The 68,263-nt window shown below is 45.9% G+C and overlaps 8 protein-coding genes across 11 annotated transcripts; 4 read left to right on the top strand and 4 right to left on the bottom strand.

The window, feature by feature from the left end:
• Positions 1-26,855: 26,855 nt before the first annotated feature.
• LOC125521739 (pentatricopeptide repeat-containing protein At1g53600, mitochondrial-like) lies at positions 26,856-28,951 on the top strand. Its single transcript, XM_048686804.1, has one exon. The coding sequence runs from the start codon at positions 26,884-26,886 to the stop codon at positions 28,936-28,938; it is 2,055 nt and encodes a 684-aa protein (XP_048542761.1). The 5' UTR covers positions 26,856-26,883; the 3' UTR covers positions 28,939-28,951.
• Positions 28,952-29,013: 62 nt separating this feature from the next.
• Positions 29,014-34,324, top strand: LOC125521741 (cytochrome P450 703A2). Of its 3 annotated transcripts, none has more exons than XM_048686806.1 (3): positions 29,014-29,265; positions 31,932-32,806; positions 33,297-34,324. In XM_048686806.1, the coding sequence occupies exons 2-3, from the start codon at positions 31,955-31,957 to the stop codon at positions 33,963-33,965; spliced, it is 1,521 nt and encodes a 506-aa protein (XP_048542763.1). In that variant the 5' UTR covers positions 29,014-29,265; positions 31,932-31,954; the 3' UTR covers positions 33,966-34,324. The 3 variants fall into 3 exon arrangements, with proteins under 3 accessions (XP_048542763.1, XP_048542764.1, XP_048542762.1); XM_048686807.1 differs by lacking the exon at positions 29,014-29,265 and adding an exon at positions 29,934-31,019; XM_048686805.1 differs by lacking the exon at positions 29,014-29,265 and having other exon boundaries at positions 31,127-32,806.
• A 628-nt stretch (positions 34,325-34,952) lies between these two features.
• Positions 34,953-38,643, bottom strand: LOC125521742 (rRNA (cytosine-C(5))-methyltransferase NOP2C). 2 transcript variants are annotated; one of them, XM_048686808.1, is made up of 9 exons: positions 38,257-38,638; positions 38,003-38,150; positions 37,468-37,558; positions 36,763-36,960; positions 36,431-36,666; positions 35,933-36,064; positions 35,723-35,790; positions 35,531-35,592; positions 34,953-35,444 (listed from the first exon to the last, which is right to left on the bottom strand). In XM_048686808.1, exons 1-9 carry the CDS (start codon positions 38,406-38,408, stop codon positions 35,317-35,319), a joined length of 1,215 nt encoding a protein of 404 aa, XP_048542765.1. In that variant the 5' UTR covers positions 38,409-38,638; the 3' UTR covers positions 34,953-35,316. The 2 variants fall into 2 exon arrangements, 1 of the variants encoding a protein (XP_048542765.1); XR_007289402.1 differs by having other exon boundaries at positions 35,365-35,444; positions 35,723-35,750; positions 38,257-38,643.
• Positions 38,644-39,105: 462 nt separating this feature from the next.
• Positions 39,106-43,219, bottom strand: LOC125521743 (probable sugar phosphate/phosphate translocator At3g14410). Its single transcript, XM_048686809.1, has 8 exons — positions 42,974-43,219; positions 41,630-41,737; positions 41,448-41,482; positions 40,688-40,800; positions 40,329-40,590; positions 39,980-40,248; positions 39,574-39,756; positions 39,106-39,488 (listed from the first exon to the last, which is right to left on the bottom strand). Exons 1-7 carry the CDS (start codon positions 43,127-43,129, stop codon positions 39,617-39,619), a joined length of 1,083 nt encoding a protein of 360 aa, XP_048542766.1. The 5' UTR covers positions 43,130-43,219; the 3' UTR covers positions 39,106-39,488; positions 39,574-39,616.
• A 3,013-nt stretch (positions 43,220-46,232) lies between these two features.
• LOC125521504 lies at positions 46,233-52,606 on the bottom strand. The gene is made up of 16 exons (XM_048686560.1): positions 51,978-52,606; positions 51,811-51,893; positions 51,086-51,242; positions 50,866-51,004; positions 50,406-50,499; positions 50,111-50,245; positions 49,888-49,988; positions 49,678-49,791; positions 49,176-49,414; positions 48,571-48,629; positions 48,309-48,494; positions 48,103-48,226; positions 47,916-47,971; positions 47,272-47,417; positions 46,974-47,144; positions 46,233-46,865 (listed from the first exon to the last, which is right to left on the bottom strand). Exons 1-16 carry the CDS (start codon positions 52,250-52,252, stop codon positions 46,584-46,586), a joined length of 2,361 nt encoding a protein of 786 aa, XP_048542517.1. The 5' UTR covers positions 52,253-52,606; the 3' UTR covers positions 46,233-46,583.
• Positions 52,607-58,010: 5,404 nt separating this feature from the next.
• Positions 58,011-60,642, top strand: LOC125520308 (E3 ubiquitin-protein ligase RGLG4-like). The gene is made up of 9 exons (XM_048685201.1): positions 58,011-58,633; positions 58,734-58,959; positions 59,045-59,158; positions 59,325-59,422; positions 59,496-59,575; positions 59,648-59,753; positions 59,879-60,127; positions 60,247-60,303; positions 60,418-60,642. The coding sequence occupies exons 1-9, from the start codon at positions 58,445-58,447 to the stop codon at positions 60,502-60,504; spliced, it is 1,206 nt and encodes a 401-aa protein (XP_048541158.1). The 5' UTR covers positions 58,011-58,444; the 3' UTR covers positions 60,505-60,642.
• A 3,559-nt stretch (positions 60,643-64,201) lies between these two features.
• Positions 64,202-65,257, top strand: LOC125523842 (major pollen allergen Ole e 10-like). Its single transcript, XM_048688910.1, has 4 exons — positions 64,202-64,448; positions 64,617-64,648; positions 64,744-64,993; positions 65,087-65,257. The coding sequence occupies exons 1-4, from the start codon at positions 64,373-64,375 to the stop codon at positions 65,110-65,112; spliced, it is 384 nt and encodes a 127-aa protein (XP_048544867.1). The 5' UTR covers positions 64,202-64,372; the 3' UTR covers positions 65,113-65,257.
• A 68-nt stretch (positions 65,258-65,325) lies between these two features.
• LOC125523841 (mediator of RNA polymerase II transcription subunit 21) lies at positions 65,326-67,946 on the bottom strand. Its single transcript, XM_048688909.1, has 5 exons — positions 67,541-67,946; positions 66,700-66,771; positions 65,947-65,998; positions 65,778-65,867; positions 65,326-65,628 (listed from the first exon to the last, which is right to left on the bottom strand). Exons 1-4 carry the CDS (start codon positions 67,847-67,849, stop codon positions 65,791-65,793), a joined length of 510 nt encoding a protein of 169 aa, XP_048544866.1. The 5' UTR covers positions 67,850-67,946; the 3' UTR covers positions 65,326-65,628; positions 65,778-65,790.
• Between the last annotated feature and the right edge of the window lie 317 nt (positions 67,947-68,263).

Raw genomic sequence — 68,263 nt, 5'->3', positions numbered from 1 at the left:
AAGCCTCAGCCACACACAGGCAAAGAGCTCAGCTGCTGACATTCTGCGCTGCGAAGCCATTGATCTCTCAAGCGATGAAGATCTTGGAGATGATGCTCTTGAGCAGCTCATCAAGAGCAAGGAGGAGGCTGAAATCTTCAACAATCTGCCTCTGTTTGATGTCGCCATCATCCACAACTTCATCGATGAATGGTTTGACACACCAGACATAAGCTTCAATGATCTGCAGCTACCCATAGGCCTCAGCGTTGCCTTTCAAGGTGCAATGCTTCAGAACTTGCAATAGCCCAGCGAATTGTAGAACTGAAGCAGAAAATTGATCATGAAAAGGCTCAGTTCAAGAAGCACGTGGCCAAGCTCAGTGTGCAAGAAGTGAAAAACTTCAAGATCATGTTGCACGAGCTGAAAGAGAAACTTCCTGAAGACGCGTGCCGAAGCTCAAGGCTCGCGAGAACGCATGAAGACTTTGGCTGATCGCTGCGTGCAAGCCTACAATGAGGCAGAAAAGCGCAAGGCACTTGGGCGTCCCGGCATTGACCCCAGGATGGCCGCGAAGAAGAAAAAGAAGGCGGCTGTGGCCCGAACCTGAAGCGCCAAGGTCAGAACCTGATGCTCCGATTGTCTTCCCCGCTGCAACGACTGGCTCAAAGCCAAAGAGTCAATCAAACCGCCTCACAGCACAAGAAGACACGGACTGCAGAGGCTAAAGCTAAGAAGAGAAAACATTCTGAAGCCTCTCCTTCTGAACCCATTATCAAGAAGCGCAAGACCAAGAAATCTCGGGCTGCTCCCACAGAGCCCCTGATAGTTGAACCACTCTGCGTCCGCTATCCTGACACAGACGTCAGAATGAACAAGTGCATGAGCCTGCTTACATAGAGGCTCCGCCGCTGAAGACATTTCCAGCAGCCAACCCCCAATGTTGCTGAAGACATTGGTCCCCAAGACAATTGTGCAAAGGTGATGCAGCCTTCCTCAGCTTGAGACAAGCGAAACAGATCAGTATTGGTCGACCATTGACGCCAATCACACAAGATGCGTCGTGGGCAGATCGCCCACAGGAGGAAGAATGAGCCCAACCACTTGCAACTCCACCGGCGCTACCTCCATAGGCTTCGCAGAGGGCCAAGGGCTCAGGCTGCTGGAAGACATCGGCTGCATCAGCCGAAGAGCAAGCAGAAATACCACAAGCTCCAACTCCCCCGCACCAACAAGAAGCAGTTCTCAAGGAGAACGTGCCTGAAGCTGAAAATGTTGAGGCTGCCACAAACAACGCCGAAGCAAATGTGGAGCCCTCCCCAACAACAGCTTCAGAAGACACCGAAGCTACTGCTCTTGAACATTCTGTGCCTGAGTCTGCTGCCGGACCACAATTCAACTATCATATTGCGCACGGCCCCAGGTCAGAAGCGATCCACGACTACAAGGTCCAGGTCGCATCAGCTCCTGGTCCTCACATCAACGGCTTAAGGGCCAGATAAGTTATTTTTCGACCGCTCCAAGAACCCTTATTCAAGGGAACGGATTGTATCAGATAGGTTCTGGAGCCATCAACAGCGCAGCTATTATTCATGCATCCTCTACAACCAAGGCCGCATCTTTCCTCACAAGCGCCTTGAGGTTGAAGCTGTTGCAGGTCTGCCTGGTCTGGAAGAAGCACTGGATTGCTTCAAGCAAGTGGGTTTGCTGCCATTTATCACTGACGAAGAGCACTGGAACGAAGAGCTTCTGCTCCAGTTCTATGCCACTTTGCATATCAAAGGCTATAACAGAGATCCGAAGACATGGATCCTGGAGTGGATGACAGGCAATATCCATCATGAAGCCAATGCTTTCGACCTAATTGAGCTTACCGGCCTTCCCACTCCTGGCGAATTCTTTGAAGAAGGGTGCCAACTCCATGCTGAAGCCATTGAGAGCATATTTCAGCGTCCTGAGCCAGATATGAGTCAGATGCTCTCAATGATGAAGCCATTTCCTCCAAATGCACCCTATCCAACTAGGTTCTTCGTTGAAGACTTTAGAGTACCTGCCCAGAACAATATATCACATCATAAGGCGGACTCTCTGGCCAGTCAAGGGACACTCTCGATATGCAACGATTGATGGTGCAATGAAGACTCTCATCTTCTGCATTCTTCATGGCAAATGCTTCAATGCACAGGATCACTTCATCCGTCAATTTGCTGCGTCTGCTTCAGAACTGTTTGGCGTAAAGTTTTATGCTCCTTGGGTTATGAGGCTAATCAAGCTTCACTCTGCAATCTCCTATCAACCCTCAGCCCGCAATCATAGGATATTTTTGCCCGATATGGACACATCTGCTGAAGCAATATATCCAGAGCCGGCCAAGCAACCACTAAGTCTTCAGAATGCAGAACACCAGAGCTTCACTCAAAATATTGAAGGTGTTGAAGCTCTCTCTCGCGTGTATCCAATGGCTGGCACCACACGTGCCCCTGCATCAACTGAAGCCACCAACAGCACAAAGAGACCCAAGAAGCGCGCTCGTGCACTCAGTGATAGAGAGCTTCTTGTGGCTCTTCACCAAAAGCAAGATAGGCATCACGACTGGCTCAAGAGGCAGATGAGAAGCATCATGCAAGACGTCAATCGCATCAGAAATATGGCAACCAAGAATGCATTTGTCACACACGAGACCTGTCGCCGCACTTGGAAGGGCCTCACCATGATGTGCCCTGAAGCTGAACTGCATGAGGATGGCTTCACAGAGCACTTCAAATTTGACTCCACGCCTCCAAGAAGAGCGGTGATGCGCAGCACACCATCACTTGAAGAGTCAGAGTTCTCTTCTTCTGCTGCCACCGTGTCTGCCCGGATTATTGAAGAAGAAGACGACGCGACATCATCTCCACCTGCTTCAACGCGCGTCGAATCTGCACCAAGCTCGTCTGCACCACCGCCAAACAACTCCACCGACCCTGCTGCGCCTGGGAACGCGTAGAAACCTCTATGTCTTCAAACCTTTTTGGTCATCACTGACAAAAGGGGGAGAAGCATATGATGGTTATAGTCTTCAAGCGGGTCACTTTGGGCGGGTGCCACTATATTTTGCTACATTTTGCTTCGTGCTTACAACTCCCGTTTTGCTACATTTGCTTCATTGAGTTGTAACACTTAGCCTTGATGGTCGTCTGCTACCTGTTTGTCACTCCGTTTGCGAAGATAAATTCCGCACTCATCTCATTCTGCAGACGTCCATTATGCATGTCATTATCTTCATATACTTTCACATGCATAGTGGATTGTCATAAGTTGAAGTGGATCTCCACAAGTACAACCTGCCATGTGCATTTGCATTCAAGAAGCAAATTACTTATATGCACATCTTCAGGGGGAGCCCTTGCAACTTATGAAGACAATTCTTTTACAATTTCACAAATTATGTTTCCCGTTGAAAACTTCAACTAGTTTGTCATCAATCACCAAAAAGGGGGAGATGTGTAAGTGCATCTAGTGCCACCCCTAGTTGGTTTTGGAGTATTGACGACAAACCTAGTTGAGGGACTAATGTGTTGTGAGAATTGCAGGAAAACACAGGTAGAAGTCCCTCATTGATTCGGTTTAACTACCAGAGATGACCCCTAAAAATGTACGAAGACATTGAAGACAATGGTGGTTTATGAAGATATTCATACTGAAGACAATGACATGAGAAGACTCCCTATGAAGCTTTTGAAACTCGAAGACCTAGATCCTTCGTAGTTTTATTTCATTCATGTTGCGTCATAGGAACCACCGTACTGTTAAGTGGGGTCGAAGAGAACCAGTCAGAATGACTGAAGTGATGCCTAATTCAAATCCTATGTCTTCGAGCGAAGCCTATGAGAGAAAATCTTGTCCAGAGTCAGACAAGTCAGCTTTACTTGTAGCCCAAGTAAAGTTGCCATGTGAGTTCGAAATCCGACCGTTGGTACACGTGTCAATTCCTTAGTGACCCAGGGTCATTTCGGACAGATCAGGTCGGGTTGCCAAGTGGCTATAAATAGTCCACCCCCCCACAACCTTAAATGGTTGGCTGCTCAAATTTCAGTGCACAGCTTTTGTCGTTTGAGAGCAACCCACCTCGAAGCCTTTGAAAGAAAAATTCCCAGTGAGGAGAAAAGCCCTAACCACCCAGAGCCAGAGTAAATTGGGCATCACTTAAGTCTTCGTGTCTGTGTGATTTGAAGACTTATTACACTTGAGGACTGTGCATCCTCCAGACGGTTAGGCGTCGCGTTCTGAGCATCCAAGAGAAATTGTGGATTGCCGGTGAACGAAGTCTGTGAAGGTTTGGGAGTCTACCTTGAAGACTTACCTGAGTGATTGGGAAAGGTCTGTGTGACCTTAGCTCAAGGAGAAAACAGTGAGGACTGGGTGTCTTGGACTAAGTGTCCCTGACTGGGTGTCCGGGACTGTGTGTCCTTTGGTTTAAATACCTAGCCGCTCCATCCAGACGTACAGTTGTCACAGCAACTGGAACTGGTCCAACAAATCATTGTCTTCAATGTGTCACTGGTTTCATCTTCACTTCCTTTCACTTACAGTTATTCATTGTGAAGCCATTGCATGCTTGTTTTATCTTTTGTCTTCACAACATGGGTGTATGATCTGTTTGACTTCATAACTTCTTCCTACCTGATCCTTATTACACTGAAGCTGTTTGTCACTGCACTTTCACTCTATTGAATACATGACCATGGCTGGACTAGTGTAATCTAACTTCCGCTGCATAGTAATAGGCATAATCTTCACTGTTTGTCTTCATAACTCCCACGTTTTGAAGACTTTCATAAAAATCGCCTATTCACCCCCCCTCTAGTCGATATAACGCACTTTTAGAAAGGTAAGGTTGTTAGTGGGAAGGCCACAAGGGGCATGCCCACTCTCAACAAGCCAAAAGAGTTCATGCCTCCATCCTATGTACTTCGTAATACTAAGGATGGAGAAGTTTATGCTAAGTTTGTTGGTCCTCGAAATGCATTCCGGTTTTATGCTATTTGGCTCCCTAAGACCCTTGTGACTAACTTGAGAGGTCCCATTGCAAAATGGGTGCCTCTAACCAAGTCATAATTGTGTGTAGGTTGCCTTCTCCGGTGGAGTAAAATGGGTGATTGATAGTGGATGTACCAATCATATGAACGGAGATAGCACATTGCTTTACGATTTCATGGAAGCTATTCAACCATTTATGAGCATTATGTTTGGTGGAGGATCAAAAGGACAGGTACTAGGGTTTGGCAAAGTGGCTATCACAAATGACATGTCTCTTGAAAATGTCATGCTTGTCCAATCCCTTAAATACCATTTGCTTTATGTTCGCCAATTGGCTTCTGTTGGCTATGATACACTCTTTGGACTAACGGATGTGAAAGTCTTTAAGAGAGATACTCTCGAAGTGGCCTTTGTTGGAGAGTTGGATGGCAACCTTTACACGGTTGATTTCTCGAAAGAGAGCACATTCCATGCAACTTGTCTAATGGCCAAGGCCGACAAGGGGTGGCTATGGCATCGCCGGCTAGCCCATGTCGGCATGAGAAATCTTCAAGATCTCTTAAAGGGTAATCACATCCTTGGACTAACAAATGTCTCTTTTGAGAAAGATCGTGTGTGTAGTGCATGCATAGCCGGGAAGCAACATCAATCAAAGCACCCACCCAAGAATATTGTGTCTACTTCAAGGCCTTTTGAGCTCCTTCATGTGGATCTTTTTGGGCCTCCTTCATGGGATAGTCTTGGTGGGAAAAAATATGGGCTTGTCATTGTTGATGATTACTCAAGATATACATGGGTCTTCTTCCTCAAGTCCAAGGACGAGACAAAGATCACCTTCATTTATTTTGCCAAGCAAGCTCAACTCAAGTTTGACAAAGAAATCATAGCAATAAGAAGTGATAATGGCTCCGAGTTCAAGAACTACACCTTGGAAGAATTTCTTAGTGATGAAGGGATTGAGCATCAATATTCAGCTCCATACACTCCCCAACAAAATGGTGTAGCAGAAAGGAAGAACCGCACACTTGTGGAGATGGCAAGGTCCATGTTGGATGAATACAGGTCGCCACATAGTTTTTGGGCTGAAGCTGTCAACACCGCATGACATGCTTCAAACCGGCTCTTTCTCCGCACTATATTGGAAAAGACTCCATATGAGCTCTTAACTGGGAACAAGCCAAATGTCAAGTACTTTCATGTATTTGGGTGCAAATGTTTCATCCTCAACAAAAGAGAATGGTTAGGAAAAACCATTGAGGGCATATTTGTTGGCTATGGATCAAACTCTCACGCCTATAGAGTCTACAACAAATCCAATGGATGTGTTGTAGAAACTTGTGACGTGGTGTTTGATGAATTTAATGGCACCCATGGGGAGCAAGTTGATCTAAGTTATGCAGGTGAAGAAGATTCTTCTCAAGATATCTTGACCATGGGTGTTGGTGCACTTCTTCCGATGGAACAAGAACCTCATGATGATGAAGAACAAGATGGAAGCTTCACGCATCATCAAACTACGTCAACACCCATACCACCAGAAGCTCCGATTGCTCAACCAATGCCCATAGACCAAGTACAAGATGATGATCAAGTTCCTCTTCATGATAATCAACAAGAACAAGATAATCCTCAAGGTCAAGAACAATAAAGTGCAATCATTGACGATGAACCTCAACAAATGCAAGATGAAGAAGAAGATCTTCCACCACACATCACTAATCCATATGTTGAGGATGTGGATGATGGACATGAAGTTGAACCTTGTGAAACTCTTACCTCCATCATGCCTCGTGTGGCCGGTCATGTTGATGTTGACAAAATTCTCACCGGCATATCGGAAGGTAGAGTCACTCGTAAACACTTGACAGACTTTTGTGCACACTTCTCTTTTGTGTCTAGTGTTGAGCCTCTCAAGGTACAAGATGCATTGAAGGACAACGATTGGCTCGTTGCTATGCAAGAAGAGTTGAATAGTTTTGAATGCAACCAAGTGTGGTCATTAGTCAAGAGGCCAACTACCGTACACAACGTCATTGGAACAAAGTGGATTTTCAAGAACAAGCAGGATGAGAATGGTGTAATCATCCGTAACAAGGCAGGGTTAGTGGCACAAGGGTACTCACAAGTTGAAGGTTTGGACTTTGGTGAGACCTTTGCCCCTGTTGCCCGTCTTGAATCCATTCGCATCTTACTTGCTTATGTTGCTTTCAATGGTTTTACATTACATCAAATGGATGTGAAGAGTGCTTTCCTTAACGGTCCTCTACAAGAAGAAGTATATGTATCACAACCACCTGGGTTCGTTGATCCCAATCACAAAGACTATGTGTATAAACTTCATAAGGCCTTGTATGGCCTCAAACAAGCACCTCGTGCCTGGTATGATCATCTTAAGAAGTTTTTACTCGATGATGGTTTTGTGAGAGGGGTGATCGATTCCACTCTTTTTACTAAGAGGGACAAGGGTTATTTGATCTTATGCCAAATCAATGTAGATGATATCATCTTGGTTCTCCTAACATTCATTTATGCAAGAATTTTGCGGCTTCCATGACCAAGAATTTTGAAATGCCACTCAATGCAGATTTGAAGTTCTTCCTCGGATTTCAAATTCAACAATTTCAAGAAGGATTTTTCTTGTCTCAAGCCAAATACCTCAAGGATATCCTAGAGAAGTTTGGCATGTCTGATGCTAGTCCATGTAAGACACCCATGCCAACCAAAATTGTACTCACTGAAGACACAAATGGTATTCCTTTCGACCCATCTATTTACCGCTCTATGATTGGTTCACTGATTTATCTTTGTGCATCTAGACCAGACATCATGTTTAGTGTATGCATGTGTGCTAGATTCCAAGCTTCCCCTAGGGAAAGCCATCATAAGGCGGTTAAGCACATTATTAGATACCTTGTTCACACCCAAAAGTTGGGTCTATGGTACCCCAAGGATGCTAAGTTTGATCTCATTGGGTACACGGATGCAGATTGGGCTGGTGACAAAGTGGATCGTAAGTCCACCTCTAGCGCATGTCAGTTTCTTGGACGCTCCTTGGTAAGTTGGTCCTCAAAGAAACAAATTGTGTTGCCCTCTCCACCGCAGAAGCTGAATACATTGCAACCGCCAGTTGTGCCACTCAATTTCTATGGATGAGGCAAACTTTGAAGGATTACGGTATCACCTATAGACATGTGCCTCTTATATGTGATAATGTAAGTGCCATCAATATTACCGAGAACCCCAAAGATCATACATGCACCAAGCATATTGATATTAGGTATCACTTCTTGAGAGATCATGTGGAGAAGGGTGATATTGACATTGCTCATGTTGGCACAGATATGCAACTTGCAGATATTTTCACCAAGCCATTGGACGAAGCAAGGTTTTGTCAACTAAGGCGTGAACTTGGTATCTTGGAGCTTGACAATATTATGTGAAATATAGTACCCATTCATGCATGAACTTAATGTCTTGTCTTGATGTAGGCATATATTTAGGGGGAGACATTCAATTCATGAGTATTCTCACCCTACATAATGCATAAATAGAACAAACACTCTCAAAGTTATCATGGCTCAAACTATGGTGCTTTAACATGATGGAGTCGAGAATATGTGCCCAAAGTCTACATCTTTGCGGTACTATGTTCCATATGCTCAAACATGGTGACCTCGGTCACCGCTTGTGCATTGCTTATGTGGACCTTTCGTTGCTTATTTTGGTTGGGTTGTTATTACATCTTAGTATGGCCTTAGATTACTTAGGTTTTCACCCCTATAATTCTCTCAAAACTCCTTGGCGGAGTCTCTATCAAATCATATTTGTTGGCCCCTTCCAAATCTCTCCCTCCTGCCTGGTCTTGTTGTCCAGTGGCCAGACATCCGGCTCCTCAGTCGGACATCCGGGCCCTGGAGAAAATTCTTCTGTTTCTCCAACTGCAATCATGCACGTTCAGTGGCCGGACATCCGGGCCCTGAACCTCTTGCTCCTTGACCCCCACACGCCGGATATCCGGGCTTATCCCCGGATGTCCGGCCCGTTGGCCCTTGTTTCTCTGATCTCTGACCTCCGCTCGCCGGATATCCGGTCCAGGCCCCGGATGTCTGACCCGTAGCCCATAGCTACATATAACAGGGGCGAGGCTTGGGATTTGGGGGCAGTTCCTCCCATTCATATCCCCATCTCACCACACAGCCGCTACCACCGGCCGTGCTCCGGTGCTGCCCCAGCTCTCTCCTCCGACCTCCGGCCCCGATCTCCTGCCCACGGATTATCCTCCTCCCGATCTACGGTTCTATCCAATCCATTTCTTGGGTTGTGGTGTGAATCTCTCGGGAGGGACCGGTGTACTGTGGGATTCACCACCGGAGTTCTTCATGGCATGTACCAAGAACTGCGGCCCCCAGCGCCCCGAGCCTTCTTCTCGGGGTATGGATGCTATCTCTCTTGCATCTTTCTCTTGTTGTGACCAAATTATATTAGGGTTTCATTTTCTCTCATGTATATCTTGGCATATCTCTCTCTCTAGAGTTTTGGTATCTATTCCCTAAGCTTAATCATCTCTCTATGCACTCGGCTAATCAACTTAATCATGGGAATGCCAAATTTTTGATCTACCACTTGGACTTGTCCTATGGTCATGATCGAAAATGTTCATCTTGCTGTTTAATTTGCTTTATCCTTGTTCATACTCTTTGGCTCCTTCTCATGGGGACCTATTATTATCAGTTTTTAGTCGCTCGCCGGCAAGGCTCGACTGACTCCGATGAACATGCTCAGCCTAAGAATAAGAAGACCACCACCAAGGTGAAGAAGCGGGCACCATCCACAAGTTCGTCAGCCTTAGATCCGGATGATGAGGACTATGTTGGGGAGGAAGAGGATGACTTTGCTCCAAGACATTCTATTGGCCAGTCCAAGCCTGGCACTAGGAGGGCACCGGTGCCTCAAGTCTGTGGTTCTGCAATGCCTGTTGTCCATGGTCATCGCATCTCCATGGAGCTTCCTGACAGTGGGGATTGCCCCATTCACAACTTCACAACTGTGGGGCGGGTCAATATCTTGTGTTCCGTCGGGATGTCAATCAATATGAGATGGTGGCTGATGCCGAGGATCCTCGGTTCCGTACTCGTATGCAGCAGGATCTCTATTCCAGTTTCGTCCATGGGCGAGGACTTGCTCGTCACAAATTCATGGATCTCAAATTCCGGCGTGACCATCCTGCCATGTTCCCTAATAACCCGGTCAAGATCATTGATGATACGACTCTAGGTCCTGCAATGACCTTCACATGTGATTGGAATGAAGCTGCCATTATTCAGTTCTATGCCACTTGTTTCTTTGGTCTGGACAACACTCTCACATGGCGGACTGATGACACTACACTGAGTATCACCTATGATTGGTTTGTTCAGATTTTGGGCTTCTCTGGCATTGGACATTGCATTCACAGTATGGATCCAGAGTATAAGCCCAAAGGGATTGATGCTTGCTTGCCTCTTGTGAAGCCTCCCTCTCAGCTCACTGACGAGGAACATGGATATCCACTCAATGAGGTATCCATCTTCCATGCTCCTTACTACATCCTCTATCAGTGTGTGCTTCGCACCCTCTATCCTAAGAAGGGATATCGCTCAAGAGCTCGCAACTACTATATTGATCTGATGGTATGTATGCATGATGCACCTACTGAGCCTCTTGACACCGCTCACTATATTTGGCATGAGATTCGTCTCGCCAGCTTCATTTAGACGCTTTAGTTCCCATGTGCTCCATTCATTCAGGCCATCATTAATCACACTGCTCCGTTTGAGGTTGTGAAGACCGTCGGGCATTCCATTTGGACGCTGCCTGTTCACATGCGCATGGCTGCTCCTGAACCGGCTGCTACACCTCGACCACCTAGGAAGACTACTGGTGGGTCTCGACCCACTGCTTCCTCTGTGCCCTCTTCCTCGTCTGCCCCTCAGGGACGTCTTGCCTCTTTCTTTGGCAAGGCTCAGTCTGCTATCATGAAGGAAATCACTTTCATCTGTCAGCGGAATCATGATGTTCAGAAGAGCCTCATCATCTCCAAGAATCATCTCAAGCAGCGCCTCCGTGACCGTGGGAGTCCCGTGAGCGATGATGATCCTCTTCACGTGGCTCCGTCCTCGTCCACCTTCGGATTCCCATCTCATGTCGAGTATCCCGAGTTCTTTGATGATGATGATGATGATGACATCCACCAGGAGTGATAGAGTCCAATTAGTTCTTCGCCCTTTTTACTTGTTGCTATAAAAGGGGGAGAAGTAGTATCTTAGTACCTTAGGTCATGCTATGTTATGTTGACTATTTGTGTTAACTACTATTCAAACTTATTATGTTGCTACCTATGGTACCTGATCATGTGAGACTATGATATTATCTTGTGGCTATGAAATGTTTTTAAGTCCATATGTTATTGTGGTTTCATATGTGCTTGTCTCTCACATTTACATCTCTTTGAGCTACATATGCTACCATATGAAGATTATGTTGTACATCCTAACATATGTTGGAGAACGTAAAATTTTCCTACGGTTTTCAACCAAGATCCATCTAGGGAGTTCATCTAGCAACGAGTGAATTAGATGCATCTACGTACCTTGTAGATCGCGAGCGGAAGCATTCAAAGAACGGGGATGATGTAGTCGAACATGACGTGATTCAAATCACCGATGATCTTAGGCACCGAACGGGACGGTGCCTCCGCGTTCAACACACGTACGGGAACGGATGATGTCTCCTCCTTTCTTGATCCAGCAAGGGGGGAAAGAGAGGTTGATGAAGATCCAGCAGCACGACGGCGTGAGTGGTGGATGCAGGCGTCACAAGTAGCAGGGCTTCGCCTATACTGCGAGAGAGAGACGTAACGGGGAGAGAGGGAGGCGCCAGGGGCTGGTGTGTCAAGTCCCTCCTCTCCCCCACTATATATAGGAGGGCCAAGGGGGGTGGTGCGCAGCCTAGGAGATCCAATCTCCTAGGTGCGGCTGCCCAAGGGGAGGTTTCCCTCCCCCCCAAGGCACCTAGAGGTGCCTTCCACTAGTGGGACTCCTCCCATATGGAAACCCTAGGCGCATGGGCCTATAGGGGCTGGTGCCCTTGGCCCATATAGGCCAAGGCGCACCCCTTACAGCCCATGTGGCCCCCCGGGACAGGTGGCCCCACCCGGTGGGCCCCCGGGACCCTTCCGGTGGTCCCGGTACAATACCGATAACCCCGAAACTTGTCCCGATGGCCGAAACAGCACTTCCTATATATAATTATTTACCTCCGGACCATTCCGGAACTCCTCGTGACGTCCGGGATCTCATCCGGGACTCCGAACAATATTCGTGTTACTGCATATACATATCTTCACAACCCTAGCGTCACCGAACCTTAAGTGTGTAGACCCTACGGGTTCGGGAGACAAGCAGACATGACCGAGACGACTCTCCAGTCAATAACCAACAGCGGGATCTGGATACCCATGATGGCTCCCACATGCTCCACGATGATCTCATCGGATGAACCACGATGTCGAGGATTAATCAACCCCGTATACAATTCCCTTTGTCAATCGGTATGTTACTTGCCCGAGACTCGATCGTCGGTATCCCAATACCTTGTTCAATCTCGTTACCGGCAAGTCACTTTACTCGTACCGTAATGCATGATCCCGTGATCAACCACTTGGTCACCTTGAGCTCATAATGATGATGCATTACCGAGTGGGCCCAGTGATACCTCTCCGTTATCCGGAGTGACAAATCCCAGTCTCGATCCGTGTCAACCCAACAGACACTTTCGGAGATACCTGTAATGCACCTTTATAGTCACCCAGTTACGTTGTGACGTTTGATACACCCAAAGCACTCCTACGGTATCCGGGAGTTACACGATCTCATGGTCAAAGGAAAAGATACTTGACATTAGCAAACGAACTACACGATCTTTGTGCTATGCTTAGGATTGGGTCTTGTCCATCACATCATTCTCCTAATGATGTGATCCCGTTATCAATGACATCCAATGTCCATAGCCAGGAAATCATGACTATCTGTTGATCAACGAGCTAGTCAACTAGAGGCTTACTAGGGACATATTATGGTCTATGTATTCACACGTGTATTACGATTTCCGGATAATACAGTTATAGCATGAATAAAGACAATTATCATGAACAAAGAAATATAATAATAATACTTTTATTATTGCCTCTAGGGCATATTTCCAACAGTCTCCCACTTGCACTAGAGTCAATAATCTAGTTACATTGTGATGAATCGAACACCCATGGAATTCTGGTGTTGATCATGTTTTGCCCTAGGGAGAGGTTTAGTCAACGGATCTGCTATATTCAGGTCCGTATGTACTTTACAAATCTCTACGTCTCCATTTTGAACATTTTCACGAATGGAGTTGAAGCGACGCTTGATGTGCCTTGTCTTCTTGTGAAACCTGGGCTCCTTGGCAAGTGCAATAGCTCCAGTGTTGTCACAAAAGAGTTTGATTGGCCCCGACGCATTGGGTATGACTCCTAGGTCGGTGATGAACTCCTTCACCCATATTGATTCATGTGCTGCCTCTGAGGCTGCCATGTACTCCGCTTCACATGTAGATCCCGCCACGACGCTCTGTTTGCAGCTGCACCACCTCACTGCTCCACCATTCAACATATACACGTATCCGGTTTGTGACTTAGAGTCATCCAGATCTGTGTCGAAGCTAGCATCGACGTAACCCTTTACGACGAGCTCTTCGTCACCTCCATAAACGAGAAACATGTCCTTTGTCCTTTTCAGGTACTTCAGGATATTCTTGACCGCTGTCCAGTGTTCCTTGCCGGGATTAATTTGGTACCTTCCTACCAAACTTACGGCAAGGTTTACCTCAGGTCTGGTACACAGCATGGCATACATAATAGAACCTATGGCTGAGGCATAGGGGATGATACTCATCTCTTCTATATCTTCTGCCATGGTCGGGCATTGAGCCGAGCTCAATCTCACACCTTGCAAAACAGGCAAGAACCCTTTCTTGGACTGATCCATTTTGAATTTCTTCAAAATCTTATCAAGGTATGTGCTTTGTGAAAGACCTATGAGGCGTCTTGATCTATCTCTATAGATCTTGATGCCTAATATATAAGCAGCTTCTCCAAGGTCCTTCATTGAAAAACTCTTATTCAAGTAGGCCTTGATGCTGTCCAAGAGTTCTATATCATTTCCCATCAAAAGTATGTCATCTACATATAGTATGAGAAATGCTACAGAGCTCCCACTCACTTTCTTGTAAACGCAGGCTTCTCCATAAGTCTGTGTAAACCCAAACGCTTTGATCATCTCATCAAAGCGAATGTTCCAACTCCGAGATGCTTGCACCAGCCCATAAATCGAGCGTTGGAGCTTGCACACCTGGTTAGCATTCTTAGGATCGACAAAACCTTCCGGCTGCATCATATACAACTCTTCCTTAAGGAAACCATTAAGGAATGCCGTTTTGACGTCCATTTGCCATATCTCATAATCATAGAATGCGGCAATCGCTAACATGATTCGGACGGACTTCAGCTTCGCTATCGGTGAGAAAGTCTCATCGTAGTCAACCCCTTGAACTTGTCGATAACCCTTAGTGACAAGCCGAGCTATATAGATGGTCACATTACCATCCGCGTCTGTCTTCTTCTTGAAGATCCATTTATTTTCTATGGCTCGCCGTTCAACGGGCAAGTCAGTCAAAGTCCATACTTCGTTTTCATACATGGATCCTATCTCGGATTTCATGGCTTCTAGCCATTTGTCGGAATCCGGTCCCGCCATCGCTTCTTCATAGCTCGAAGGTTCACTGTTGTCTAACAACATGATTTCCAAGACAGGGTTGCCGTACCACTCTGGTGCGGAACGTGTCCTTGTGGACCTTCGAATTTCAGTAGGAGCTTGATCAGAAGTATCTTGATCATCATCAATAACTTCCTCTCTAGTCAGTGCAGGCACCTCAGGAACATTTTCTTGAGTTGCGCCATTTACCGGTTCAAGAGGTAATACTTCATCAAGCTCTACTTTCCTCCCACTTACTTCTTTCGAGAGAAACTCTTTCTCTAGAAAGAATCCATTCCTGGCAACAAAGATCTTGCCTTCGGATCTGAGGTAGAAGGTATACCCATAAGTTTCTTTAGGGTATCCTATGAAGACGCATTTTTCCGACTTGGGTTCGAGCTTTTCAGGTTGAAGTTTCTTGACATAAGCATCGCATCCCCAAACTTTTAGAAACGACAGCTTAGGTTTCTTCCCAAACCATAATTCATACGGTGTCGTCTCAACGGATTTCGACGGAGCCCTATTTAAAGTGAATGCGGCAGTCTCTAAAGCATAGCCCCAAAAAGATAGCGGTAAATCGGTAAGAGACATCATAGACCGCACCATATCTAATAAAGTGCGATTACGACGTTCGGACACACCATTACGCTGAGGTGTTCCAGGCGGCGTGAGTTGTGAAACTATTCCACATTTTCTTAAGTGTGTGCCAAATTCGTGACTCAAGTATTCTCCTCCACGATCTGATCGTAGAAACTTGATTTTCCTGTCACGTTGATTCTCAACTTCACTCTGAAATTCCTTGAACTTTTCAAAGGTTTCCGACTTGTGTTTCATTAAGTAGACATATCCATATCTACTCAAGTCATCAGTGAGGGTGAGAACATAACGATAGCCACCGCGAGCCTCAACACTCATTGGACCGCACACATCAGTATGTATGATTTCCAATAAGTTGGTTGCTCGCTCCATTGTTCCTGAGAACGGAGTCTTGGTCATTTTTCCCATGAGGCATGGTTCGCACGTGTCAAATGATTCATAATCAAGAGACTCTAAAAGTCCATCTGCATGGAGCTTCTTCATGCGTTTGACACCTATGTGACCAAGGCGGCAGTGCCACAAGTATGTGGGACTATCATTATCAACCTTACATCTTTTGGTACTCACACTATGAACATGTGTAGTAATACGCTCGAGATTCATTAAGAATAAACCATTGACTATCGGAGCATGACCATAAAACATATCTCTCATATAAATAGAACAACCATTATTCTCGGATTTAAATGAGTAGCCATCTCGTATTAAACGAGATCCTGATACAATGTCCATGCTCAATATAGGCACTAAATAACAATTATTGAGGTTTATCACTAATCCCGTAGGTAAATGTAGAGGTAGCGTGCCGACGGCGATCACATCAACCTTGGAACCATTCCCGACGCGCATCGTCACCTCGTCCTTTTCCAGTTTTCGTTTATTCCGCAGCTCCTGCGGTGAGTTACAAATATGAGCAACGGCACCGGTATCAAATACCCAGGAGTTACTACGAGTACTGGTAAGGTACACATCAATCACATGTATATCAAATATACCTTTGGTGTTGTCGGCCTTCTTATCCGCTAAGTATTTGGGGCAGTTCCGCTTCCAGTGACCCTTCCCTTTGCAATAAAAGCACTCTGTCTCAGGCTTGGGTCCATTCTTTGACTTCTTCCCGACAGCTTGCTTGCCGGGCGCAGCAACTTCCTTGCCGTCCTTCTTGAAGTTCTTTTTACCCTTGCCCTTTTGAACTTAGTGGTTTTATTCATCATCAACACTTGATGTTCCTTCTTGACTTCTACCTCTGCTGATTTCAGCATTGCAAATACTTCAGGAATGGTCTTTACCATCCCCTGCATATTGAAGTTCATCACAAAGCTCTTGTAGCTTGGTGGAAGCGACTGGAGGATTCTGTCAATGACCGCGTCATCCGGGAGATTAACTCCCAGCTGAGTCAAGCGGTTATGTAACCCAGACATAGTGAGTATGTGCTCACTGACAGAACTATTTTCCTCCATCTTACAGCTGAAGAACTTATCGGAGACTTCATATCTCTCAATCCGGGCATGAGCTTGAAAAACCATTTTTAGCTCTTCGAACATCTCATATGCTCCATGTCTCTCAAAACGCTTTTGGAGTCCCGGCTCTAAGCTGTAAAGCATGCCGCACTGAACGAGGGAGTAGTCATCAGTACGTGTCTGCCAAGCGTTCATAGCGTCTTGGTTCTGTGGGACGGGTGGATCACCTAGCGGTGCTTGTAGGACATAATCTTTCTTGGCAGCTATGAGGATGATCCTCAGGTTCCGGACCCAGTCCGTATAGTTGCTGCCATCGTCTTTCAGCTTGGTTTTCTCTAGGAACGCGTTGAAATTGAATACAACGTTGGCCATTTGATCTACAGGACATTTGTAAAGATTTTAGACTAGGTTCATGATAATTAAGTTCATCTAATCAAATTATTAATGAACTCCCACTCAGATTAGACATCCCTCTGGTCATCTAAGTGTTACACGATCCAAGTCAACTAATCCGTGTCCGATTAACACGTGAGACGGACTAGTCATCGTCGGTGAACATCTCCATGTTGATCGTATCTTCCATACGACTCGTGTTCGACCTTTCGGTCTCTGTGTTCCGAGGCCATGTCTTCACATGCTTAGGCTCGTCAAGTTAACCCTAAGTGTTTTTGCATGTGTAAAACTTCTTACACCCGTTGTATGTGAACGAAAGGATCTATCACACCCGATTAACACGTGGTGCTTCGAAGCGACGAACTGTAGCAACGGTGCACAGTTAGGGGAGAACACTTCTTGAAATTGTTGTAAGGGATCATCTTATTTACTACCGTCGTTTTAAGTAAACAAGATGCAAAACATGATAAACATCACATGTAATCAAATAATAATAGTGACATGATATGGCCAATATCACACAGCTCCTTTGATCTCCATCTTGGGGCTCCATGATCATCCTTGTAGATCGTCATACTCATCGACATATAAGTCGTGATTCCTTGTACAAGAACATGATCAATCTCATACATCACATATATCATTCATCACATCCTTTTGGCCATATCACATCACATAGCATACCTTGCAAAAACAAGTTAGACATCCTCTAATTGTTGTTTGCATGTTTTACGTGGCTGCTATGGGTTTCTAGCAAGAACGTTTCTTACCTACGCAATGACCACAACGTGATATGCCAATTGCTATTTACCCTTCATAAGGACCCTTTTCATCAAATCCGATCCGACTAAAGTAGGAGAGACAGACACCCGCTAGCCACCTTATGCAACTAGTGCATGTCAGTCGGTGGAACCTGTCTCACGTAAGAGTACGTGTAAGGTCGGTCCGGGCCGCTCCATCCCACGATGCCGCCGAATCAAGATAAGACTAGTAACGGCAAGCATATTGAACAAAATCAACGCCCACAACTACTTTGTGTTCTACTCGTGCAAGAGAACTACGCATAGACCTAGCTCATGATGCCACTGTTGGAGAACGTTGCAGAAAACAAAAATTTTCCTACGGTTTCACCAAGATCCATCTAGGAGTTCATCTAGCAACGAGTGATTAGATGCATCTACATACCTTGTAGATCGCAAGCGGAAGCGTTCAAAGAACGGGGATGATGTAGTCGAACACGACGTGATTCAAATCACCGATGATCTTAGCACCGAACGGACGGTGCCTCCGCGTTCAACACACGTACGGAACGGATGATGTCTCCTCCTTTCTTGATCCAGCAAGGGGGGAAGAGAGGTTGATGAAGATCCAGCAGCACGACGGCGTGGTGGTGGATGCAGGGCGTCACAGTAGCAGGGCTTCGCCTATACTGCGAGAGAGAGACGTAACGGGGAGAGAGGAAGCACCAAAGGCTGAGGTATGAAATCCCTCCTCTCCCCTACTATATATAGGAGGGCCAAGGGGGGGTGGTGCGCAGCCTAGGAGATCTAATCTCCTAGGTGCGGCGGCCAGGGGAGGGTTTCCCTCCCCCCCAAGGCACCTCGGGGTGCCTTCCACCACTTGGACTCCTCCGTGGTGGAAACCCTAGGCGCATGGGCCTAGTAGGGCTGGTGCCCTTGGCCCATATAGGCCAAGGCGCACCCCCTACAGCCCATGTGGCCCCCCGGGACAGGTGGCCCCACCCGGTGGGCCCCCGGGACCCCTCCGGTGGTCCCGGTACAATACCGATAACCCCGAAACTTGTCCCGATGGCCGAAACAGCACTTCCTATATATAATTCTTTACCTCCGGACCATTCCGGAACTTCTCGTGACGTCCGGGATCTCATCCGGGACTCCGAACAACATTCGGATTACTGCATACACATATCTTCATAACCCTAGCGTCACCGAACCTTAAGTGTGTAGACCCTACGGGTTCGGGAGACAAGCAGACATGACCGAGACGACTCTCCGGTCAATAACCAACAGCGGGATCTAGATACCCATGATGGCTCCCACATGCTCCACGATGATCTCATCGGATGAACCATGATGTCGAGGATTAATCAACCCCGTATACAATTCCCTTTGTCAATCGGTATGTTACTTGCCCGAGACTCGATCGTCGGTATCCCAATACCTTGTTCAATCTCGTTACCGGCAAGTCACTTTACTCGTACCGTAATGCATGATCCCGTGATCAACCACTTGGTCACCTTGAGCTCATAATGATGATGCATTACCAAGTGGGCCCAGTGATACCTCTCCGTTATCCGGAGTGACAAATCCCAGTCTCGATCCGTGTCAACCCAACAGACACTTTCGGAGATACCTGTAATGCACCTTTATAGTCACCCAGTTACGTTGTGACGTTTGATACACCCAAGGCACTCCTACGGTATCCGGGAGTTACACGATCTCATGGTCAAAGGAAAAGATACTTGACATTGGAAAAGCTCTAGCAAACGAACTACACGATCTTTGTGCTATGCTTAGGATTGGGTCTTGTCCATCACATCATTCTCCTAATGATGTGATCCCGTTATCAATGACATCCAATGTCCATAGCCAGGAAATCATGACTATCAGTTGATCAACGAGCTAGTCAACTAGAGGCTTACTAGGGACATATTATGGTCTATGTATTCACACGTGTATTACGATTTCCGGATAATACAGTTATAGCATGAATAAAGACAATTATCATGAACAAAGAAATATAATAATAATACTTCTATTATTGCCTCTAGGGCATATTTCCAACAACATATTCATCCCATGCACACATTGAGGGGGGGGGCTAAAAGCAAATAGAAACATAAACTTATTCTGTACTTTTGCTCTCATGATTGTCAATGCTATGATTATTTATTGCATCTATGATACTACATGTATGGTTGTCATCAACAAACAAAAAGGGGGAGATTGAAAGAGCAATCATGCCCTTACATCATGTTTTGATGTTGATGACAATATACATGTAGGGGACTAACAATGGTTGTCAAGTAAATCTCAGGTGTTAGCCCCCGGTTCATCGAAGTGTGTGGATCAAGAACATACAAAGTGATTTTAGTCAAGGATGAAGCATAAAAATTGATTTCATATTTGTTTTCTTGAGTATAGGATCCTGAACTATTAAGAGGGGATCAATAGGGTTAGTTAAAGGCTTGCTCTTGCCACAAACCTCCTTGCCATATATGCGCATCCTAAACCTTCATGTTTTCTGTCTCTAGGCTGCCGAATGTCCGGGATTCAAGTCGGATGTCCGGGCCTCACGCCGGATATCCGGCCTACTCGCCGGATATCCGGGCCTAACCATCCAGAAAGCACTTTTGTGTTGTGCTGCTTGCCGGATGTCCGGCCCTCTACACCGGATGTCCGGGCTCCCAGTGCACCCCAGATTTCCGAGCTTCCCTACCGGATGTCTGGGATGAGCTATACAGAGGCTGTTTTTTGATTCGGTAAAATTGCCGGATGTCCGGGCGTGTGCCGGATGTCCGGGCGTGTGCCGGATGTTCGGGGTTTCCTGACTTGCTGGATGTCCAGGTTTGGGCCCGGATGTCCGGCCCCTCTGGTTTTTGCTCTGTTTCTGCCTTGTTCTTTGAGTGGCTCGTCAGGCCGGATGTCCGGCCCCTAGCCTGGATGTCTGTCCTGCCCGTTCATTTGCACTACAACGGCCATATTTGTGCTCACACTATATATAGCCCCTCTTCCCCACAGGAGAGGGTTGACCATTCACTTTAAACAAACCCTAGAACACATTTCACTCTCTCTCTCTCACTCACTCACTCCTCCACACCAAATCTTAGATCCCCAAGGGATTCGAGAGCATTTGAGAGGAGTTGTCCGATCAAGTGATAGATCCACTCCTTCCCCTTCTTTGCACCAAAGGAATTCATGATTTGAGCAAGTCTTGAGCTTTTCCCCATCGTTCTTGTTACTCTTGGAGGTTGGAGACTCCTAGGCGGTAGGAGTCTTTCGGAGAGGAATCGACCCTTGTGATTACCCCCGGAAAAGTTTGTGAGGGTTCGGAGACCATCCCAAGGTCTACCACTAGTGGTTGAGAAATGCCTCTGTGGTGTTGTCTCAAAGGGAGAATAGGGTGAGCCTTCGTGGCGTTGGTGTGCCTTCGTGGTAACATCCACCTCTCTAACGGTGGCGTAGCTTCCTTCCAAGGAAGTGAACATCGGCATACATCCTCGTCTCCCGGAGTTGCGGTTATCCCTAACCCTAACTCTCAACTTGTGGTTGCTTGTCTCTTAGCTCTTACTCATTTCATATTGTGCTTGCTCAATTACATACTTGTGTTACTTGTTTATCTTGCTTAGCCCTTAGCACCACACTTGCAATTGTTAGGCTCACTTTCATATTCTGCATTATTTCCTAAAATTGCTAAGTAATAATTAAAATTTGTAATTGTACCTATTCACCCCCCCCCTCTAGGTCCATCTCGATACTTTTCAATGATGAGGACAGGACCCTCTCCTGGATGACCAATGGACGACACTTGTCTGCTTCTCAGCCGAACTTTATGGCCTTGTTGTCGTATGAGGATAAGGGCGCCCAAACCCCAATTTGGTTTCACCCTCGCTGGGAGGCCGCTGCTACTCACAAGGAGGCTCTGTGGCAGTTTTCCACCAGGAAGGTTTCTGATACTGGACATGTCTCCTATGAGCTTTGGCCGTTTCTGGATATCATGCATAGGATCTTCAGGAACACTTTGTTCCCTCGTGTTGGCAATCAGGACATGGTGCATTCCTATCTGGTGGATCTTCTTCTCTTTTGCCAGAAGGAGAAGGGTTCTCGGGAATATCTGGATGTGCCTCATGTCATGTGGTCAGAGCTCCGGTGTGCGATCTTGGAGTGCAAATGCATCATATATGGCCCTTACCTGATGCAGCTCATTGAGGAGACATGGGCATCTACGTTTCTGGATGAGGAGCTTCTCACTGGAGACCTAGTGTCTCATGATGTTGTTCAGTTGCGGCAGAAGGAGAAGCGGGGAACGAAAACTCCTACCCCACAAGTGCAGTCTGAGGATGATGAGGACGATGAGCCTGACTATGAGCCGTCAGAGGAGCCATCTTGGGCTAAGAAGCTCAAGCAGAAGATGAAGAAGCTCTTTTGTCTGCAGGCCAAGGGTCAGTATAAGGCCCATGTTGCTGCAAAGAAGGCCCGTTGTCGTGACAAGGCCATTATGAGGCAGGTTGGCCTCGCCGTGTCTGATGGCTCTGAGGAGAGGACCACTAATGAGGAGGCTTGGGTTCATGTGCACTACCCGTGGATTGATTTAGATGATGGTACTGCAGGCCCTTTGGCTGCTGCCGCGGAGTCTGGCAAGGAGGAGGAACATGATTGGTGATGTTCTGGAGTATTGCTACCACCGTCGTGTTTAGGTGTCCTCTCTACCCTTTTGGTGTCTCGATGCCAAAGGGGGAGAGGGTGTAGAGATTTGCGTGTGTCATCAGTTGAGTGTGTTTCTCCATTGCAGTTGGCTTTCGCTCGAACTCGTTTGCTTTGGTTTGTGTTCGTCATGTGTGTTCGAGACCATATGGTGTGAGACATATGAGCTATCCTATCCTTATCTATCTAGGTCTAGTACTTTATGTCAGTTATAACTTGTGAGATATATCTTGTCTATGTTCTTATTCATATGCTCACATAGTATCACTTGCTTGCTTTCTTCTTACTATCCTTGCAAGTATGGTTTGGTCTATAAAACATAGGGGGAGTGTGGATCCTACATGTGTGCATTTTGCATTCCAAAAGCATATCGAAAATAGTGCACATATCTAGGGGAGCATGTCTATATTTTGTAGATTATGGGGTTGCACACCTCTTTTGCCTTATCCTTTGTGCAAATCCTATGTTTTTACCAATCCACCAAAAAGGGGGAGATTGTTAGGGCATATTTCTCCCTAAGTGGTTTTGGTGATTGATGACAACATGTTTACGGACTAATCGTGTGCATTGAGCCTTTCAGACTATCAAGCATATGGCACAAGACGATTCGTTGCCCTTAGAGTTTCAAGAGAAGACGGTTTTCTTTCTCGCGGTTCTTTTCTAGTGGACTTGAGTCGTAGGGAAAACGTACTATCAAGAAGGGGTCCGTATTGAAAAGGTTTGGGTAGAATCAACACGTACACACTCATATTGCACCCATCAACCACTTCCGTTTCTTTGGAGTTGTCCTCCGTGTTGCATCGGAGGAGGGGAGAAGAGCCACAACGGTAGTACCGCTGTGACCACCGCTCGCACTACCGCTCGTGGCCGGGGATCTCGATTTTTTGTGTCAGTATCTACGGTGGCTCCTCTGGGTTACTGTTGTGCCTCTCTTTTGTCCCTAGAAGATGGACGGATGTAGCAACGGTAGTTTGGGCGGTAGTACCGCCCCTACTACCACGGATACCACCGCCCGGCCCTCTGCTTTTCCCTTGTTCTTCTTTATTCCTTGCATCCTGTATATGTGCGATAGTACCGCTCGTAGAATGGTAGTACCGCTCCTGGAGCGGTAGTACCGCTCGTCTGCGGGCTGTGAGATGGATAACGGTTGGATTTGTTCCCCCCACTATAAAAGGGGGTCTTCTTCCCCAAGAAGACTTCACCTCTTCCCCCCCAAGCTTCATTGTTGCTCCAAAGCTCGTTTTCGCCCGATCTCTCTCCCTAGCCAATCAAACTTGTTGATTTTTTTAGGGATTGGTTAAGAAGGCCTGGATCTACACTTCCACTAAGAGAAATTTGATTTTCCCCACTAATCCCTTGCGGATCTTATTACTCTTGGGTGTTTGAGCATCCTAGACGGTTGAGGTCACCTCGGAGCCACATTCCATTGTGGTGAAGCTCCGTGGTATAGTTGGGAGCCTCCAATCAAGTTGTGGAGATAGCCTCAACCTTGTTTGTAAAGGTTCGGTCGCCGCCTTCAAGGGAACCACTAGTGGAATCACGACATCTCGCATTGTGTGAGGGCGTGAAGAGAATACGGTGGCCCTAGTGGCTTCTTGGGGAGCATTGTGCCTCCACACCGCTCCAACGGAGACGTACTTTCCCCAAAGGGAAGCAATTTCGGTAACACATCCTTGTCTCCACAGGCTCCACTTGTGGTTATCTTTCCCTTTACTTTGTGCAAGATATTATTGTGTTGTATCATTTGCTTGCACTTGTTGTTGTTGTTAACATCATATAGGTTGCTCACCTAGTTGCACATCTAGACAACCTATTTGTTGCTAAACCTAATTTATTAAGAAAAGTTAAAAATTGGTAGTTGCCTGTTCACCCCCCGCCCCCTCTAGTCAACCATATTGATCCTTTCAACAAGGAACACACACGGAGAAAAGTTAAAAATTGGTAAACCTAATTGCACATCTAGACAACCTATTTGTTGCTAAACCTAATTTATTAAGAAAAGTTAAAAATTGGTAGTTGCCTATTCACCCCCCCCCCTCTAGTCAACCATATCGATCCTTATCTATCTATGTCTAGTACTTTATGTTAGTTATAACTTGTGAGATATATCTTGTATATGCTCTTATTCATATGCTCACATAGTATCACTTTCTTGCTTTCTTCTTACTATCCTTGCAAGTATGGTTTGGTCTATAAAATATAGGAGGAGTGTGGATCCTACATGTGTGCATTTTGCATTCCAAAAGCATATCAAAAATAGTGCACATATCTAGGGGGGCCTGTCTATATTTTGTAGATTATGGGGTTGCACACCTCTTTTGCCTTATCCTTTGTGCAAATCCTATGTTGTCACCAATCCACCAAAAAGGGGGAGATTGTTAGGGCATATTTCTCCCTAAGTGGTTTTGGTGATTGATGACAACATGTTTACAGACTAATCGTGTGCATTGAGCCTTTCAGACTATCAAGCATATGGCATAAGACGATTCGTTGCCCTCAGAGTTTCAAGAGAAGACGGTTTTCTTTCTCGCGGTTCTTTTTTGGTGGACTTAAGTCGTAGGGAAAACGTACTATCAAGAAGGGGTCCGTGACGAAAAGGTTTAGGTAGAATCAACACGTACACACTCATATTGCACCCATCAACCACTTCCGTTTCTTTGGAGTTGTCCTCCGTGTTGCATCGAAGGAGGGGAGAAGAGCCACAACGGTAGTACCCCTGGCCACAACGGTAGTACCGCCTATAGGCGGTAGTACCGCTGTGACCACCGCTCGCACTACCGCTCGTGGCCGGGGATCTCGATTTTTTGTGTCGGGATCTACGGTGGTTCCTCTGGGTTGCTGCTGTGCCTCTTGTTTGTCCCCAGGAGATGGACGGATGTAGCAGCGGTAGTTTGGGCGGTAGTACCGGCCCTAACATCGCGGCTACCACCGCCCGGCCCTCTGCTTTTCCCTTGTTCTTCTTTATTCCTTGCATCATGTATATGTGCGGTAGTACCGCTCATGTGAGCGGTAGTACCGCTCGTAGAATGGTAGTACCGCTCGTCTGCGGGCTGTGAGATGGATAACAGTTGGATTTGTTCCCCCCACTATAAAAGGGGGTCTTCTTCCCAAGAAGACTTCACCTCTTTCCCCCCAAGCTTCATTGTTGCTCCAAAGCTCATTTTCGCCCGATCTCTCTCCCTAGCCAATCAAACTTATTAATTTTTTAGGGATTGGTTAAGAAGGCCCGGATCTACATTTTCACCAAGAGAAATTTAATTTTCCCCACTAATCCATTGCGGATCTTGTTACTCTTGGGTGTTTGAGCATCCTAGACGGTTGAGGTCACCTCGAAGCCACATTCCATTGCGGTGAAGCTCCGCGGTATCATTGGGAGCCTCCAATCAAGTTATGGAGATAGCCCCAACCTTGTTTGTAAAGGTTTGGTCGCCGCCTTCAAAGGCACCACTAGTGAAATCATGACATCTCGCATTGTGTGAGGGCGTGAGGAGAATACAGTGGCCCTAGTGGCTTCTTGGGAGTATTGTGCCTCCACACCGCTTCAACAGAGACGTACTTCCCCCAAAGGGAAGGAATTTCGGTAACACATCCTCGTCTTCACAGGCTCCACTTGTGGTTATCTTTTCCCTTTACTTTGTGCAAGATATTATTGTGTTGTATCATTTGCTTGCACTTGTTGTTGTTGTTGTTGTTAACATCATATATGTTGCTCACCTAGTTGCACAACTAAACAACCTATTTGTTGCTAAACCTAATTTATTAAGAAAAGTTAAAAATTGGTAGTTGCCTATTCACCCCTCCTCCCCCTCACCCCTCTAGTCAACCATATCGATCATTTCAACAAGGAACACACACGGAGAACCGAGTAAGTGAGCGATAGAGGGGAACGAGCGACGTCTCCTGCGTGTACCGATTCAATTTTACACGACCGCGTCTAAAGGCGTCTTCACGTCAGTAAGTAGCGGGTCCTACATGTCGGAAATATCCTCACGCGCTAATTTACCGATTAGTGGTTTATGCAAAAAGTAGACGTGGTGTTTTTTTACCAAAATCTTAAAAAATTGTGTTTTGTGCTACCCACAGTTTTGAAAAAGTGTGAAAAATGTGGACAGTAGATTCGTTAACTCTTCGACCAGATGTGCGCACTGGCACATACAGTGGTTTCATTCAATGACAACGGCCGCGTTGCGACTGCGACTGCCAAGAGCTCCGGCCACCGCCACTCTCACCGTGGTGCCCCGTCAGTACGCACTCCCGGAGGAGGAGCCCCCGCCGCGCCGCCCCAACACGGCCCACCTCAATGCGCAGCTCACGTCGTACGGCCGCCGCGGCCGCCTCCGCGACGCCCAGCAGCTGTTCGACCAAATGCCCCGCCGGGACGTCATCTCCTGGACCGCTCTCCTCACCGCCTACGCCGACAACGGCGACCTCGCCTCGGCGCGCCTCGTCTTCGACGACATGCCCCGCCGCAACGCCCCCTCCTGGAACGCCCTGCTCTCCGTCTACCTCCGCGCGGGGCAACCAGCCGCCGCGCACGCGCTCTTCTCCAAGATGCCGGTCAGGAACGCGGTGTCCTATGGCGCCATGATCACGGGGCTCACCAGGGCAGGGATGCTTCGTGAGGCTGAGGCTGTGTATGCGGAGATGCCACGGCAGTGGCGTGACCCAGTAGGGTCAAATGCGTTGATGGCCGGGTACTTGAGGGCTGGGAAGCTTGGCATGGTGTTGAGGGTGTTTGACGGAATGGCGGTGAGGGATGTCATATCCTGGAGCGCGGTCGTCGATGGGCTCTGCAAACACGGAAGCGTGTCGGAGGCGAGGAAGGTGTTTGAGACCATGCCAGAGCGGAATGTGGTCTCGTGGACCTCGATGATTCGTGGATATGTGAAACTTAGGATGTACACAGATGCTCTGTTGCTGTTCCTGGACATGAGAAGGGCAGGTGTTCAGGTTAATACAACGACACTCTCAGTTGTGCTAGATGCTTGTGCTGAGGCTTGCCTTGTCAGAGAAGGAGTTCAGATTCACAGTTTGATTGTAGCAATGGGTTTTGAAATGGATGTTTTCTTGGGTGATTCAATAATCATCTTGTATTCCCGGTTTGGTTGGATGGTTGATGCTAGAAGGGCATTTGCTTGCATGAAGTGGAAAGACATAGTATCATGGAACTCGTTGATCACAGGCTATGTCCAGCATAACTTGGTTGAAGAAGCACATGTCCTGTTCAAGTTAATGCCTGAGAAGGATGCTGTTTCTTGGACATCGATGGTTGTTGGATTCGCTAACAGGGGTTGGATGAGGGAGTCTGTTGACCTGTTTGAGCAAATGCCAGGAAAAGATGAGGTTGCTTGGACTGCAGTCATTTCTAGTCTTGCTACAAATGGAGACTATTTAAGTGCAGTGCGGTGGTTTTGTCGCATGGCACGAGAAGGGTGCAAACCTAATACAGTAGCTTTTAGTTGTCTACTTAGTGCTTTGGCTAGCTTGACAACGTTGAATCAGGGAATGCAAGCTCATGCATATGCAATCAACATGGGATGGGTATTTGACTCTTCTGTTCACACTTCTCTGGTATCAATGTACGCAAAATGCGGAAGGTTGGCTGAGGCTTATCGCGTTTTCTCAGCCATTAGCAGTCCAAGTCTTATTGCTACTAATTCTATGATTACAGCATTTGCTCAACATAATTTTGCTGAAGATGCATTCAAGCTTTTTACCAAAATGCAAATTGATGGCCACAAGCCTAACCATGCGACATTCGTGGGAATTCTGACTGGCTGTGCACGTGCTGGTCTGGTTCAAGAAGGTTACAACTACTTTAAGTCAATGAGATCAGTCTATGGCATTGAACCAAACCCTGACCATTATACATGTATGGTTGATCTTTTAGGTCGTGCTGGCCTCCTTGCGGAAGCACTGGAAATGATTAACTCGATGCCCCAGAATGATCATTCTGATGCATGGGCAGCTTTGCTCAGTGCTAGTAGTCTCCATTCTAATCTTGCTTATGCAAAAATAGCAGCGCAGAAGCTTCTTGAGTTGGATCCTTATGACGCAGCAGCTTATACCGTCCTGTCAAATATGCTCTCATCTGCGGGGATGAAGGATGACGGAGACATGCTAAAAGTTCTACAGTTGTCCAACATGGCCAGTAAAACCCCTGGCTATAGCCTTATTATACAGGATAAGGCTGCAGAAAACAGAATACATAGTGAACACTTCTAGACTTGTAGTTCTAGATAACTGGCAAGCCAAAACCCAAAATAATAAAATTCGTACCACAACTGTTGTAATGCCGAGAGTTGATGTTGATTTTATTGATCATGTTGAGACAAGAAAATTGGTAGAGGATTTCAGAAAGAGCTCGCATGATCGTGTGCAGTCCCTGTTTTAATGCAATGGAAAAGTTGAGGATTCTATGCACACAACTACTCTGCTACAGAGAAGAGCCAAAGAACAAGGAACTCTTGGCCATGTTCTCAATTGATACAGGAGTATGTTCTGCACTGAGTGAAGCATAATGCTGATTCTAAGGAGACAACCATGGCCAAGGTAAGTTTAGTGTTTTGTTTCTTACTAGCACAAATGCCCGTGCGTTGCAACGGGAGAAACAAACTCAAGCCCCTCCCTGCGCCGACTTCTAATTCCTCATGCGTTGCAACAACCGTCACATTCACTTCACGTGGTTCAACATAAATCATGTCTTTACATATCATGTGGTGCATTTCCTTATTTATCGCACACAATAATGATTCTTAATGCAAATTATGTTAAGGTATGAGGCTCTTGACTGAACATAAGCTACACACACTTCACTGTCGCCAATGAGCTTGGGCATTTTTCAGGCAGTAAACTATGTCGTCATGTTCTTCGACCATGGCCATCGAATCATAGTACAAAAAGACAAACCGACGAGAGTAAAATTATTGTTGTAATCATCAAGTATAAAAGAGACAAAAATTAATATTCATGAAGTTCATTCCCATTAGTTGGAAATCAATCAATTGTTAACTTTACATTCACACTTCAGGCAAAAAACCTGACTTCCACACTGCTCTAAATAATTCATAATTCATATAAAATTATAAACATGGAGATTGAAAACTGATTATATCACAGGAAGTTGAAAACAACATTATCAAGAAGTGGAGTACAACATTAGCGTGTGCCCATTAATGGGCATCTCTCCCATTAGATAGAACACGAAATTTATTTCTTCTTCTAATTCCTTTCTTTCTGCCGAATTTATTTCCTCTTTTAATTTCAAATCTGAGTTCCCAACTGCTCGTAATAGCGGATTACTTCTTCTTTTAATTATTTTAAATCCGTGCCGAGCCTTCGCATGCAACGCGGAGTTCTTGTTCCAGCCTTCCCAATTTAATGAGAATGAACCCACCATGTCACCAGCCAATCAGCAGTCATGCATGCATCCATCATATATTTAGAGCTCACAATCAGTCCGCGCATCCCCGTCCTCCCTTTCCTTTTCTCGATTTGTTCCTTCATTCTCTTTGTTTTTTGGGCTCTCGAGGCTTGCTGCTAGGTAACTTGTAAACGTATATAAACTGATGAAACTTAGAGAAAAGGACCGAGGTGGGACTATTAGATAGTGAAACCAGATTTTGTAGCAAAAGCGTACATGCTCGGTTGGTTGTCCAGCGCCGCACCTGCTGCTGCCCTATGCAGCTCGTTGCTGCTGCGCCCACCACCGCACGCCACTCCCTGCACCCACTGCGGCACCCCTGCTTGCGCTGCAGCCTCCTAGCGTCCGCTGCCGCCGCTCCCTGCTAGCGCTGCTAGCTGCTTGCCGCGCATGGCCTTACCCCTGCTGGTACGTGCTGTGCTAGCTGCTATTGCTTCTTCTTGCTGTGCTTCCGCCGCTGCTGCTTAGTACTTCTGCCGCTAGGTGCTGCTGCCGCTAGCTACCACTACCTCCTGCTGCTGGCTGCGGCTGCTTTGCTAGCTGCTGCCAGCGCCGTACCTCTGCCTGCTGCCGCGCCTAGCCGCCGCATCAAACGCCCAGCCACCGCCGCCTAGCGCCGCCGCGCCTGCCTTTGCCCGCCGGGCGCCGAGCCACTTCCGCCGGGGCCGCTGCTGGCCGGGGCCTCGCCCTGCTCTGCCATCCCCTGCGCTGGGCGCTGAGGCCGCCGACGCCTCCTGTGTCGTGCGTGCCGGCCAGTGGGAAGCCCAGTCGTGGCCACTGCAAAACGTGGCTGCTGGCCCATTAGAGAAATCTTAGCGACGCGGGCCAAGACAGAGGTCCAGCTGAGCAACCTACGATCAACAACGTACGGAAAACGAATCAGGTCGGACGGACGGACGAACATGCTATTAATACTACCTCGTTTACATTACGATTTTGTCTATACGAATCGTAAAAGCGTATTACGACTGGGCGGAAGCGTATTGTGACGGTGAACCCACGGAGTCAATCCATGCTTTATTATTAGGGAAAGATTAATCTTTTCTTTCAGCAATATAAGTTTCTTACTCTTAAGATAGACTTACGGGGAGAAGGGGGAACAAGCACACATGGAACATTGCTGTACAGCAGGGAGTTAGATGTGGTATTTGAGAAGGAATAAGGATGTATTTCTCCATGTTATCTACAACAGATTTAGGATTTTTCTCTCTTTGTATATTATCAATGTGGTAGATGTTGGAGTAAGATTTGCACGCTAAATATATTATGCCTTCATAATGATAGACAGATGCAGAACACCTGTTATCAAAACTATAACCTAACTCCTAGATGGCGGTCCACCGTTTGTGCCTGATTCAATGAAAAAATGGTTTTGTAGAAATAGAATTTGTGCCGAGTGAGTTGCTGGATAGCAGTGGGGAAGAGCTATATATTTTGTGAATACATGATCTGTGGTCAGGTTTGATGGCCTTTATTTTATCCTGGTTCTTTTCTATATATCCCCAGGCATTTTTCAGTTTTTGCATCACTCCCTTAGTCATGTCAAGATCATGACATTTGTTATAAGATGTTAGGTGAGATGTTTAACCATACAGAACAGCACAAGAATCATGACCACTCTAATACTCTAACCAATTCGCTTCAACTTCATCACTTAAGTTTCTTTCATAAGCAAGCTTGACGGGATCCCATAAATAGAACAACATTTGCAATTCGGCTATAATTGCCATTAGCTTGTGACCTATGGATCCATTTCTTCTTTCCATCATCTTATGCTCATGCATCTTTGCTGCAGTGTCTTGGAAAAAACTCAATGGGATGAGGCTAAGGCTTCCACCGGGACCTCCAAGATGGCCAATCTTTGGGAACCTTCTCCAGTTGAGTCCTCTTCCCCACAAGGACTTTGCTCGATTTTGCACCAAGTATGGCCCCCTTGTCTATCTTCGTCTTGGAACCATTGATGCCATCACCACTGATGACCCTGAAGTCATCCGTGAAATACTTATCCGGCAAGACGAGGTCTTCGCTTCACGGCCTCGGACATTGGCTGCTGTCCACCTTGCCTATGGCTGTGGCGATGTGGCTCTTGCTCCACTGGGGCCAAACTGGAAGAGGATGAGGAGGGTTTGCATGGAGCACCTGCTTACCACCAGGCGGCTTGAATCTTTCGCTGCTCACCGAGCTGAGGAAGCTGAGCACCTCTGTGAGTTTGTATGGGCTAAATCCCAGTCAGGTAAGCCTGTGAATCTCAGAGAGGTTCTCGGGGCATTCTCGATGAACAACGTGACGAGAATGTTACTTGGAAAGCAGTACTTTGGGCTGCAGTCAGCAGGCCCTGGTGAAGCGATGGAGTTCATGCACATCACCCATGAGCTGTTCTTTCTGCTGGGCCTGATCTATCTTGGGGATTACTTGCCTGCCTGGAGGTGGCTTGATCCATATGGGTGCGAGAAGAAGATGAGAGAGGTTGAGAAGAAGGTGGATGATTTTCACCAGAAGATAATTGATGAGCACAGGAAGGCAAGGGATGTCAGGAAGAGTGGTGCATCCCTTGATGATGATGGTGATGATAGCAAAGAAGGCATGGACTTTGTTGATGTGCTGCTCTCCTTGCCTGGTGAGAATGGGAATGAGCACATGGATGATGTGGAGATCAAAGCCTTAATGCAGGTATCCTTACTGTTACAGACCCTCCAGTTCATTTTCTTTATGCTAGCTTGGTCTTTTAACCATGTTTTGTGCTCTGTCACCATTGCATGTGTTAGTCTTGAAATTGATTTGGCTTCATAGTTGTTGTGCAATTATATTTTTATTAAAGACCTGACCACCAAGAAGTTATTTTGTACTCCCCCCTTTTGAGAATTTGATAAATAGAGTAGATGGTAAAAAGAGAGTAGGGAGTTCACTGTTTGATTTCACAGCAGAGTTTGTAATTTGCTCTTTTCCCCAGAAGTTTGGGTTTTGTTATAATAAGTACTAGTAGTTGTTCTCGCTTGTAATACTAAATAAACCACCATGTTATTTTGTTTGTAGATCATCTTCATTTAGGTTTGTACTGTAGATGTTTGGTATTACAAATGAACACTGCTGCTGCTGCTGTTAAAAGAGAAAGTGCATATGAACATGCATACATGATCATTCTGAATGTGTGTATACGCAGGACATGATCGCCGCTGCTACTGACACTTCATCAGTGACCAACGAGTGGGTGATGGCCGAGGTGATCAAGAACCCGCGCGTCCTCCGCAAGATCCAGGAGGAGCTCGACGCCGTCGTCGGCACCAGCCGCATGGTGGTGGAGGCGGACCTCCCCCACCTGACGTACCTCCGCTGCGTCGTCCGGGAGTCCTTCCGGATGCACCCGGCGGGGCCATTCCTGATCCCGCACGAGTCACTCAAGGCGACGACCATCATGGGCTACGACATCCCGGCGCAGACGAGGATCTTCATCAACACCCACGCGCTGGGCCGGAACCCGCGCATCTGGGACGACGTCGACGAGTTCCGCCCCGAGAGGCACCTCCCGGCGGACGGCGGGCGCGTGGAGATCAGCCACCTGCCGGACTTCAAGATCCTGCCCTTCAGCGCCGGCAAGCGCAAGTGCCCCGGGGCGCCGCTGGGCGTGATCCTGGTGCTCATGGCGCTCGCCAGGCTCTTCCACTGCTTCGACTGGTCCCCGCCCGACGGCCTCCGCCCCGAGGACATCGACACCGACGAGGTCTACGGGATGACCATGCCCAAGGCCAAGCCGCTCATCGCCGCCGCTCAACCGCGCCTGCCGCCGCAGATGTACGGCTCCTGTCCTAGCCATGGCATGCAGATGCAGTAAAACTCGAGCAAAACATGCAGGGATCTTATTACAAGAATGGTGAAAGAATACATACATACATACATACATAAGTTGATACATATATACTCTGAGATATATCAACGTAGAACACGATGAATTGAATCATTTCCAGAGCATTACTTGTCTCCTCTCTGTTCTTGCGTTCATAGGTGTGCTAATCAATTAGATCCTGTTCATGCATGAACAGAGATAGTAGCTTTGTAGTACTAGATGCACGGGCGGAGCTAGATGCAGACTACGCCTGGGGCTATGCTATGTTGAGTGATAGACTTCTATGATTTTTTATGTTTTGCATAAAGAAATTACAAAGGAAGTTGTTTCTAGGCCTGGGGCTATAGCCCTGGCTGCCCCAGGCCTGTCTCCGCCACTGACTAGATGGATGCATGGTGTACTCAACTATTGAGTAGATATATATGTGGGCATGTGGCGGGCAACCATGACAAAATGGTTGCTGCAGGCTAAGAAATAATCATCTTCTGTTGCAGAAGCTGTTGTGAGCTTCATCCATAGCATCATTTGCTGACATTTCTTTCTTTCTTTGGAAACGGATTTGCTGCCATATTGTTGTAACCATCTCGTCCATTCTTCGCATCGATCACTATGTACTCCCACGCCATAAAATGCACAAACCACTAGAGCTCCATGATCACGAGCTCCTGGTCTAGCGAGAAGGAGAAAACACGAGCAAGCGGTGGCTATAGAAAGATGAAGGGCAGCGGCTGCGATCTGCGGCGACGTGGACGCTAACCTGCACCCTTGAGTCAGGTACGTGACCAGCAAGGAGGCCGCGCCGCCCACCGAGTGCTGCGTAGGCGTGAGACACCTCAGGGCCTTGCCGACAGCTGCGGACGCATAGTAATTGCTGTATTCTGTGGTAGTGCAAACATATTTTTGTGCATGCCACATATATAAAATGTTTTGTACAACCTTCATAAAGAAATATAAGAGCATTTAGATCACTACATAAGGACTGAAATGAGCGAACAAACACACTAAAACATGTCTATACATCTGATTCACAAAAAGGTTAGAACATCTTATACTCCCTCCCATAATACAAGACGTTTTTGCGGAGGGAGTATTTGTGACTCAGGGATTTTTATGTTTTTGAGAATAGATGGGAGTGTTTTCCAACAACCCTTTCTACACACCTAAAGCCAAGGAGGCTAATTTTACCAAGAAGCCTACTTAAAACTTGAGTACATAAACAAGCAGACTCCGACCACCTGTTGTTAAAGAACTAGAGTAAAACCTAGCAAAATTTACTCACAACAACCTGGTTTCATATGAAATTAACTTATACGAAGTTGTGAGTATCTCATAAAGAACATCACAACTTGATGAACTTGGCGATGAAAAGTCCACTAGTTTGTGACGTCGCGGGATCGAACCGCAAGGTTTTCTGGATGCCACCGCTTCTGCAGGGCCAGCTATCAGCTGGATCGATCTTTAGCAGCTCTGCAGGTTGCAAAACCAACAATCCTTTTATAGAAGTGATAATCAACATATATATTAGATGAAGGCAGGTAGCAGGACGTTTGTACCTGCTGAAGGATGTTTTGAAAGGAATTGCTGAACCACATTCTCGTTTTGTGCAACAGTCAAGCTATTCCAAGACAAACTGTTAGTCATGCGACGGTATGAACTATAAATTGTACCGAAATTCTAAGCACGGTAAAGGCTAGACTACTGAGACGCGATTGAGGATTAGATTTGCATGTGAAGAGATTACGCACCTGCAAGTACTATAGACAAGTGATCCACCTGTTTTCAATAATTTAAAACCATTTGTGAGAAGCCCTAACTGCATACGAAAGGAAGATCATCAAAATTCAGTAAACATCAAACATAAGATTCTCATGTAGCTAATTGTGGGGTTAGATTTAAGATATATAGATTGCTCGATGAAGTGCCATTCAAGCTAACATCAAGAACAGAAGTAGTACCTGAAGTTGAAGTAGGTTGCCAGTTCTTTCTACGTTGAGTACACGGCGGTCTAATGTTTTCCATCCCCAGAACTCAAACTTCTGAATGTGTTTTATCGATCCATCGTGAGTACACTCTGCATCCACTAGGACCTGCATGTATTTCATCCAAAGGAACAAAGGAGATGTTACAAGTAGCCGAATAAGTTGCAATAGAATATTCCAACCAGTAAAATAAGCTGTGTGTGTTCTATATAGAAGTGCTTCAGCACTCTTTCAGAAGATGAAAAGTGTTCCCTCAACAGAATGAGAGAAAGGTACACTTTTTAGAGCTAATTGACAGTCTGATTTGCAACTACATGTGGAGTCAGCTGAGATGGCTTAAAAAAAATCAATGGCACCAAAGTAGATCATGCATATTTCCACTTCTTCTTTTTACTAATCAAAGTCACAGAGTACTTGTGTAGTTCAGTAACGATAACATTAGCAGTTTACAAAATAACACAAGCAAAGGAATACCTTATCATACCCAGATGTACAGGCAGCAGCATCAGTTGATGGACGAAGAACATAACGTTTTTGCAATCCAACTAATCCTGAATCTTTGCCATAGTATATCAGTTCAGGTTCGGAAGTTGATGGTGGATGAGGTGAACCGGCTGCTTTTGCCTTTTTAGACTTCTGTCTGTCTTTCCATGATCTCTTTGAAGTCCATTCTGAGAATATGCTTCCATTATCCTCAATTCCAACAAAAGCTGTGACAAAGAGCATGAACTCAAGACAAGCTAAATCATACATACATACAGAAGAAGTAAAGCAAAAACGGGACTGGATTCTTCTGATGAATATACCTTCCATGCTCCCCAGATTGGAGTTCACAGGCAATATGGAAAATGAAGTCCCATCAGCAACAAAGAGTCGACTACGATCTCCAAGAGAATACTTCTGCAACATCGTACGACAGGCTGCAAGACGGTGCTTTGCAACATCAACACCAGTCAAAGAACCTGTGCTACCAAGCATATCTGCAAGCATGCAAAGCTTTGCACCTTGCATGTCATATAGATGAAAGGTTAGTATATCTCTGAATAAAAATCCAACAGATAGCAGAGGTCTAACACAAGCTACGGGATCCATAGCAAACTAAACAACATCATCATCACAAGTTTCTAAACAACATCATCACAAGGATGGGGAAATATGTGTTGAACTAACACTACTATATTGGACATGTCGGAGAATAAAATTCAACATATGAACCAAACTAGACACCGAACCGGTCCATCAAACCACAGGAATGTAAAACCCCACTCTCCTAGATGCAACATACCTGCCATACTTGAAACTGTATTTTTGTATGATATCTAAAGATCAACAATCAGGAAAGGCTTTCCATGTTTTTATGCCCTTGAGAAAACTAGGTCTTGCCATATTGGTGAATACATGTCGCCCACACAAATATTCGGTAGGGGTGCTCGTTTATGATTGTAGGGTAGACATTGTCTCTAAGAAAACATTGGTCCAGTGTGTACTTGAAGTATATTAAAAACAGTTACCTGGTGCAGCACAGAGGTCAAGAACATGGTCTCCTGGTTGAACATCGAGTGCTAAGATGGCAGCTCCAGAAGCTGCATCAATCCCATAGATCTGAAATGTTTTTAAAGATGCCTAGGTGAAGCAAAATGTCACGCACAGAAGAGTGCATGATAAGAACATGACAACACGGTACTTTTTACTGGGAAATTTCAGCTTCTCCTACAATTAACAACAAGTGTGTCACTTTGGCTTGATGAGAGAATCCGTTACAAATCAGGTGACAACCACAAAAGTGCCATGAGATTGAACAGCTTCAGTTTAACTTGTACCATGATAGCATCACCAAACTGTTACCGGCTCGAGGCATTTGGTCTCTTAATAAACAATAAAACATAATGTTATTCGATTGCTATCTAGGATAAATAAATTGCCTCAGAGAACACTTGACAAAAATCTAATAACATGCACACTAACATCATATAGCCGCATACAAGTAGACTAGGCTGAGCAACATGGGTCAGCTTCAAAACAATCATGACAAAAGTTTCTCCTCACCTTCCCTTGCTGATAAGCCATGGATCCAGCAATCTGAATTTCAGGCGGGATCGCATAGAAGTCCGGCAGCCACGACACCTTCATGAGATCACACTTGAGCTCGCTTTCGATCTCTGTCACCACCATGGGCTCCGTGCCTGGTTTTAACCTAGGGATTTCAGAAACAAGTCAGGCTACTCTCATTCGCACCCTTTCATGTGACGAATTGCCGGTGGATGGTAGCCTTGGCGAGTGTCAGTCAAGGCTTGCCTCACCTGATGTAGCGCGGGATGGTGTCCGCCTTGGAGTATAGCGCGGGGTCCAGGCCGTTCTCGCCGAGGAACTCGAGAAAGGCCGCCGGCAGCGGCAGCGACGCCGGCGGCTGCTCTTCTCTGCGGTCAGAGGGCGGAATTTCTGAAGAATCCATCGCTCTCCAGAGTAAAGACCCTGGACTCCTCCTCGGGTCCGAAGGGGTGCGAGGTCTCCGGCAGTGGTCGCGACGCCCACGATGGTGGCGGCGGCCTCCCGCCCAAAGCACGCAGAGGCGGCGGCGCCGGGGAGGACTGGACTCGGGGCGCAACACACGGTGTGGAACTTGGTTGATCTGGGCCCTATGTTTCAGATCAGACGCTCGCAAAGCACACTGGACTCAAACAAACCAGAGAGTCCGTTTCGCTGGTTTAGTCATGTATAAATTCGTTTGTCGAATGTCGCCGCACTGTCTCTTGATCAATAAAGCACGATATTTCTCAAAAAAGAAGAGACAAATCAGATTGCTTGAATTATCTTGAGCAGCACACACCAGAGGCAACGCAAACAATTCCTGCTGAGGAGAAACATATGGCCAAAATTTCTGCATGAACACATCATGTGTGCCTGGCGGGCAAGTACATCTCCACCAACTTCCCGGCACAAGTAACACCACCACCACATAGGCCCTGTCTGGAGGCAAGAATTTCACCTGAACTTTACAGGGAACAGTTCAATTTCCTCGCGAGCCAAGAAATATATCCGCCTTCGAAACAGGATCTTAACAACTTCATAAGAACATTCCACATATCATATGGATCTTTAAAACGGAATAGCTTCCTGAGCCAATAAACGGACATGGAAAACGTGCAAGCTAAAAAAAAAAGTTCACATATGGTATTCTTTTATATTTGAAGTAATGGTATTCTTTTATGTTTGAAGTACAATGTGCATTCAGACAGGTCCATCTTGTTGGCAGGACCCTCCAAAGTAACGAAGTATACCAACAGAACCAGGTTGCATCTTTGGGAGCACCTGATGGATTTCTACAGCACCTTAAAGACAACAAACACATCTACACAACCTAATTGACCTTTATGATGTGCCCGCCCTGCTCCGGGCAACAATAATACAAATCAGTATGCTATCGTATCTTACATATCATTGTACAAAATTTCCGGTCTTCCTGTTGATTTGTAGGAAGAATGTATCCATGGAGAGCTGGCCAACTCGTAGCAAAATCAAGAGCTCAATTCTCCTGCATCAACAGTAAATGCACCAACCGTCAGTATGTTCCATGCATGACAGGTGCATGAATTAGAAAGTTTTCGAATTTATATTACCTTCCCCCAAAAAATTCTGTCCAAGATCTCACTACCTTCGGTGTTATGAAGATTCTTTTGTAGAGTTCAATGGTATCTCAACATGTAGAGGGCTTCCTGGGCTGACTTTGCTGTCAGCGCCCTGCTGCTGGTTCGCTTGGGGTTTAAGCTTATGATTGTTATATGCAACAACACCTACTATGGCTGTACATTGCAGAAAAATGGAGTCACCATCTAATCCACTTCTAAATGCAGTTCTTTGAAAAAAAAATGTTCAAAAAAATGGCTCAAACCTAAAGTATTCAAAAAAAAATATAATCCAGAAAATATCAGGTGCAGGTAATTCTTTAGCCAAAAATGTGCCCAAAGATATCACAGAAATTATGAAGTTAAATAAGTCAGATTACGAGATTAATCAGTTGAATACCTATGGCATAGCCAACTATGTTTATGAAGGTAAGCTTTGTATCAGCAAAAATAGCAGCTGACAGCAGCACCACACTCCAATCTCTCACAACTCCAGTAACACGAGCTGTCAGTGCACTTGTCCGGGAGATGACAAGGAAAACTGACAGATTAAGTACGAATGTGCACATGCAGTTTAAGAACAATGTAATTGGTGGGAAGTTCCATGAAATACTTGCATCCATCTTTGGCTTCTCTAAGAACAACCAGGGAATGAACAGGCAAAAGGCACTGCAGGAAAATCACAGATTAAATTACGAGAACAAACAGTAGGTTCAAGAATTAATCTGGGGAGCTGGTGGACAAGATACCTGCAAGGGCTAACATAGTACATCATGGATATCAAGTTCAGTCTAACACCCTTCTTCTTCAAAAATATCTCGATAAAGATAAGTCTAAGGGCTTCCGCTACAACTCCACCCATCTGATACACCACTCCAACCCAGCTGATTGTAATTTCACCAACAGAGGCCACAATAACTCCCACGCTGATGATAGACATGATAGCAAGCATTTTACAGTTCATTTCTTCAAGGCCAAATGCTGTTCCAAGGAGAAACACGGCTACAGGCACTGTAATGCTCAAGCAAAGAGTATATTAACATCAGTTCCAAAACTGATTACAACCTACGCTTTACCTTCTCAATCTAAAAACAGAGAGTGCACATACTTATTGCCTTCAACATCTGTGCAAATGCAACAGATATGTAGAGGTATGCACTGTTCCCTAGCCAAAGTGTCATTGCAAACATTGCTCCAATTGGAATGACTGAACTCACGTATCTGAAATTTCAGGTGAGCTAGTTAGAGAAATAATACAGTCCCAGTACTTTATTATGAATTGAACAAAGAATCTAATACAGGATGGGAAAGCAATAACGGCTGCAGGTCCGTGCTTCAGAAAAAGACCAGCATATTTCTTCTCACGAAGAGTGGTATCGAGTATTGACTTATGACAGGAATAATGCAGAGCTTCTTAGTGTGTGCCAGATGCAAATTTAATTAACGTAAATATCTACCGATGACCATCATGCTAGACTTCTAAGCCTGACTTGGCATTTAATCTTAACAATATGGTAAAACTCGCTCACTAATCCTGACAGCTAAAGCAGGCTAATGTACTTACACAACAAACAGCAGAGCCCCCTGTTACTGTACTTGCTATCCACATATAGTCTGATGAAAACCAACCTCATTATTTAAAATGAAGGGGTGGTGTTTGTGCAGCATCTTACGAACATGCTAGAATATGCTAATGTTATGGAAAATTCACAAATTATTCATATCGGTTCATGCATGGAGAGACAGGCATTATGGATGTCTTAATCATGAGGTGATACGTCATGGAACATAATATACTGACAGAGAACAATTGAGAGAGTAAGAAACTACAATACAGCCTTATGAATTTTGTATTATCCAAGACTCACACATCTGTAGTCATTCCTTCATCAATCTTTATGACCTATAAAATATTATCAAAGTAAAAAAATAGTAAGATTACGGATTTCTTGAACTTCAAGTAACTTGAATTCCAAACAGTATGAAGTCTTAGTTATTACACAGATTAGAGATAGATACAGCAACCATGTAAAAATTTGATGCTAGGTACCTTGAAAATCTTTGTAGCAGCAAAGCATACTACAGATGAGAAGAGCATATGTAGCAAAGTTAGTGCCACTGGATAGGGGAAGTTGATCTCTTTTGAGGATAGCACCCACTGCAAATCAGGACAAACAAAGTACTTAACAATGTTACAAAAAATATGAAAGGATATTTGCCACAGAAAAAGAATCCATCAGTACTTCTAACCACATGAATGAAATTATGAAAGCACTCCAGAACTAATCATCCCAAATAGAAGTGTGTTACAAAGTGGGTTTTCAATCTTCTGAAGCAAGGGTTATCGATGTTTACACTTGAATTTGTACATACAGAAATGTCAGCATCACTATTTCTATTTGCACCACAATCTCTTGGAGTGTTGTTAATCTTGTTAGTATTGAGTTGGGCCAAAGAAATAAGGAGAGAGAATAGAACAAAAGATAGTGCTTATTGCTCAATTTCCATGAATCATTATAGTGGAAGAAGATGTTATCCAGTTGGTCCAAAAAGATAGGCATCTTGAGAAGTGTCAATGAATTGATTTATATGAGGTTCCACTTAAAGCTAATGGAACTTGGTGCAAAAGACCTCCATGAGCCTCACGTATCGGTGTACCAAACTAAACTAACAATATAGTAATAGCAAAAGGGAGTCCAGTTACTTGTTATGGAAGGGATATGAGTTATGACAAGAGAACCTGGGTCAACCCTTCTCATGAAAAAGGGGTCCAAGTTGAGTGAACAACCCAAGCAAGCAACGGACTATTCCCAGATCTCAAGCTACTGGAGTCAGAGGCAGAAAAATGTACCCAAACGCCCACGAATTTTGGACATAATCTGGCTATTCAGGTGGGCGATCGGCTTTAGAAAACTGATAGTAGTCACGAATGAGACTCATTTTGATGAATTATGGGATCAACGCTTGATATCGCAAGTATGAGAACAGCCGAAGCTCAAAATCGCCTCCCTGTGCGTTTACAATCACACCCTCTTTAAACTGAAAACGCTTACGCTGCAGCAGAGACAGAGATCCGATCCATCACAAAAGCCCCCCTGACTCGCACGCATTCGAATCCAGCGCCAGAAACTGGAAACACATCCGTCTCGTCTCCATCGCAAGGGGAGAGCAGCAATCGGATCAGCCTACGAATTTGCGGTGGACTGCACGCTAAAACCCTAGAAACCCAGGACGGCGCGGAGTCGCCTGACGCGGCCAGGCCAGACGCGAGAGAGACCGCATCCGTGTCGCGCAACCAGGAATGAGCAACCGCAGCGACGAAACTTGCCGCGGCTGGCAGGATCGCGGGGCGGTGGGCCGGAGACGCGGGGCGAGGAGGATGAGAGGGGCTTGCCTTGTTGAAGAAGATCTGGCCGCCGGAGATGGCGATGTAGAAGAGGAGGTGGAAGTAGGTGACGGCGCCGTCCCGCCACGCGCCCTTCCTCGGCGCCGGCGCCGGCGCCGCCGTCTCCGGCTGCTGCTGCTGCTGCTTCCCGCCATTTCTCTCCATGGCTGGCTGCTGTGGGGGAATGGAGACGGAGAGTCTGTCTCGCCGTCGGTCGGGGCGAGTGCGTCTCGAGCCGTTTTGCGGTTTTGCGACGGTGGTGGACTTAAAAACAAAACAAAAGGAGAGTGCCTCGCGATTCGCACGTGGTTCAGACCGGCCCCCGTTTGCGCGCGGGCAGGCCTACGCGCCGTGCACGATCTGGGGCCCACCAGTCAGTGTCTTTAACGATATCAAAAGGTTTGGCCAGGCGAAGTCAGAACTTGGGCGAGTCAAACGAAAACGAAAGATGATTTCGGAGGTCAAATTTTAGGCGGAGCCTGCCAGATATCAGGACACACAGGATCGGCAATTTTTACTACAAGTGCCAAATTTGGATTATTTGGACATCGAAAACGGCCTTCCCTCGCCGCCGCCGGAGCTCCGCTGGGCTTTCCCAGAGAGGGGATGATGGCGGCGGCGGGGCCTTCCTCCATCGCAGCTCCGGGATGCGGTTGTAGTGGAGATCTGTGCGGGTGTCCTTGACGTGTGTGTCGTCCGGCGTCGGCGGTGCATCGCTGATGGCCCCTCCGCGGTCTATGGGCGGGCTGGTAGTTCCGGGTTGCGGTGCGGCTCTAGTCATGCGATTTTCTGGCGGCAGACGTCAGCCATGGGCGTGCTCGATGATGGAGGAGTTTGATCTGGTGGTCCAGCCGGGGATGGGTACGAATTTGCCAGCTAATGCTTGGTTCGGCCTCGGCCAGAACCGTCAATGGCGACACCCGCATGGGTCTTTACCTCGTTGGAGTCGTTGTGGGGCAATTCGCGTTCTGTGTGTGCCCCGGAGGAAACCTCAGATTCGGTCTTTCCGGATCAGATGATGACGAAGTTCCTGCGTTGTCACCCCATGGGGCATCATCTTTAGGGGTGTACACCAACTAGACGGACAAGTGTTTGGGGTGGTGGCTAGGCGCAGGTCTCTGCTTCTCATGCGGTGACCAAGGTGGAACGGCGTGCCATCTACAGTATTGACGACGAGTCATGGCGGCAAGGTGCAGCGGAGTCTCGAAGCTAGATACCGGTCGATGGACGCGTGCAGAAGGTAGGCGCTATTCGGCGTCGTGGTGGCGTCGACGGCAGAAGGGTCTGGCAAGATCATTGCATTAATTGCTCCTGAAGATGAGACTATGAAGAAGGCAACAACGGATTCTACAGCATGCGCATGCGGTTCATGCTGAGGATCTACTGGACCGGTTGATGCTCCTGGCTAGCCGACGGACGGCTTGGTGAGGCCATCAGATTTCTTGGAGCGTGTGGCGCACGATAAAGGCACATCATCAATCTTGTAAGTAGGGCGATAATTTTCGCCAAAAAGGTGGCTTTGGGACGATCTATATATTTATTTTGTAAGATCTTGTTGAATAATGCAATAAAGATGACTGAGTGCATCGCTCGATGCAAAGGCCGGAGTTAATCCTCTTTATAAAAAGAAAATGGATTCAATTTTTTTCTTTAAAAAAGTTGGAATCTTTATCTCTACTACTTAAAACAAATGTAATATTTTTCATTTATGTGATGCAAAACGCTTAATCCAACCTTACTGCCCCCCCCCCCTCTCTTCATTTTATTTTTTTCTATTATCTCTATCCTTTTACATCTTAATTGTCTCATATTTCATTGACTTACTAAATAAAACTATTTTTATTCGGTATAAGTCATAAGTTCTTTCCAAATAAGTGATTATTAAAAAAAATCTTAAAAATTATTTAGGTAGGTAATTACAGGTAGCATTTGATAAATATTTATTTATAAAATCATATTAATATGCATAAGTAAATCACGGGCTAACGAATTAGAATATTTGTGACCATAATGTTTGAGGAACGTTCACTACGAGTAAAATTGCCAACGAACACTCAAGTTGCCATGTGAAAACAACTAAAAATGACATGCATTTGTTAGAGCATCTACAATCACAAGTATCAAAATCTACTTTCAAACGCCCGCGGACGCGCTCGGACGGATCCGCGGACAGTGACCGGACATCACACAAAAAACATCTACTGCATTCCTGTACCTCAATTTGAAACCTCAAATCCATACAAGACATGCAGATTAAAACATGCGTACTAGGTAGGTATTTTATCTACTCATTGTCGAAGATGTCCATGATCTTCGTGCCCGGCTCAGGGTAGATGGGCAACCGCGGCAACTCCGGCTCGTCGTCAGACAAACTAGGCGAAGAGCTCGTGGATCTCCGCTCTCTGCTGTCGGATGAAGCGCTAGTTGACCCTCACAATGGACTCCTCTATGGTGAAGCGCGCAGCTGGCTCCTCCTCGGGCAACTGTTACCCCTCCTCCGGTGAATCCGAAGGCAGTCGGACAACGAAACGATTAGCACACCTGGCCCGAATCTCCTCCAGCAGCCGCAGCCGCCGCTCCGGAGTGAGTGTGGCATAGGTGGTGATCCGGGGCCTCGGCATCGCTAGCGGCAAACAGATTGAAAGTAGCGGCGACGAAGAGAAGAAAGGGGAAGAAATGGTGCGAGGTAGGGTTGGGCGCCGTCGTCCGGCTAAAATAGACGACCTTGCTCCCTCGGGCGACATGCCAGAGCGGCGCCACACAGCATGGAACGAAGGAGGCGCTCATCGGACCAACGGTCTATTTGTGTGACCGCATGGGCCATTACGGTCAGTCTGATGTGAAGCCCGCGTCCGGGTATCCTCATATCCGCCCTAGATATGGACCGGGTATGAAGAGTGCCGGTCAGCCCAGGCGTTTGGGGTAGATGTGAGGAGCCCGGTTGGGTGGCCGAAAATCATCTAAGCAATGGCCGGGCAGCCCGCCCAAATGTTTGAGACGAGTATGGGAGGTCCGGTTGTAGATGCTCTTAAGGACTTGCCGTGGCAAATAGGAAAACTTGCCGTGTGTACAGATAAATTTGCCAGCAAACACATTTTTTTTCAAATGCCATCCGTTTGATTCCCATCACATGGTTGTGCAGGCTGGACCTCCCTCCAGCGAACATTCGCTAGTTAACATTTCTCAATATTTATACCCCATTGCAACACACAGACAATTATCTAGTCAATGAAAAAAATTCCTACCAGATATAGTTCAAATTAATATCTTAGGAAAAATCATATGGATCGAAATTATGTGAATCAAACAACCCATGTGTCTTAATTTTAAAAAATACCACGGATAAAATCATCCAAAATTTCTTTGAAAATCCCTTGAATAAGAGGACCTCCTCGATTCTCAGACAAGTATCTGCAATGTTTCATTAATCCTCGCTATGTCTGAAGCTCTGTTCATCTCCAAGCCATGTGTTTCTGAAGACAGGGCAACTAAAAGACTGCCTGAAATGGGTTGAACATCTTTGTCTAGTGACAAAATACCCAGGATTAGGTCGCTTACGAACAAATCATTCTACCCTACGCATGTAGTGTGCACTGAGTCCTGAATGGAATTGAAATGGCTACTCTAAAGTGATGCTGATCTCGAGACTGGACTCGGTGCTGATGGTCTCCTTGTTGGTGGTTCCAGCAGGGTGATCGGTGCACTCCATTCTCAGCCTGAGATGAACCGGCTTCATGATGACTAGATCCCTCGCGTCTATGTGATTCTCCGTCAGGAGCTCGACACCCACGTGCTCCTCATGCCCCTGGCACTGGAGGATCCTCTTGATCACTGCTTTCTGGTCCTCATGGTCCGCTTTCGTTCGGTCGACCTTTAGGTACAATGCAGCAGAGGCCACCAGCTGCAGGAGCAATAACAGTGTCATGGTCTTTGATTCTTTCTTTCAAGTGATTTCGCTCCATATAACACAGGAAGATTGTCTTGTTTTTAAGAGAGGGAAGAATCGCACCTCGCATGTCCCAGGGCTGACGTTAACTGCACAGGTGAAATGCACGCTTTTCTGGTCTTGGTGACTTTCATCTGCGGGTTTATCATCACCTTTGTGCACAGCAGGTTCCTCAGCAGCTTCAGAAAACGCTAGGTTGTCTATTTCATCATACCATTGCTGTGCTATACCAACCTGATAGCATGTGCATTAGCAATTCAGACTCGAGAGCTAGCATATCGCCAACTAGGTTTGAAGTAACTTCGATACTCAAAATTCACAATGCATAAAGATGTTGCGAACCGGACAAGAAGTGCTTTACCTTCTCAGATGTTGTGTCTTGTGCGTCAGATTCAGAAATCTCAGCACCAGATCCCCTTACTTGGCGCCAAATACAGCTCTCAACCAAAGGTGTGGCAAGCTCAGTATCAACTGGGATGTCTACAGAGACCTTGATGTTGCATCTTCCTGTTAAGTTGAATCCACCAGTTAAACAGCTATCTTAAACCGAATCTCATATGGCAGTGCCCCTTCAATTTATTAACGGACTCACTTCAGTAATCCACATGGTTATCTGAACCGTAAAGTTAATTTCAAATTTGGAGCTTAAGTATTGTGCAGATGCACTACAGGATTCGACACTCCTTTTTTAACCTGTGCTGTCAACTCAAAATCATTTGAAACTGAAGGCACAGCTAGTTACAAGGAATATGGAAAGCAGAGGTAATGAATATAAAAATTGATACCCTTCTTCGGCGGTAATAAGTTTTATGTGCTGCAGTATTGAAGACCACACAGTATCATAGTTACCCAGAGCCAAAAGTGGGGGAAACAGTAGTGTCGTGCATCAAACTAAGCTATAATTTTCAATTAAAGGCTTCAAAATTGCAGGGGAAGTCACCCATGGTCATATATGGCACAGATGCAAAAACTACTATCATGACAAAACAGCTTCTGTTAAATTACCAGGGAGCACATTTACTTTCCGGTTGTGATCTTGAAATTGTCCAGCTGAATGTCCCCTGCCAATTCATTGCAAAACAGTGAGAAAGGAATAATGAATCCATGCAGCACGCAAACTTTTGTCAGCAGCAGATAAATTTCTATGCTCACTGCAAAAATGATGAAGATAAATGGAGAACCAAAAGCTCACCAGGTAGATACTTTCTCAAGACGGCAAACAAACCAATATGGTAACCCAAGAACCCCAACATTTGTAAAATGAATATTCGAGGTTTCTTTGGTATCCAAGTCATGCTTCTGAACCCTTTGACCATCTTCAAGACAAAGAAAAGGAATTCAAATTATTTGTGGTACGGTCTGACTCTAAATGAAAGCACTAACAGCTTATAGATCAACCTGTATCACAGAAGACAATGCATTTCCGGAATCTTGAAATTGACGATACAAGTTCATTGCAAGGGATCTTCTCCAGCAGATTAGAATGTCCTTTATCACCTGATGACCCATTGATGTGTATATCTTTAAGGAGAGCATGCCTCTCATCAATCATTTGCTGACACAACTCCATTGCTTCAGCTCTACCTTCGCATCACTTTAACTCCTCAATGAGCTGTAAATATTTAACTCCAACATGTGTAACAAAAGAATTTGTACTAACCTCTTACAATATTCTTTTTTTCACCAGTTGACATGCTCAGGATCCATGATGTTTCAAAGCTGGCAAGCAGCAACAGTATAAGACATTAGGTTTGTAATGTCCCAAAGTAAAGCCAGCCACAGTTGACCCACAGTACTTATGTGTATGCCGAAACAATAACAGAACATAGGATAGAATTAAGCAATATACATCGAATGACATTGATGGAAGAGTGGAACACACTTTTATTTCACTAATATCTAATGTTTTCTCACACATGCATCAAATTGACAGTTAAGCACACAATGACATGCAATTAGGTAAGTAAAAGAAAAGGGCAGCCCGGTGCACATAGCTCTCGCATGCAATTAGGTAGGTATACATAAATATCATTGAGCTTCAATGTCAAAATCAAACTGAAACTGAGAATCAGGTTGAGCTGTGCAGATTTACAACATGTAAAACCCAAAAATGAATTACAGCTACAATAGTGCAAAACAATTCATGAGACAAGTCAGATCTCAGGCGATGAAACCATCCAACTGAAGCATTATACGAAAATCCACCACTAAATCAATTTGATATTGCGAAAGGACAAGATGGAGGAGATGAATAGAGGCACATACCTGCGATCTGCTACTAATAAATCGTCCTCGGAAATTTTGAGCAAATGCCATGGAAACACTACTGGTTCAGCGTTGAAATCTTGAATGTTTGAAGCATCATCTTTCTTTGAAGCGTCTTCCTTTGTCAAACCAAGCTTATCAATAATCCAACTCCAGACACCACTTCCTTTTTTATTGAAGACTGGATAAACTGTCTCCAGAAACCTTCTTCCAAAATCTGCTTTTCTAACTGCATGATTCTGCAAAAGAATAAGAAAAGCTAGTAAAAAATCTTTGATACATGATTGACGATTCATGATTGTTGTGGTTAGTTATAATTTTTTCCATGTACAAGACAAAGGAACAGCAGAAAAACTTTAATTGACACCTAAAACTTGTGACAACCACCTTATGGCCTTATGGGTTATTATAGCTCTATTACCTGTATGAAATCTCAGCAGCCAGTGAAAAGGACATACTTGTCAAACCGAGTAAACTGAGGCAAGCCACTATGGATAATTACCTCCGAATCTACTATATATAGACAATCTTCAGCGGCATGATAAAATGATGCAGCAGGGTGCAATAACTTGGCAGATTCAAATTCACCATCCTCAAAACCTGGGGAGGATCCAATCTGTAAAGTAAATATCAAGTCATTACACTGAATTTGCAGGCCTTCAAACCATATGAGTAAACGTAGAACCCAAGGGAAACAGCAACTCATGCTTACACAGTCTAAAATCACCCCATCACAGTTGCTAATGATGATTCTATGGTGGTTACTATCAGAGATAAAAATGCGATCACCGTCCTCATCAACTGATAGGCCACCTGTAGAACATTAGATTTTACAAAACATTGTATTTAGTTCCAGTTTTAGATTTTCTGGTTGGGCTGCAAAATTGATGTTTAGTAAAATAAGTTGCACGAGGGAAGAAGCATCAACCAAGTACCTGGATGATAAAGTAACAAGTTTCTGAGAGAACCTACATATGGCTCTTTGACAACCTCTTCTTTCTGCCACGGAACTCCTGATTCTACAACATTTTCAATAGGTTCTGCACTCAATGCACTAAATCCTTCCATGCCTACATTTAATAACAAATAGGAGGTTTTAGAAAATTAGCACATGTGAGGAGCATCCAATTTGCCAAGCAACATTCTAGAGAATCTTAGGTGCAACAAATGTGCACAAGCAAGCTAACAATAATAGCATAAAATAAATAGCTAATGCTGTCTAGAGCTTACCCCTGATCATGAGGTCAGGGTACCCATCCAATTTTGTGAAGATTATATGATCCTTAGAACCTTCAAATAGCAAGTAGCAAGCACCATTTGTCATCTGAAAACTCATCAAACAGACAAACCATGTTTTAATCAAGCATGCATTAATTAAATCCATATAGATCTACAAAATTTGTTTGACACATATTCCATTGTGCTTGGCATAGCATTGTATTCCCATTGTATGAAGTTGTGTTTCGCTTCTTTAATGTGATAAATTAAACATGTCTAACGATATCAAAATGGACCATCTCAATGTATATCCATAGCGTATCTGAAAAATATACTGGTACTTGGATTCTCCCAGTGAAGACATAATAAAAAGATAGTGTATGCATCGTATATATGAACTGCATGGCCAATGATCACAAAACATTTCTGAACTTCTCTAGTGGAAGGAAAATTGCAAGGATATTTGCCTCACATTGGTAAAGTCTTTGTCTGACAACAAGATAGGAAATGTAATGTATTCCTCCATTATTGTACGAACTGCTTGGCTTTGAGTAGCTAAGGAACTAATACCACTCCCATATTGCATAGCAAAAACATTTAGATGCGGGTACCTACAATGAACAGATAATAAGACAATAGAGAAATTTGAGACTTTTGTCAGATCACAAAGCAGCCAGATTTTACACAACTACCTCTGATGAAGATATTTCAATTTTCTAAAAGCAGCTGAATGTTTGCAGTCCCCGTCTAATGTTTCATGTGACTGATACAACAGAACAAGATACATTCCTTCTTGATTAAAAGTTTTCCAAATGCCATTCACGGCATTCAACCAACAATGATTTTTTCCTGCATCACAATAGTTAAGCAAGAATTAACAGACAGCAATAACAACTGAAGAAAGGGACCGTGCATTACACATTTACGTTAATTACTTACATCTAGGAATAGCCAAAATTATCCTTGTTATGTCATTTGTATCGCATGCAAGTCCATGTCATCTTTCAGAAAAAGTTAAAAAAATCACTGCAATCGTATCCTTGCAAAACTATTTGTAACTGTGTACAGTACTTCTTGTGGCTTTCGTCCTATGTAGTTTTGTCACACAGATGTAAAGAACAAATGATGATACCACAAGACTCCTGGAGTTTTGCACAATAGTGAAAACTCAAGAGCATCATTTTCATCAAGCATTACGAAATTTATTGAAAATAACCATCCCCATTGTGGGTTTGTAAATGGCAGATGAAAATTAAGAAGAGCATGCTTCTCCACCATAACCAGCAAAGCTGTGTGGCAGACACAATAACGAGAGCACCCAAACTATCAACAAGAACATATAGTTCCACAAAATGGCACGGCATGGGATATGATATTGCAGTATGTTACGACTTGCGATTTAAATGCGTGATATTACCTTCGAGTGTCCCAAATGTGGATTTGATGAAATGTAAGAGTTGAGACTGCGAGGTGGGTGTACTCTCACTTGAGCCGTCAGAGCTGCGAGACAGAAGAGGGCGGCTTTGTTAGGACAGTCAATGGCTAAGAGAAAACTAGAGAGGCGCGTGACGCGAGAACTTCTACCTCGGAGCGTGGTGCAGGGCTCTCGTCGTAGTCGCAGCCGCCGCAGACTGCCGCCGGTGGGAGTCGAACCACCTGCACGTGCTGCTGCTGCAGGCACTGCTGGTGATGGAAGAGCTGGCCCCGGATAGCGGCTTCGGCCCGTGCAGCGCTACCGGAGAGCAAGCGGAGGTGGATGAGAGGAAGCAAGAATGTAAGAGCGAGGAGAGGAATGTCGCGGATGGATCGCGGGGACGCCGCAAGCGGCGCAGCGCCGCCGCGGCCGAAGCCTGCGCCATCAGACCTCGATGGCGTTTAGCAGTGGGGTTCAGTTATTCAGGACGTCCCACTCGGTGCTCGCCGGTAGAAATGGACGAGACGGCAAGGCTGCTCGTGCTCGGAGGGCGCTAAGTTCCGACTCAGGCGCCGCCGCGGGCCGCGGCCGTGCGAGAGTTAGGACGGCTGAACGGGGGGCGGGGGCTGGGAAGCAAGGGGTGGACGACTGGCGAGGCGGGGCAGGCTGACGGCGCCGGGGGAGTCGTGGGGGCGGGGGGCAGGAGGCGGGGCGCCGGACGGCTAGGCCAGTCGTGGAGGCAGCGGCCGGCGGCGGCGTTTGCTTCAGTCCGATGCCTCAATGGGGGAACGGCGAACAGGACCGGGACCGATGCCTACAGGGTGGGCTGGCCCAATAACTTCTGGACAACTTTTTCTCTGTTTCTTTTTTTTCTCTCTCTTTTCGGGTTTTCTTTCTTCTTTTATGTTTGTTGTGTGTTTCCTTCTTCTTTTTCTATTTTTGTGTTTTTTTGCGAAATTCTATTTTTGTGTTTTTAATAATACGTAACACTTATTTTGAAAAATTACTTGACAAATATTCTAGCACACATGAACAACTATTATCAAATGCAAGATTTGTTTAAAAAAAATAAATCTGGTGAACAGTTTTAAATACTAAATGCATTTTCTATATGAACGTTATTTTTAGACCCTGCAAAAGAAACGCATGTTTTTAGGTACATAATCATTTTTAATGTATTACTTGTTTCTTTGGAAATACTTTCAAAATTTATTAAAATAAACACATGTTTTTGGGACAAGTTTTTTTTCTGTACGAATTTGGTTGGTTGGTTTTAGGTGGGCCAAAGTTTGGGGCTTCACGGACCTCACTTAGAAATGAGCTTGCATGATTGGACCTCTCCGTGTTGCGGCCTTCGTATAGGTTGAGTGGAAGGGCTCGTTATAATCGTGGGGCATTTTTTATGGTGGTGAATATGCAAGTATTAAACTTAACTTTCTTAGTTAATTTCATAGATTCAGAAATTGTATGTTCCCCAAAGTGCAACAAGATTGTTGACACCAGATTTTAACATAGTCAAAAGCATAATTAAGAAGACCTCAAATGTAAAAGTGCTTAATGTGAGAAAGTTCCGTATCGTCAAAAGGAGAAACTTTGATATTTGGGGCATAGTCATCCGGTCTCATCTCTAAGTCCAAAATTATGTTCGAAGTTCTGAGATTTTGTATTAAAAACACTATTCGGCTGATTACGCCCTCAATACTACCTCGTATGAAAAAATGATCTACACGAATTGTCTTCGCCTTGTCGAAACGATCGATTTTGATATAAAAATCATCCCAATCCGAGTTTGTATGAAAAAGTTAAAGCTATCGGAATGCAGCCCTGTCAAAAGGCGAAATATGGCACGCCCCACCAGACGCCATGTCTGATGGGTAGCGCGAGCAAACAGATGTTTTGCACGAGCTATTTGACCCTCAAGATGACGTCTGATCAAAAAACGTTCAGCATGAAAGTTGTTCTTCTCGTTGAAACGGTCAAGATTGCTTTTGGACTCGTTTCCATCCGAGGTCGTTTACCACCACAAAAAAGACCCGCAAGGTGCAGCCAGTTTAAACCGAACAGTTTTGGAAAGTTTGGACAAAACCGATCCGAATTTGACTAGGATTTTGGACGTGAATCCAAGCCTTTTCCTTGCACGGGAAGTCCAGCCGCCTCTTATATACCTAAGGGGTGACGGCCGATTGAACAATACACAATCGATCAACTCATCTACCACTTTTTATCTTTTATCTTTTCTCCTTAACCCTATTTCTTCTTCTTCCTCGTTCTTCGTCTGTTCTTCTTGTTGTAGGGCGGCGAACCTCGAGGCCCTAGGGGCGATCAGGTCGACCTAGGGCAGCCCATAGCCGCCGCGCGCTCTGACGGGGTCCCTCCCGGGCGTGTGGGGTTTCGGGTCCTCAAAAGCACCCGCCGGAGTGCCCGCGTACCGCGCTTCCGGCTGGGTCTCCTTCGACGTGAGCTGCGGTGTATCATCCCCGGCGTCGAGGGTACACAGTGACGTGTTCGTGTGCGAACAAAGATACTTCAACCTATATGACAAAATACAACGAGCAAGCAATATAAATAATATTAACAAGTTGGTAAAGAGCTAAGCAAGAAGTAAGCCGAGAATGAAGTAGCCACAAGGCACAAAAATGAAGTAATGTATCCTGAAGTTCAATCCATGTGTGTGTAGGGGAAGGGGGCTCTAATCTCATGTGGAGAGGCCTAGGACAACAAGTTTCACATCCACAATGAATGACTAGATTCCTCCTTGAGCTTCGAGAGCTCAATCACTAAGGGTAGACCTCGACGGGGACTAAAACATTCACAAAATTCCCGGAGCTAATTCGCAAATTCGGAAGCTTACAGATGACTACGGCCATCTATGGTTCCTTAGAAACTAAATAGTGACAAGTGGAACAAAGAAGTCAAAGGGGATTCAAGATTGCCTTGGTCGAGTCACAAATGTTTGTTTCCTCTCTGTTTTCTCTTATTCAAATCAAATAATGGTTGGAGGAAAAGAATGGGAGCTCAAGGTGGTCATCAAGGGTAAAGAGGCATATCAAGTCAATGCCCTCCCTACATAAGAAATGGCCCCCAAATTATGCTCGTTGCGTTCTCGTATTGGACCACACAAAAATTCCAATGCCAGAGCTCCAATGTTTATCCAGAAAATACTCATGTTAAACAAAATGGTTCGAGCTAAACCTGGAGGCCGCCCCAGACTAATCTTGAGAACTCCGGGTTGATTTTCCAGCAACATGCAAATCTTGGGGGTTCTTCAAGGGTTTGGTAGAAGGTGTTGGGGAATTCTATGATATGTATTCGTCAACAATCCCCACTCTTCAACATTTGTATAACTCCTCTTTTATAGCACATCTTTTCTATAGAAAAACCATTGAAACACATTAACTTGTGATTGATACGTCTCAAACGTATCTATAATTTTTTTCATGTTCATGCTACTTTTACATCAATACATGGTTCTGTACAAATTTATGTTATTTTATTGTACTAACCTATTAATCTAGTGCCAGATACCGTTTTCTGCATTATTGAAGTTCTAAAGAAAACACCATCTCAGGACAGAAAAATCAATTTTTAGGTAGGTTTTCTAATCTCTCAAGTTTCATATGCCACTTACGCAACTGTTGTGCACTTAACTTTTACTGTGTCTAGACTCTCTAGAACCAAAGATAATGCAAGAAGATAAGTGAAGTACTTTTTTAGGGTGATAACTAAAGTACGTAACATGAGGAAAAAAATGTAGGTGCTGGTAATAAAAGATTACAAGAACAAAAAAATAGCTTGCATGTGTGGTGATCAAGTGGGAGCAATTGTTCTTGGCAATAGGCTATTTTTTATATTCATGATTGATTTTTTTTTGAACAGGTCTAATAGCTTCCACACCCTAAATTCAGAGGCGGGGGTGATAAGTAAGGAGTGGACACATCCGCACGTGCATAAAAATCCATAACTCCTCTCCCTATATTTAGTAATATAATTCTCATGAAACATGTATAGCCCAATACCATTTTATTAACAAAATTAAAAATCCACATGAATCTCCGAGTAAAATAAAATGATGTAAGAGCTAGATTAGACTTAGTTAATTCTCAGCCACAAACTCCGTCTTATTAGTCCCCGTCGTATTTTGATTCAATCTTTGATCACATATTTGATTAGCAAAATGTTGATGTATGACATCAAAAGATATATAGATTCATATTTGATTGTAGTTTACAATGATATATTTTTGCCACACATAATCTGTATTTTATTAGTTAACATCGTGGTTAAAATACGAAGGAACTAGTAAACCAGAACGGAAATATACAGTGGTAGTAGATACTAAGAGCTAGTCGGACCTAGATGAGAAAACAAGATTCTAACTTTACTGCAATAGACTTTCATTTGAGCAATCTGAAATACCATTTGAAATTTATCTGAGCAATGATTTTTGTGGGAAACAAGATACTAACTTAGGGTATCTCCAATGACACTGGACACCGTATCCGTCCGCGGATAGGGGTCCAGTTGACGGACATTGATGCGGGAGCCGGTGATCCAATCGTAGCCATATACATTTCAAACCGGATTTCAACAAACCGGACGAAATACATGCAAAGAGGACAATTTTATTTAAAACCAGTGAACATTGATTACATTTTTGATATTTTTCAATAAAAATGACCAGACATAAACCTAGCCTATGACGGTGCTCGTGCCCCATGTCCTTGTTTTTCCCTTTCGCCGGGTCCATCTCGCCGTCTACATAAGCGGCGGCGATAAGACCCACGAAGTGAAGGTTCGCTAGCAAGGAAGAGTATAACATGGAAGATGGATCGGCCTATTTGGGACTCGAGGCACGGCCGCCTCCCATGCTCTACTCCTCCTTGTTGGAGCCCGCGACCTATCCGTCGCTGATGGATGTGAGGTCCACGATGGACGTGGATGGGATGGCATGCTCATCATCCCACAAGTGCGGTCAATCGTTGTTTGGCGGTGGGTAGGACACGCAGCTGGCGGCGTTTTCGGCCGTGATCGCCTGTTGCGCCAACTCCAACTCCTCGTCCGGGTACGCCGCCTCTATGTTGCGAGTGGCGGTGTGAGTGTGGGCGGCCTCGTAGAGCGCCTGCTTCTCGGAGATGAAATTAGGGTTTGTCGCGGCCATGGCCACCACGACTTCCCGGTTCGTTGTAGATTTGGCCCTCTATCAGCCGGTGCTGCTCGATAAGGAACAAGTTGTACCGCTACCCTCTCCCCCCTACGCCTGCCGGAACATCGACATCGGCACCTGCGCCGGCTGCTCCTCCTTCCTGGCGGAATTGAAGTGCGTCTACGCCTGCTCCATCGCCAAGTTGGCATGCACCGACGCGGGTTGCGGCACGGAGTCGTCGTAGGAGCCCGTCTCCATCTTGGGGTCGTTGTCGGAGACCCTCGGAGAGCTGGCCGGCATGCCGGCCTCTATCCGGTTGGCATGGCGGCTCTGCCAAGCAGCCGCAAGGGCGGCTACCTTGTGCTTCTGCTCCATTGAGAGACTCTCCCACAACGCGTTTCCGATCGCTGTCATGGCGGATGTGGTGCACGGGATAACAATGTGGATCGGATGGGTTGTGGTGTGGTGTGCGCCGGGTGTGATCACCTTTAAATAGTGGATGCTGGTGAGGCCAAGCGTCCGGGTGCGTCAATGCCCTAACTATAATGACGATGAGTTTTGAACAAGCGCATTCACCATAGACGTGGCGCGGGCTGACACCCTCGGCCGGGGAGCCGCTTCAGTACCAGTGCCAGTGAGAGGTCATATCCGCCGGCGTCAACGCGGAGCACTCGCTCTAGAGCGGTATGATTGCGGGCAGCTGGCTTCGGGGGAGAAAGGGCAGGCAAGGGAGCGTCGGACGCTTGCGTGGCAACGGTCCAGACCCTGGTTTGCTTTTGGTTTACGAGAAAATGGACGTCCGGACCGCCGAGCGGACCGATACAGGACCACACTGCATGGCAAAATACGTTCAGACCGCGCGGCCCGGTCGGTTGTGAGTAGTTTGAGGGTTCATGTTGGAGATGCCCTGACTATAATAGATTTTCATTTTCCTTGAGGTTGCAAGAAAGAAAACAAGAAAATCCGACTAGCACTTCAGCGACACATAACGGACATGATATAAACCCATCCTTAGAATGACGATGAGCTTGTCTGCACTATTTTCGGACCACAAAGATTCGCGCCGTCTACCAGGTTGTCTTCCTTCCTGACTAGACATCGCAGAAAGAAACACGCTGACACGCAGGAATCCGCTACTTTAGCACTCACTCACTCGCAAAGCATAGCAGCGAATTACCGGAAAGAAACCGAACATTTAGCGACAAGTTCCTTAAAGATCACGGCCGTTTCAAAGACACGGAATAAAGAGCGGAAATTCGATGGACGAAGGTCTCAAGAAGCTTCGCTGCAAAATCCTTGCCTTGCTTGACGCATCATCGTCCATGATACAACAACCTTGGTCCAGTTCCATGGTCGTGCCTTGCTTCTCCGTGTGATCTTTGCTGCGACTTCCGAGGAGGAGGAGGAGGAGGAGGAGGAGGAGGCCGTGTCCTCCTCGCATGGTATTTCTAGCGGCCGTCCCCTGCCGTCGATCGCGATCGCTTCCGAGAAAGAATGGGCGGGGTGTTGAGCGCGCTGTTGGGCGGCCACCGGCGGAGAGCGGCCGAGGCGAGGAGGATGACGATGTCGAGGAGCGGTGAGCCGTCGGGACACGGCCGTGGCGGAGGCGGCGAGCAGCGGCGGAGGGCGATGCTGTCCAAGAAGTACTCGTACATACCGGACACCTTCACCTCCCTCGACCAGGTGATTGATGATGATGGGTCATCTTCATCTCACGCGATTGCTCCTCGCTTCATCTCCTTCCTGCCTGCGTGACTCGTTGGGTTAACTTTTGATTTCTCAGGTGGCTTCGGCGCTGCGAGATCAGGGCCTCGAGTCGTCCAACCTCATCCTCGGGGTGGACTTCACCAAGAGCAACGAATGGACGGGGAAGCGGTCGTTCAACGGGCAGAGCCTGCACAAGCTGGGCGACGCGCCCAACCCTTACGAGGCGGCCATCAGCATCATCGGCAAGACGCTCGCCCCCTTCGACGAGGACAACCTCATCCCCTGCTTCGGCTTCGGCGACGGTGAGCCCCCGTTTTTACTCCTTGCACCCAACGACGACAAGGACGAGTCCGTTCCATTTACAACTTGTGCTCTTCTTGTTTGCAGCGACCACGCACGACTACAACGTCTTCAGCTTCCACCCGGACAACTCGCCGTGCCACGGCTTCGAGGAGGTCCTGGCATGCTACCGGAACGTCGTGCCGCACCTCAGGCTATCAGGTGACCTCCGACGACCAAACCCCATCAACCCGTCCCGAGCTCCGGAAATCTTCCTTCGTTGGTCATTCTATAAAGTGGGGCAGGGGGGCAATCCCCTTTCGTTCAAAAAAAAAATCTTCCTTCGTTGGCACCGGTGAATGAACGATGCGCGATTGTCTGTGCTCAGGGCCGACGTCCTTCGCACCGATCGTGGAAGCCGCCGTCGACATCGTGGACAGGACCGGAGGCCAGTACCATGTCCTCGTCATCGTCGCCGACGGCCAGGTCCCTCACCTGAATCAAAAAGCCTATGCTATGCAGCTTGATTCGTCTTAACAACCTCATCACGGCGTTCCAGGTCACTAGGAGTGTTGATACAAGTGAGGGCGATCTAAGCCCGCAGGAGCGAAGAACCGTCGACTCCATTGTCATGGCCAGGTGATCATCGACAGTTTGGCGCGCACGCTTGCCAGGTTCACGATTTGAGGATAATAAAGTTTGACTCTGCAGTTCGTATCCCTTGTCCATCGTGCTGGTCGGGGTCGGGGATGGCCCATGGGAGGACATGCAGAAGTTCGACGACAAGCTCCCCGCGCGCGCCTTCGACAACTTCCAGGTCATCACTCAAATTCGAAAACAGAGACCGAGGGAGTTGTAGCCCTCTTCGTTGATCCAATCTCCCAAGACGAATTACAATGCAGCTTTACTCACACGTTATTATTTAACAACAATTGTGCGCAGTTTGTCAACTTCACGTCCATCATGTCGAGGAACGCGACGCTGCAGCAGAAGGAGTCGGCGTTCGCGCTGGCGGCGCTCATGGAGGTGCCCATCCAGTACAAGGCCACCATGGAGCTCGGCATCCTAGGCCGGTCCACGGGGAAGGCCAAGAGGGTCGTCCCGGCCCCGCCCCCGCTGCCGGCGTCGTCGTCGTTGAGGCGGGAAGCTAGCAGCGCGAACGCCGCCGCGGCGGAGCCAAGAGAGGATCAGGTTCAGCCAACTGCCCGGAATTACCAAGTCTTGTTTGTCTTGTGATGATCATGCATGGAGGATCGATCATTCGCGCCACCTTCTTGAACAAACTGACTGATAAATCAATGTCCATGCAGGTGTGCCCAATCTGCTTGACCAATGCCAAAGATCTAGCGTTTGGCTGCGGCCACATGGTAAGACATTGGAATTCATTTATCTAAGCAAATGTTGAGATGCATTTTCTTTCTATCAAACATGGAAATGTACGTATTTTACACATTTTTTATTGTTTTGTGTGCGAACGACAGTGTTGCAGGGAGTGTGGGGAGAACCTCGACAGATGCCCGATATGCCGAGAGACAATACGCTCCAAGCTGAGGCTGTACACGGGATGATTAATTCAAACCAAACTATGTCATAATATTTGTTTCAGTTTCAAACGCGAAGCATTTCGCAGATAAAATGCAGCCTCTGAATTATTCTGATTGCATGGTTCTACGCTTGTTTTTCTGTAAATAAGTGTGAGGTATTGAGGGGGTGTTTGTTTCCAGAGACTTTTTTGTGTAGGGACTAGAAAAAGTCTCTCTTAAAGACTTTTTTATCAAACGGGAGGGATTTTTTTAGGGACTAAACTAGGCATTTGGGACTAAATGAAGAAGACTCTCAAGGAGAGTCTTTTGGGACTTTTTGGGATTTTTCCAACAATACCCCTCCATGCACTCATTGGCCCGCCCCCCTATGGTGTTATTTGATTGTTATTTTTCTATATACTAGGGGCAACATGGTCATTTAATAACCTCTAGAAAGGGACTAGGAACTTTTTAGTCTCTGAAAACAAACAGGGAAGGACTTTTTAGGGATTAGAGACTTTTCAGTTGGAACTTAAAAAAAGTCCTAGGACTAGAGAACCAAACACCACCTGAAGCTCCATATCATCATGCGCGTAAGAATTTCTCTTCTCTAGCTTATCATGGACACTACACAAAGCTAAGGAAATAGTACTAAATGAGATCCATCTATCTGAACCTCACACACACTCGTCGACGTAAAAATTATATGAGAACAGGTCTTACGGGATAGCAGGTGAGACCCACCCTGATGGATGACACATGGCATTCACAAATCGTAAAGCATCTAACCTCTTCCCCCTCTGATTTCAAGTGGAGGATAGGATAGATGCTTTGTAATTTGTAAATGTCACGTGTCATCTGTCAGGGTGGGTCTCACATGCGGGTAGGTGAGAAAGTGAGGGAGAGAAAGAGGGGGCTTAATTTGTACTCCTACAAAAGAAGATATGCACCCGATATTAAATTAACAAGGCCTAAACAGCCGAAGTGATACAATATATTGGAAAGAACAATTCAAAAATACCGCCGACAAGAACAAGGACAACAAATAATGAAAGAACCGCAACTAAAAACACCGAAGTCTATAACCACCAAGAATTTGTTGACATAAGTTCAAGCGAATTTAGTGCCTAGGCGGAAATAGGTAAATACTAGAGGAAGTGGCCTTCGCCTTCTTCGAAAAAAGGACATGACTTTTTCATAATACCATCCCTTTATTGTCCAAGGTGACTCCCCACTAGTGGCGGCTCCAGAGGTCTTCTCAGGACTTCCATGCAATACTAAAAAATTGTTGATCCATTTGTATGCTGCTACTAGCTTGTTGTATATTTGTTGTCATATTTGTTGGAAATATTAGCACTTTTCCGATTAGATTTATCCACGAGTAAACAGTAAGCATGGCATAAAAGGTATGCATCTCATAGCGATACCTAAGCATGCTAGCACGTATAGAACATAGAATCAAACCTTCTATGAGCAGCACATATACGGCTAGCATAAGTACGAGTAAACGAGGGATGAACAGATCATACCCTCTGGTTGGCCAGGCCAACGCGGCGGCTGCAGCAGCAGCCTCGGCGTCGTCTGTGGCCTTCTTCTTAGCGGCGGCGTCGTCGGCCATGGTGTCGATGCAGAAGAAGTAGTGGAAGCAGAGGCGAACGGAGTTGGGGACGGATCGGGAGCAGTCGCGTCTGAGACGCTCCCCAAAAACCTTATTGCCGTTCTCCTGGGCAGGATCTCGAACGACAGGGTTCCGGAGGCACCTGCTCTCCCGACCAGCCGTGCACGCGGTCGTCAGGATGGGATCGCCGGAGGCAGTACAGAGCGAGGAACAGTAGATGGCGGCTAGGTCACGCGAGAGGGGTTCACTCATTAGGTTACTTCAATGGCAAGAGACTTCTTATATAGTCCGTAAGGGAGAAAGTCGTGGGCCTTGCCGAGGCCCACGACCAAGTCGACCCACTCCCGGCAAGGGAGTCGACAAATCCTGGCAACGCGGGTCCCGGCAAGGGAGTCGACGAATCCCGACAACGCAAGTCAGCCCACAGTCCAACGTCTTGGACAGTGGCCCACATGCTGAGCGCAAAAATAAGCTTCGGGTCGGCTCATACCCGCGACGCGCGTGGCGAGGCGGGTGGCGGAGGAGGAGGAGCGCGCGTGTACCACTCCTCTTTCCAAACTCCCAATAGCAAGTGGTAGAGCAGCCCTTATAAAGGGGTCCCAACTCTCCTCAACTAGCAAGGTGAAACTAAACTTCTCATCACCTGCCATCTTATACATAGGCCTCAAGATTAACCAGGGATTAGTGTCTTATATGGGTCTAAACCCATCCATAATCCAATAATATTGCTATAAAATTGCACAAATGAAGAAATTTTTGGCTCCGCCACTGCTCCCCACCCGCTTGCCTTGGTTCAAATAGAATCGACTTATCAAACGACAGGACACTCACACTATAGCTCAAATGGCAACTGAGGAAAATGGACCGCCAAGAAAAAGAATAGGACTCTCAGCATGACCATCACCGTAAGCCACACCAAAAGCAATTCATGGTTGTCCACAAACCACACCCACGATGACTAGCTGAGAGCGATCGAAGGTCTGGTGACGACCCCTCCAAGAAGAGGGAATGATGCTAAAGTGTTGTTGTCGCTTCGCCCGGTAATCTTTCTCGTACCACAAAGCAAAAGTTTAATCATCCAACACGCCGCTTACTAATTCGAACCCAATTCACGCGACGCGACTAGTCAATGAGCTTGCACATTGTCGTTCTCTTTTCTCATGCTATAAGAATTAGTGTAAAAGACAACCTTATAAATTGGTGTCTCCTCTCTACTGTCAATGTGGGCTAAACTACATACACATCCCATATGCAAGTGAAACTTCTTTGAAATTTCAGTGGGCCAAGACCTGTTAGATGTAGCAAACATTGAGAAATGTGTTCATTGCTTGCAAAGTTTAATCAGAAAATGACATTCGTGGAAGACATGGCTGGAAAAAAAATGATGCTCCAAAAGGCTCGGAAATAACACGTTTGGAGTAGCGATTTTGTTTTCTTTTTCTTTTTGCCACGTTTTCAATGAATATCATCTGATGCTGAAACTTTGGAAGATATCAAAACATTTGTTAATACTCCCTCCGTTATAGTATAAGTTTTGTTAGAGATTTCAATAGAAACTACATATGGATGTATATAGACATATTTTAGAGTGTAGATTCACTCATTTTGCCCTGCATGTAGTCCGTATTGAAATCTTTAAAAAAAATGCTTATATTTAGAAACGGAGGGAGTATTTGCTAAAAAATCAGATTTTTTTTTTTTACATTTTTACAGTCAAGCTCACATGAGCTCGAGCTCGGTTTAACCGAATCCTAACTATGGCAGTCTTGTTGGAAGTGTAGCATATACCTGATGATAGGTAGAAGCAAGCCTGCTAGCGGTATATTGATACTTAGAACCGAGTTTACCTCGCGTGTCGTGTCGTGTCGTAGAGATACCACGCGCACAAAGCATGACAGTGCTTGTGTCGTTTTTATTTTCGCGTCATTTCCTGGTCACTTGTCTCGTAAAAGCATGGTCGTAACTGACCCGTCCCCGATCCGGCTTGCCTGCTTCCTCTCCGTGCTCAGAAGAAACGAAGGCGTTTTGGCGAGATATAAATGCGGCAACCCCGCAATGAATGCTGGGCATAAATTGGATTTGCTATTTCCTTCTTTTTGCGGTGAACCGCTTCTGCAGCACACCCTTTCTGCTTCGGCTTCCCCCCTCTTCTTCTTCGTCTGCATATATACACGCACACACCGCCACGCCGCGAGCATGAACTGAAACGGCGGCACACACCTTCTCCTCTGCATCCTCACATATAACATAGAGAAAACAGTTTCTTGCGTCCTCTCTCTTGGTCACAAGAAAGAGATGGGTTCGGGTTCAACCACCGTCAGGCTCATGGCCTTCGCCTCCGCTCTCGTGCTGCTGACCCACTGCACTCACGGTACCATCACTCCTCAATCTCATCTGCATCCTCAACTTGCTCGAGATTCTCCGAATTCCGTGGCAAAATCTCTCTGCAGATGTACTACTTTACTGCTTGGTCTCTCATCTATTTATACTGTAGTTTCTAACATCGATCGATTGTTCTCTCTGTGGCGAATTCTTTCAGCGGCAGCGGCACCAAGCTTTCAGCAGAAACAGGTGAGAGGCATTCTCCTGACAGACAGCCTATCTTCATCTTGCTCCAGGTGCCATGTTCTTCAGCTCTTGATTTACTCATAGTTTTGCTGCTGCAGGCTGCGGCCAAGACGTGGTGCGTGGCCAAGCCATCGACGGGCGAGGCGGCGCTGAGGGCCAACCTGGAGTTCGCCTGCTCCGAGAGCGACTGTAGCGCGATCCAGGGCACGGGGGGCTGCTCCGCGCAGAACGGCGGCGTGCTGCTGTCGCGGGCCTCGGTGGCCATGAACGCCTACTACCAGGCCAGGGGGAGGAACACCTGGAACTGCTTCTTCAACGCCACCGGCATCATCAGCATCACCGACCCCAGTAAGCATCACACATCTCATCTCATGCCGCCGTTTCTCAAATCTCTCTCTTGTGCTCATCTGACCGCTTCTTTCTCACTTAACTTCATTGCAGGTCTAGGCACTTGCAAGTATGCCTGAGACCAGGGGGGGGGGGGGGTCACTGAAGCCGAGAAAATAAGATGTTTCTAGGATATATGTGTCTGTCCCCTAGAAAGTTTAGTGTGTTTGTTTTCACCATCAGAACTGCCATTGTTCGAATCAGGCATAGCTTCAGTGTTTGAGTGATCATGAGATGTCCATCCTATGCTTTTTCTTTGACAGTGAAATATCATTTCAGTTACCCTGGTGAACTTTTACCAGACCAATCCACGCAAAGGATTCTTTAAACTATTTCAGGGTATAGGTGTTACAACACTGAACTTTAATAACTCATCCAGCAAGTGCTCATGGAATATCAATGCACGCAAGTTAAAACAAGACAACATTACTGTCGACAAATCTAGCTTGGAAGCTGTAAGACATTAGGAACTACTCCCTCTGTAAACAAATATAAGACATTTTAGAGGCTTGCACAAGACATTTTAGAGACTTGTACAAGAAAGTAAACACCAGAATGCTGGAAATTCATGTCTCCACCAACACAGGTGCGGCTACCTGAAATGGCACAAATTTGAATGGGAGTTAACTCAAGGCCTACTTCACTATTTTAGGCTATGCAAAAACATCCCGTGCTGAAAACACAATAACCAATTGATGGTTGATAGTTTACTAATATACTGGGGAAGGATGCCATTCAAACTTACATGCATAATATTACTAATCTGGCTTCTTCAAATTTATACAGTTATCTGTAGCTTCATTAAACAACACTTCAACCCGTTCCAATTCCAGTTCTGTGGAAGGAACAAGATATATACATTAGCTGTTAGTCAGCTATACCATGATAAGAAGTGCAAAATTCAAAAATGTTACCAGCAGCTTCAAGTTGTTTCTGAAGCTCCAATCCAACAACTTCGTTCTCTGCCTGCAAATTTCAAGTTTACATGATTTGATTGCAGGATAAAAACAAGGTAAATGTGGATCTTAGACGATGCACTGTTAAGCATTTGCCAAGACAACCCATAAAACAAGAATTCGCTGATGGGTAATCGGGTACTGAAAAATGGTGGCCATTTTCTGGAAAATATCAGGAGGAACTAATTTTGTCCTAAAAATAATTACCATGAAACGTTATAAACTTGTAACATCAAGCATCTGCTTTTCTTCGGTTTAACTTTAAGAACACAAACGTTCATTACTAGTCTTCAGAGATAAATCTTTCAGGAGGACAGGTCTAACATGAAATGCTACGCACAAGCAGAACAAACAGGAGAAAGCATAACATTTGCACAATAGTATAATATACTAAAACATGTTAAACTGCCAGTAGCAGATACAATGAGACCACATCCAAGTGAAAATAGCAGATGTATAGTTGCAAATTACATGTTGCCGTCTTGTAAGTACTTTTCCTATAAATGAGGTGCTGCTGCATCCTTCTATAGCTTTCTCTTATGTTATGTGTAACAGATGCTTTAGTTTTCAAGTTTTTCATAATAAAGGGTGTTAGTGCCCTTTGATTCAGAAATGCCTGCTGCATAATTCCTTGTGTAACTATTTTGGTAAGTTAGCCTATGTTCGCTGATCATACTACTCTGATACTGACACCGTGAAGCTGAAACATACCTGAAGTTCTTGAATTCTTTTCAACTGATCCTCTTCAGATGACAGTGGTAATGCAGCAACAAGAGCATCAAACTGCATGGAAGGGACAATGTTTTTTTTACTATTGTCAGAACAATACTGAAAGTAGTAACTAGAGGCACATTTCAGCACAAGTTTGGTCTCTTTCGAGATTAGCAAAATTGTGCTTCATGTTTGTGTACTACAGATGAAATATGGCATGACACTATCACATGATATAATCATAATCGCAGAAGGCGTGGAAGACAAAGAGAGTATAATTATCACGATTACAACCTAAGAGAGGAGAAGTATGCTGATCATAATGTACATGTAAGACAAAACATGGGCACTTTCGCTATACTATGTGCTCTAGCTGTATGACACAAATGATAAAACAGACAAATTTCCACTCTAACAGCTAGGTCAGCTAACCCAATATATCGATATCACGGACCTGACACAACATGCCCTGCTAGTAATCAGGAACTATACCCTCATTCTTTTATTAATCACAGCATATTCTGGGTCTAATAATGCCTTATTGTTTTATATTGACCGAATTTAGGATAATGGATTGCAACATGTTAGCTAGCAGCTTTGTCAAAAATTTGAGAGTGCAATTTAGGAGGGAAATCGGTTTAAATTCATTCACAGAAGAGAGGCGACATCTGTGTTTGGAATCAGGATGATGAATTAGTTGCTAATGCCTTGCAGGTTTTGAATCAGGGTCATATATAAGTGCTCGTTTTATCAAAATAAGTTGTAGGAACTGGGAATTCCTCGAGCAGGTGTCGAACAGAGAATAAAAGGGGGGAGATGCGAGAGGGCACGGGATGCACACCTTCTTTGCGGCGAGGACGAGCGCGTGGCTCATGGCCTTGGGTTGCTCGGCGAGGTCGAGGGCCGGCTGGGGCGGCGCTTGCGGTGGCTGCGGCGGTACAGGTGCCGGCGGCGGCGCGCCGGGCGCGGGCGGGGCCTGGGGCTGGGGCTGGGAGGCGGGGCCGTCGGGGTTAGGGTTCGGGTTGAGCGGGTCGGGGTAGCTGTTGGAGAGGCGGACGGGCGGCGCGTCGCGCTGCAGCGTGCCGAAGGTGTTGACTGCCACCATGGCCATCTCGTTGAGCTGCTCCTGCAGCTGCGAGATGATGTCCATGCCTGATCCCTCTTCTTCCTCCGATCTTCTGCCTCGGAACGCCTGTTTCTTCCGGGACTCTGGAGGTCCGAGGTCGAACTAGCAACTCAGGTCTACACCGTTTATGTGGGCTGGGTGGGTTTCTTCTCCGTAATCACATTCCAGCCTCATGGCCCATCTGCCCGGTAATTTTTTCTCTTTTTTTTCATGGAACTTCTGAGCTTTATTCAAACAAAAGTGTTCACTGGGCAGTCAGCCAATAGGCTGCTAACCAGGAAACTTGGAGTCTCAGAGAGCCAACTCTTGGTTACAGATACATTACATGCACGCTGGGCACACAAGTGTGCTGGACCGTTTGCAGATGTACTAACATGCTGAAATACAAAAGAATGAAAACTATCCGCTAACTCATCAATTTCAAAGAAAACTGGTGCC

Source organism: Triticum urartu, chromosome 7 (assembly GCF_003073215.2).
Source record: "Triticum urartu cultivar G1812 chromosome 7, Tu2.1, whole genome shotgun sequence".
NCBI classification, from domain to species: Eukaryota; Viridiplantae; Streptophyta; class Magnoliopsida; order Poales; family Poaceae; genus Triticum; species Triticum urartu.
This window is presented reverse-complemented; position numbering and strand designations above follow the sequence as displayed.

What these genes read in the sequence shown, in the direction of transcription:
- LOC125521739 (XM_048686804.1), top strand. Translation starts at nt 26,884, where the DNA reads ATGACAACGGCCGCGTTGCGACTGCGACTGCCAAGAGCTCCGGCCACC.
- LOC125521741 (XM_048686805.1), top strand. Translation starts at nt 31,880, where the DNA reads ATGGATCCATTTCTTCTTTCCATCATCTTATGCTCATGCATCTTTGCT. An exon ending in AGATCAAAGCCTTAATGCAG is followed by an intron (nt 32,807 to 33,296) that starts GTATCCTTACTG and finishes GTGTATACGCAG; the next exon opens with GACATGATCGCCGCTGCTAC.
- LOC125521742 (XM_048686808.1), bottom strand. Translation starts at nt 38,408, where the DNA reads ATGGATTCTTCAGAAATTCCGCCCTCTGACCGCAGAGAAGAGCAGCCG. An exon ending in TGGCTTATCAGCAAGGGAAG is followed by an intron (nt 37,559 to 38,002) that starts GTGAGGAGAAAC and finishes AAAACATTTCAG; the next exon opens with ATCTATGGGATTGATGCAGC. An exon ending in GTACATCTGGGTATGATAAG is followed by an intron (nt 36,065 to 36,430) that starts GTATTCCTTTGC and finishes AAATACATGCAG; the next exon opens with GTCCTAGTGGATGCAGAGTG.
- LOC125521743 (XM_048686809.1), bottom strand. Translation starts at nt 43,129, where the DNA reads ATGGAGAGAAATGGCGGGAAGCAGCAGCAGCAGCAGCCGGAGACGGCG. An exon ending in GCCAGATCTTCTTCAACAAG is followed by an intron (nt 41,738 to 42,973) that starts GCAAGCCCCTCT and finishes CCTGATTTGCAG; the next exon opens with TGGGTGCTATCCTCAAAAGA. An exon ending in TACTATGTTAGCCCTTGCAG is followed by an intron (nt 40,249 to 40,328) that starts GTATCTTGTCCA and finishes ATTTTCCTGCAG; the next exon opens with TGCCTTTTGCCTGTTCATTC.
- LOC125521504 (XM_048686560.1), bottom strand. Translation starts at nt 52,252, where the DNA reads ATGGCGCAGGCTTCGGCCGCGGCGGCGCTGCGCCGCTTGCGGCGTCCC. An exon ending in CACATTTGGGACACTCGAAG is followed by an intron (nt 51,243 to 51,810) that starts GTAATATCACGC and finishes ATTGTGATGCAG; the next exon opens with GAAAAAATCATTGTTGGTTG. An exon ending in TTATTAGTAGCAGATCGCAG is followed by an intron (nt 48,630 to 49,175) that starts GTATGTGCCTCT and finishes GCTGCTTGCCAG; the next exon opens with CTTTGAAACATCATGGATCC.
- LOC125520308 (XM_048685201.1), top strand. Translation starts at nt 58,445, where the DNA reads ATGGGCGGGGTGTTGAGCGCGCTGTTGGGCGGCCACCGGCGGAGAGCG. An exon ending in CTGCTTCGGCTTCGGCGACG is followed by an intron (nt 58,960 to 59,044) that starts GTGAGCCCCCGT and finishes TCTTGTTTGCAG; the next exon opens with CGACCACGCACGACTACAAC. An exon ending in CGTTTGGCTGCGGCCACATG is followed by an intron (nt 60,304 to 60,417) that starts GTAAGACATTGG and finishes TGCGAACGACAG; the next exon opens with TGTTGCAGGGAGTGTGGGGA.
- LOC125523842 (XM_048688910.1), top strand. Translation starts at nt 64,373, where the DNA reads ATGGGTTCGGGTTCAACCACCGTCAGGCTCATGGCCTTCGCCTCCGCT. An exon ending in CAAGCTTTCAGCAGAAACAG is followed by an intron (nt 64,649 to 64,743) that starts GTGAGAGGCATT and finishes TTGCTGCTGCAG; the next exon opens with GCTGCGGCCAAGACGTGGTG. An exon ending in CATCAGCATCACCGACCCCA is followed by an intron (nt 64,994 to 65,086) that starts GTAAGCATCACA and finishes ACTTCATTGCAG; the next exon opens with GTCTAGGCACTTGCAAGTAT.
- LOC125523841 (XM_048688909.1), bottom strand. Translation starts at nt 67,849, where the DNA reads ATGGACATCATCTCGCAGCTGCAGGAGCAGCTCAACGAGATGGCCATG. An exon ending in TCGTCCTCGCCGCAAAGAAG is followed by an intron (nt 66,772 to 67,540) that starts GTGTGCATCCCG and finishes CCTTCCATGCAG; the next exon opens with TTTGATGCTCTTGTTGCTGC. An exon ending in AAAGAATTCAAGAACTTCAG is followed by an intron (nt 65,999 to 66,699) that starts GTATGTTTCAGC and finishes TGAAATTTGCAG; the next exon opens with GCAGAGAACGAAGTTGTTGG.